A 72,089-nucleotide genomic window follows, 5' to 3' on the forward strand; every position below is an offset into this window, starting at 1 on the left:
AGTTGAAGGATGCCAACGGATATCCCCTCTGGAAATTCTAGATAGAAATACACATAGAAGCGGCAGAACTTCTGGAGGTCACTCAACAACAACCAACACCAGCACAGCGACAATTAGCGGAATGGAAGAAAAAAGATGCCAAAGCAAAGCGGATAATTGTAAGCACTTTAGACAAGCATTCATTGATACACATAGTAACATGTACGACAAGTCATGAAATGTGGCAAAAATTAAAAGATATTTATGAAAGAGATTCACAGCACCAGAAATGCGCTCTGATGCAGGAATTTTTCGAATATAAAAAAGGAAGTGATTCGGACATGGCCACGTACATAACCGAGTTGAAAAATCTAGCTTTTAAACTTAAGAGCTTAGGAGAAGAAATAAACGATACAATGATTATTTCCAAATATTAACAGCCCTGCCGGAGAATTACAGATTTTTTGTCAGCGCATGGGAGTCAACACCATCAACAGAGCGAACAATAGTGAACTTAACAGCGAGACTTTTAGCGGAAGAAGCAAGGAATCGATCGGATCAAGAGGGAGCCGTGGCATTCAAGACTGAAGAAAGAAATGTTACAAATGTAATACGAGAGGTCACTTGGCGCACGTATGTAAAAAGGTAGATGCTACTAAAAGAGGTAATGACATAAAATGTTTTAATTGTCATAAAACTGGACATGTAGCGAAAGACTGCAAAAAAGGTTTCTCAAAATCTTGTAAAATATGTAAAAAGTCAAATCACTCAGAAAAGGACTGTTTTTTTTAGAAGAAAAAAAGGTGACTCAGCAACAGAAGAAAGTAATAAAGTAGCTTTCTTGACAAGCCATGGAGAAATTGACGATTGGATTGTCGACTCAGGATCAACATCTCACATGACGAATGACCTAGCCCGACTGAAAGAAGGACGATCAACAAAAACAAAAGTTGGGGTGGCGAGCAAGGAAGGAACCATGATAGCAAAGAAAACTGGAAAGGTTGACCTTGGAAACTGTGAGTTAAACAATGTATTATACATTCCAAATTTAAGAAAAAATCTTTTGTCCGTAAATGCAATAACGCAAAAAGGAGGAAAAGTAGAATTCTATAAGGACGCAGTAATAATCAGTAAAATAAAAATACTATCTTCAAAGGAAAAAGAAATAGAGCGGGCTTATATGTTATACAGAACGATAAAAGCAAAGAAAAGGCGATGATGACTGTAAAAAACCCTCCAGTTAAAACGTGGCACGAAAGATTAGGCCATTTAGGTATTAATAATATGATTAAATTACTTAATCTGTCCGAGGGAATCGAGTTAACAAAAAGTGAGATCGAAAAACAGCTCTCAATTTGTGAGATATGCATACAAGCGAACCAAACTAGGATGCCCTTCGGAGATCAAAGGAAAAGAGCTACACGACCAATGGAGATCATTCATACGGACGTTTGTGGACCTATTACTCCAGAGACATGGGACCAGAATAGGTATTTTGTCACTTTCTTAGATGACTACACCAATTATGTAACTGTTCATTTAATGACTAAAAAAGGTGAAATATTTACAAAATTAAGAGAATTCCTGACGCAAGCTGAAGTAAAATGGAATACGAAAACTGTTGAGATCCGCTGTGATAATGGCAAGGATTATTCTAACAAAACATTGGAGATTTGGTGTAAAACTAAAGGTATATCTATAAATTTCGCCCCACCTTATACCCCTCAACTAAATGGAAAGGCTGAAAGATTAAACAGAACATTAATCGAGAAGGTTAGAGCGATGATCGCAGGGACAGAAGAAAACAAAATATTATGGGGAGAAGCAGTGAGAGTTGCCGCCTATGTACAAAATAGAAGCCCAACAAAAACAAATATAAAAACAGCATATGAGATGTGGAATGGTAAGAAGCCAAACTTGAAAAATCTAAGAATCTTTGGCTGTAAAGCTTATACGAAACAGTTAGGACAACTTAGAAAATTAGATAACAGAAGTAAAATTATGAAGTTTGTTGGCTACACGCAGACAGGATATCGACTCTGGGATCCTGTAAAAAGAAAAATAATTGCTTCGCGAGAAGTACATTTCAATGAAAATGAGAGTGATTATGTAATTAAAGAAAACAGTAAAAGAATTCTGGCGAGAGGAAACAAGGATAAAATTTGCATACAACATGAAGACAACTCAGATGAAGATGAAGAGAGTTTAAACGATGATGAACAGGATATTGAAAACATTCAGGAAAATAACGAAGAAAATTCTGAAGAAGATCAAGAAGAAGAAAATGTAACAATAATAGAGAACAATGATGTCATATTACAAGAGTCAACAGAAAATACACCAAGAAGATCTCAGAGGACTAAAAAATTCCCAGACAGATACAACGATTACGCATTTTTAACATATGAAGAAGTTATAAATAGCAAAGATAAAAAGAAATGGATTAAAGCAATACAAGAAGAAAAAAAATCGTTAAAAGAAAATGAAACCTGGGAATTAGTAAATATAGATGAAGCAAAAGGAAAGAAATGTCTAACAAGTAGATGGGTTTTTCAAATCAAAGAAGAAGGCAAATTTAAAGCAAGACTCGTTGCAAGAGGATGTGAACAAGGAAATAACATAGACTATGAAAAATTGTATAGTCCAGTGGTTAACAGTGCTGCATTAAGAATGTTGTTTGCATTGGCGGCACACTACAATTGGAACTACGTAAAATTTGACATAAAGACAGCTTTTCTCTATGGAGAACTAGAAGAGGATATATTCATGTATTTACCAGAAGGATATGAAAGAGAGAAAAATAAAATCTGCAAACTCAAAAAGGCAATATATGGTCTCAAGCAAGCATCGCACAGCTGGAACAAGAAATTTACAGAGATATTGAAAAAACATAAATTAAAACAATTACTCACTGAAAAATGCATTTTCAAGAGAGATGATAATTCTGCGCTTTTAGCAATTCATGTCGATGATGGTATATTATTTGGCAGAAACCTAAATAATCTCAGGAATCTACTGTCAAAGTTAAAAAATGTTTTTGATATAATTATTAATGAGAATCCAAGTTCTTTTTTAGGATTAGGAATTGAAAGGCAGGAAAATGGCATAAAACTTAATCAGCAGAACTACTCCGAAAAAGTCTTGGAAATATATGGAATGGACAATGCGAATCCAGTGGATACACCCATGCTGGCCAACAAAGAGATCAATGATGAAGGAAGAAGGACGAAGTCTTTCCCATTCAGAGAAGCAGTAGGAAGCCTTCTATATCTCACTGCTAAAACAAGGCCAGATCTAAGCTACGCAGTAACGTACAATCGCAGAAATACACAAAATCCTTCCGATATAGATATCACGAATGTAAAAAGAATTCTAAGATATTTACATGGAACTAAGCATTTAGGAATAGCGTACAATAATAAGAATAATGTTAAAACACTCAAAGGTTATTGCGATGCAGACTATGCAGGAGATGTAAAAAGTAGAAAAAGCACATCAGGATATGTAATAGAATTTTGCGGAGGACCTATAAGCTGGGCATCGCGTAAACAGCCCATTGTTGCATTATCGAGTACGGAAGCAGAATTTATCTCAGCTGCTGATTGTTGTAAAAAGCTGCTATATTTGAAAAGTTTGTTAGAAGAACTCATTGATAAAACTATAAATGTAGAAATGTGTATAGACAATCAAAGTGCAATTAAGCTTATTAAAACGGGCAATTTTAATCGTAGGTCAAAACACATAGATGTGCGATTTCATTTTATAAGCGAAAAGGTTAAAGAAAATAGTATTAATATTGTAAGAAATATATGCGTCCGGCGGAACTCGTCATATTGCGTACCATGCGTCTTACACAGCTGTTTATTGCGTGCGCATCCGAGCAGGCGCAACACAGGAGCGTAACAGGAGTGGGGCACTGTTCGAAGACCCTGCTCCAAAAAGACCGGCGACTAACTGTCACTCTCTTTTGAGAAGCGCTATAATACGGTTGGAAAAATTATACGTGCGGGAGTCTTTTGGTCTGTACTTGGAGAATAAATTGATTGCGAGTCTTTTCTTATACTTTAATTTCGAGTGTTCGAGTTATCTTTATTTCAAACATACCATCCTACCTGACAATTGTAAAAAGAAGAACGAGAAGAACATCTTTCACATTATCCTTTCAACTTCAGAAGTGGGATACTGCTCAGGCTTCACAGGAGAATCAGAAGCAGAGGTCATCTGGGACAAAGAAAATAATAAAAAAAAAAAAGTTGTTAAAACACAGGTAACGGCTTTTTTAAAATTTAACGGTAAAAGGTTCTACTTGCATGGTGAAAACTCGAGCTCGCGGTAAAATGGAACGAGCACAATTGGAAAATCTCTCTCACGAGGAGCTGAGATTAGAGGCAGCGAAGTATCGGTTGCCAATCTCGGGAAATCGGAACTCGCTCATCGACGTGATCATGACACATCTGGAGACTCATGGGCCGGTCGAGGAGATGATGCAGCTGGCCTCTCCGAGACCGACGACGTCGGGTGCGGTTCCGAAGATCACGAAGGCCTCGCAGCAACGGAGAGACTCCCAGGAATCGGCGGACGTCTTAAAACAGATGCTGGTGGCAATGCAGAAGCAGCACGAGCAAATGGGAGCAGCGATGCAGCTGCAACACGAAACGTTAGGGCAAATACTCCATTTGCTAACCGACCAGAGGGAGGCGAGATCAGCGCAAACACAGGTAGGCACGGCGAGGGAGGTTGAGCGAGATACTTCACCTCGGGTGTCCCCGTCGGAGGAAGCAGGACGGCGCTCGACGGAGTCGTGGTCGTCAGGATCGGCGGTGCAGGCGTTGGCCCATCAAATCCCGGAGTTCGGTGGCACGGAGGACGACAACGTCCACTCCTGGGTCCGGAGAGTGGACAAAGTTGCTCAGGTCCACGGAGCGACAGACGGAGCGACATTGCTGGCCGCATCGAGCAAGCTGACCAAGTCGGCCAGGAGATGGTTTGACGTCCAGGGGGATCTGGCCGTTGAATCCTGGGTCGGCCTGAGGTCGGAGTTGCTAAAAATATTTGATAGGAAAATTCCGTTTTATAGGGCAATGCAGAAAATTGAGGCAAGGAAGTGGACTTCCAATAAGGAATCCTTCGATGATTACGCCATCGATAAGCTGGCGCTGATGCACCAAGTCGACCTACCTGATCGGGACAGGATCCAGTTGCTGGTGAGCGGAATAATGCCGACATCACTCAGAGCGACGGCTCTGGCAGTATCCGACGACACTCTGGAAGGCTTCTTGGCGCGGATGCGGACGATTACCCAGGGCACCTCGGACTGGGAAAGGAAGCCGTCGTCCCAAGGGCAGCCGCAGAAGCCGAAGGATGGAGCCTGCCGGAACTGCGGAAAGAAAGGTCATACTTACAAAGAGTGCAGAAATGAGGTATCGTGCTTTTATTGTAAAGAGAAAGGGCATAGGCGATTTGACTGCCCGATCTTGAAAAAGAAAGAGTCCAAGACTCCCGGGCGCACACCGAATTCCTCTGGAATAGCGGCGGCGAGCGTGTCAGCGGATATACAGGCGTCCGATAGCGTCGCGGTAGTACAGGCGGAGCGTACATTGTTGTCCGTCACCGATCCGTTCGTTAAGATCAACTTCCTAGAAAACGGAGAATGTAATTTGACAGCGTTAATCGATACGGGTAGTCCGGTGTCATTTATAAAAAATAGTATTTTCGAGAAATTTATACAACCGGGAAATAAGTTGATGAAAATTAAGAGTCCGCTGAGAAACTTAACAAACGAGCCGTTAAATATATTAGGAATTTACAAAAGTCGCATAGGAATACAATGTCTAAAGAATAAAATAATTTCAGTGAATTTATATGTTCTCGATTCGAACACGTTTCAAGGAGACCTAATATTAGGGCGCGAGTTCATTATCGAAGAAAAACTCACTTTTGTATATGAGCCAGGCGCGAAGGGTGACCGAGATAAGGCGAATCTGTTTTCGTATTTACCGCTGTGTATTGATAGCGACGAAAATAATCTGGAAAACATAATTAAACAACATAATATAGACTTTGACATAGAAGCAAAAGATCGGTTAAGTAAACTTGTTTGTCGAATAAGAGACAAAAATATTATACCTGTCGAGGACGAAAACACCGTCCAAGTGCAATTGAAAGACCCGTCGATTTATGCTTTTGCGCCGAGGCGTTTTGCAAACGCGGAGCGAGCGGAACTCAGAAAGATCACCGACGATCTGCTGGAACGGGGAATAATCCAGCCCAGCGTTTCCCCGTACTGCGCTCGAGTAGTTCCTATAAGGAAAAAGAACGGGCAATTACGGTTATGCGTGGATTTGAGACCTTTAAATAGTCGCGTAATAAAACAGAAATATCCGTTCCCAATAATAGAAGATTGTCTCGCGAAACTAGGTAATAAAAAAGTATTTACTTTGTTAGATCTTAAAGACAGCTTTTACCAGATTAGAGTTCATAAGGATTCAACAAAGTACTTTTCTTTCGCCACGCCAGATGGGCAATTTGAATATACGCGTTTACCTTTCGGTTATTCGGAATCACCCGCGGAATTCCAGAAAAGGTTGATACGGATCTTTAACCCGTTGATTCGTGCAGACAAGATCCTGGTTTACATCGATGATGTTCTGATTCCTTCTGAATCTGTTGAGGAAAATCTGGAAATTTTAGAGAAAGTATTATTAATTCTGAAAAGTTACGATTTTCAACTGAATTATGCAAAATGTAAATTTTTAAGGTCAGAGATAGAATTCCTAGGATACAGAATTTCAGGGTCGGGAATTACTCTTAGCCCGCGGCACACGGAGGCTATAAAAAATTACAATCCTCCGAAGGACAGACTTCAATTACAAAGATTTTTAGGCCTTACAAATTATTTTAGAAAATTCATCAGGGATTATTCGATTAAAATTAGACCATTACAAAATTTGATGAGGAAAAACGTGCCGTATCTTTTCGATAATTCGTGCATAGAGGCGTTTAAGTTATTAAAGAATGAACTGACCTCACCTCCGGTGTTGAGTCTGTATAATCCCTCCGCAGAGACTCAGCTTCATACAGATGCGTGCAGTCTAGGGTACGGGGCGATTCTGTTGCAACGGCAGCAGGAGGGGAAATGGTCCCCAGTAGCGTACTTTAGTTCAGGCACGAATGCGGCTGAAAAAAATTACCATAGTTATGAATTAGAAATGTTAGCAATAGTGCGTGCAATAGAAAGATTCCACGTGTATTTGTACGGGATAGATTTTGCAGTCATTACAGACTGTAATGCAATCGTGTACGCTATCAATAAGGCAAATCTAAATCCTCGAATAGCCAGATGGACTTTGGCTCTGCAAAATTATACCTTTAGTATAATGCACCGCCCAGGAAGCCGCATGGCTCACGTTGATGCCCTCAGCAGATGCGTGGCCCATGTGGACGAGCTCCCGTTGGAAAGGCGCTTAGAATTTTTACAGCTGACAGACCCTAGAATATTAGAAATTAGTCAGAGCTTAGAGCTAGAGGATAGTGAAAAATTTGCCTTAAGTGACGGCTTAGTTTACAGAAAAATAGATGACAGATTAAAATTTGTGGTACCCGAGTCAATGGTGACGAACATGTTGCGAGTCCACCACGACGAATTGGCTCATTGCGGTGCTGAGAAAACGTTCCGAAGCATTAGTCAAAATTTTTGGTTTCCGACCATGAGAAAACGAATATATGAATACGTGAATAACTGTCTCACTTGCATTATGTCGAATAGCTCTCCGAATCGTTTGGAGGGGGAAACACAGCTGTACCCTTTACCCACGTTGCCACTTGATGTACTGCATGGTGACCACTTTGGTCCGCTTCAAGAAACTGCGGATAATTTCAAACACATTTTAGTTGTGATAGATGCATTTTCGCGATTTACATGGTTATTCCCTACAAAATCTACAGGGACTAAAGAAGCACTACATTGCATCGACAACATTATATCTGTGTTTGGAAATCCACTAGAAATAGTTTCGGATAGAGGCACAGCGTTTACGTCAAAAGAATTCTTAGAAGTCATGAAAGAGAAAAACATCAAGCATAGAAAGGTTGCGGTGGCGGCCCCGTGGGCAAACGGTATGGTTGAGAGGGTGAATCGTTTCATCAAATCGTCCCTCACTAAATTAATAGAGACACCGAGTGGATGGAAAGAGCGTCTAAATGATATGCAATACGTGCTCAATAATACATACCATTCCGCAATCAAGGCTACACCGGCAAAGATCATGTTTGGCTTCGATCAACGTAGCCACGGCGATAGCTCCCTAGCCAGGTTTACGCAAGCTCTTGTAGATATCGATGCGAACCTTGAAAAAGAAAGGGATATTAGCAGGGAAAATGCGTTGCGAGCGACTGAGGTAGTAAGGGATTACAATAAAATGTACCGAGACAAGCACTGTAAGAAACCAACGATATATAAAATTGGAGATCGTATTCTAATTAGGGACGACCGAAATAAAGTTGGAATTAATTCAAAGTTGAAACCTAATTACAAAGGACCTTACCAGGTTGCGAAGGTCCTCGGGAACCATAGATACGTGATCCAAGATATTCCAGGTTTTAACATTAAGCAAAAACCCTTAGATACAATACTGTCTGTCGATCGAATAAAACCGTGGATCAAGGCGCCGAAGAAACCTGAAAATTAATTCATAGTTGTAAATAGAATATTTGTATTAGATTTAAGTCGTAGTTAGAATAGTAAACGAACAAAAAAAAAAAAAAAAGGGGAAAAGAATGTATCACGATAACCTCAACGCGATATATGTATAAAGTGCTAGCGGCGGATTAGTAATGATCATAGTTATCTAACGACTTACCGATTTGTACGTAATGTAGTTAACTTCGAGACGAAGTTCAAATCAGGCTGGCCGAGTTGTAAGAAATATATGCGTCCGGCGGAACTCGTCATATTGCGTACCATGCGTCTTACACAGCTGTTTATTGCGTGCGCATCCGAGCAGGCGCAACACAGGAGCGTAACAGGAGTGGGGCACTGTTCGAAGACCCTGCTCCAAAAAGACCGGCGACTAACTGTCACTCTCTTTTGAGAAGCGCTATAATACGGTTGGAAAAATTATACGTGCGGGAGTCTTTTGGTCTGTACTTGGAGAATAAATTGATTGCGAGTCTTTTCTTATACTTTAATTTCGAGTGTTCGAGTTATCTTTATTTCAAACATACCATCCTACCTGACAATTGTAAAAAGAAGAACGAGAAGAACATCTTTCACATTATCCTTTCAATATTGTATACTGTAATACTAGCGATCAAATTGCAGACATATTTACAAAGCCGCTAAGGGCAATCAAATTTAAAAGATTCAGAGACATATTAATTCATTAGAAAGGTATTAACTAATAAGACAGCTGTATTAGCCATGAACTGAAATAATTTTTTTTTATATATATCATTTATATTATCTAATATTTTGTTTATTGAAGTAATTGAGATTAAGAGGGAATGTTAGAAAGAATAATCTCAATTCAAATTAAGCGGTATGAGATGTTAATATTTTCATGTAGAGCGCGCAGGTATAAGGTCGAACGTGTGTGTTATGATACCTTATACTATATATATATCTTTTTTGGGTTCAGAATGATTTAGCCGTTTCTCTCACTGGACCGATCGCCTTTTCGTGCGCAGCAGTCTTATAGAAAGCAGTCTTATACATATAGAAAGTATTATACATTTAATGTTTATCTTGTTAAAGCATTCACATATGTAAAACTAATTAGATGTATTATTTCTCTTCTATAACAAAATATAAGTGTGTGCTTCACATGCTCTGTCTCTCTCTCTGAGTAAAATTTCAACAATTATATTTTACTAATTGCTCTAATCTGACTATTTTAGTATTAATAGCTAAAATCGCCAGATCTGGGGTCCTCTACCTAGAAACCAAACATCTCTATCTAGTCCTAACCACGCGACTAAATCTAGTGACTTTACATGCGATCAATCAGGCACCATCTAGGGACCCCAGAGACAGCATGTAACTAGCGGAACTAACCAGATATTCCTTTACAGGAGCGCTTATCGATTGTGACGTCCCGTCTATGTTAAAATTTTTATTTTTCAATATAACTATTGCGCGCTATTCATATTCTCATAGAATAAGACTATTAACAATCATTATATCCTATTAATTGCTCTAATTTAACTATTTTTAGTATTAATAGCTAAAATCGCCAGATCTGGAGTCTTCTACCTAGAAACCAAACATCTCTATCTAGTCCTAACCACGCGACCAATCAGGCACCATCTAGGGACCCCAGAGACAGCATGTAACTAGCGAAACTAACCAAATATTTCTTTACAGAAACACTTATTGATGCATCTATTACAATAACGTTAAATAATAAATAATAGATATGATAAATATTAATATAATTAGGCACAAGAGATAAGGACTAAAAATGTTAAACCACTCCCTCCTAAAGTAAATTACAATACAACGCGATGTATTATTAATTCTTAAACAACCTATTCTTTAGTCGGATTTACAGAATCCTAATCACATCAAATTTATATGATAACTTAAAAAGAAACACTAATTCTTTCAAAATTCATACCTAAAACAAAACACGATTCTGTAAGTACGACTAAGAATTACCCGAGTACACATTTGAATATGTAAACCTTTTTTAGTTATCTCGCGCGTTACGTTTGGAAATACGATAAGAGTCGGGAATTAAATAACGTGAGAGGCATTAATTGTAATTAACTGATAATATATTCTTCGAGGAACACAGTCTTTTAAAATCGGTACATGAATATAAGATCGTTCGGATTTATAATGTGCGTCCGTACGCGGCGACTGTCAAGAACGGAATCTCTCGCATATAAAAATGATTTTCCTATCTCTTGCCTCAAAACGCCCTTCCGTAGGCTTCGAGAGGCTTCGCGAATTTTCTATATGTTTTACTTGCTTTGTTTCTGTACTACTCGTCTTTCGTTTTGTCTGTTATATTTTATTTATGTTTATTTGTGTCTTTGTCCTTTTCGTATGTGTGAGTGTCCGTATTCGTATGCGTGTTTTCCTTGTTAATTTCAGGGAAGTATGTGATGATGTAATCGCCACACTACTCTCCTGCCAGTGCTATACCGATAGCACGATATCGCCCGAATATTGCGCTGTTTCCGCGATAATTTCTTCGATGGCAGACCGAGACGAATGTTAAATTTTGCTCGTCGTTATGATGCATTCGAAGCGCAAAAACAAGAATAAATATGACGCAACAATAATACAATAATAATAAATAACAATGATATAATAATAAAATGCTATCCTAACGCACGTCGCTCTCGGTCTGAGACTCGTCAATTTAATTTTGCAAAAATAAAACGCGGAATAGATATACAAGGTTTCTGCTGTGTGTCGAATTCGTTTTTTTCGTTGCGTTCCGCGGCTTGTGTCGATCATGCTAAAAAATTTTTCAACGAGAACAAAAATCAAAGAAAATTGAAATTGCGAGAAATATGTCTTATTTTTTTAAATTTTTATTTTTTGCGGCGATTTCTCACGGCTTCGCATACTGCGCATCCTGGTTCCTCGGCGTCACAGGCCCGCCTGGAATCGACTCGGGAATCGGACCCTTCTCCCCGCTCGCGTCGTTCTCTTGCTCTCTCGGGGCAGCGGCCTCGCGTCCTCTCGTGCGCCTCGCCGCTCGACCTCGGTGTCCTGGTCTCGCGCCGTCCGTCCGTCGACCGCACCCTCTCGGCTCCGTGTCGCCGACTCTGCCGAGCTGCTATCTTCTGTTTCGGACTGTAAAATATAAGCGGGTTTTAGCCTGTCTATTGAGACAGTTTTCTCCTTGCCGTGCATACGCACGACAAAGACTTTGTCGCCTCGGCTGACCACTGCGTACGGCCCCTCGTACGGCGCCTGCAGCATCTTTTTGGGCCCCTCGCGTCGCACGAACACCTGTTCGGCCGTCGCCAGGTCCTTTTAGATAAATGGCCGTCGCTCCCCGTGTCGGGTACCGTCCACCGGTCGCAGCTTCTCAAATTGCTCACGCAGCGTCCTTGCAAAGTCGGCAGCGTCGTCCTCGTTGTCCGTAGGCTGTCGGCCCAGAAATTGCCCCGGGATCCTCAGCGTCTGGCCGTACACCAGCTCCGCTGCGGTCGCCTGCAGGTCGTCTCTCCACGCTGCTCGGATCCCGAGCAGCACCGTTGGCAGTACCTCTGTCCAGCGATCTTTCTGCTGACATTTGATGGCCGCTTTGAGCTGGCGATGGAACCGCTCGACCATTCCGTTTGCCTGCGGGTGGTACGCCGACGTCCTCAGCTGCTGCACTCCTGTCAGCTCGCTCAGCCGCCGAAAAAGATGGGACTCGAACTGGCGCCCCTGGTCCGTTGTTATCCGCACGGGCGCCCCGAATCGGCAGATCCATCCTTCGTAGAATGCCCTTGCGACCGTCTCCGCCTCCTGATCTCGAAGTGCGAACGCCTCCGGCCACCGTGTGAAGCGGTCCACGCACGTGAGGCAATATCGCATGCCCTCCGAGACCGGCATCACAATTATGTCCAGGTGGACGTGCTCAACCTGCTGGATGGAACAGCAAATTTTCCCAAGGACGCCGAGACGTGCCGAGAGATCTTCGATCGTTGACAGGGCACGCATGCACGTGCCCAGCTGCGGCAGTCAACGTTCATCGACGGCCAGACGTAGCGCTGCGCCACGAGTCTGCCCGTCGCTTTGATTCCTGGGTGTGCCAGGTTGTGCACCAGGTTAAATGCGGCCCGCCGAAAGGGTCTTGTCAAGAACGACCGCGGTATCGGTGTCGTCGTGTCACAGTATACTTTGATTCCCGTTCCGGGAATCTGCACCTTCTCGAGCCTCAATTCGGTCTCTCGCCTGGTGTAGTCGTCCAGCTCCTTGTCTGTTCTCTGCGACTCCGCCAGTGCAGCGTAGTCCGAGGGAGAATTCAGCTCCTCGACTCAAGACAATGCATCCGCCACGATGTTCTCCTCGTCTGTCACGTGCCGAATGTCGGTGGAAAACTGTCCGATAAAGTCCAAGTGGCGGAACTGGCGCGGCGTGCTCTTCTCCGGTCTTTGTCGAAAGGCGTAGATCAGTGGTTTGTGATCCGTGTAAATCACAAACGCGCGCGCCTCCAGCATGTATCTGAAGTGCTTGACCGCCAGGTAGATAGCCAGCAGTTCTCTGTCGAACGCGCTGTACTTCTCTTCGGCTGGGCTTAGCTTCTTCGAGAAGAAGGCTAACGGCTCCCATCCGTCGCTGCCTCGCTATTGCAAAGTCGCGCCGATGCTCTGCTCCGACGCGTCAGTGAAACAGGGCGAGCTCTACGTCTAACCTGGGGTGTCGCAAGAGCGCGACCTGTGCCAAGCTCTCCTTCGATTCCTCAAATGCTTTCTGCGCTCGCGGCGTCCACGATATTGCCGCTCTTCCCTTGACGTTGCCGTGGAGGAGGTCGTTCAGCGGCGCCAACATCTCGGCGGCTCTCGGTAGAAATCTTCTGTAAAAGTTGAGCATGCCTAGATATCTTCGCAGCTCCTTCGCCGTTCCTGGCTCTCGACACGCGAGGATCGCCTCCACACGTGTCGGCAGTAATCGCGTTCCCCCGTCGGAAACTTCGTATCCGAGGAACTCCACTTTCCGCTGCCCGAACACGCACTTTGCAGGGTTGATCGTCACCCCGTATTCTCGCAGACGCTCAAACACTGCTCTCAGATGGTATCGATGCTCCTTCTCCGATGTCGACGCGACCAGGATGTCATCGACGTACGCGTAGCAGAATTCCAAGCCGCGTAAAACTTCGTCGATAAAACGTTGGAACGTCTGCGCCGCGTTTCTCAGTCCAAATGACATGTACGGAAATTCGTACATGCCAAACGGTGTGGTGATCGCCGTCTTCGGGATGTGCTCCTCCGCCACTGGAATCTGGTGGTACGCCCGCACCAGATCTATTGTCGTAAATAGTTCCTTTCCTCCGAGGGCCTGCGCAAAGTCCTGAATATGACGTACAGGATATCGGTCCGGGATTGTCCTCGCGTTCAGCGCTCTATAGTCGCCGCAAGGTCGCCACTCTTCAGCCCTTTTTCGGCACCATGTATAAGGGCGCCGACCAACTACTCTTGGAAGCTCGCGCGATTCCGGCTTCCACCATTCGACGGAACTCCTTCTTTGCGGCTGCAAGTCGATCCAGAGCGAGTCTCCGTGGTCTGCACGCAACAGGCAGTCCCGGCGTCGTCTCAATAACGTGTCGCGTGGCGTGAATTGTTTCTCTCATTTGTCCGCTCGGCCTTGTGATGTCCGCGTATTCTATCAACAACCGGTGGTATGGTGTCTCCCCCGTGATTGTTTTAATCTGTGGTACGTCGCAATGAACACAACGCCCACGTGCGGTCAAAGTCGTCAGCTGGTCGACGAGGCGAGCATTGCGCAAATCCACAAGAAGGCCATAATGCGCAAGAAAATCGGCGCCTATTATCGGCCTTGATACATCCGCGATCACGAATCTCCACGCGAATGCCCGACGCAATCTAAAATTTAATGTCATGTTCTCTGTTCCGTATATAAAAATTGGTGTGCCGTTGGCGGCCGATAACTCATAGGTCAATCTCTGTCGTGGACTTCGAACCATCTTTCGAGAAAACACGCAGAGATCCGCGCCCGTGTCAATTAAAAATTTTGTCTTGGTATTCGCGTCAGTTACAAACAAGCGGCGCGCACTGTGTCCCGGATCGCTCGCTGCCTCTAACGACCTGCTCCTGTGTTTCTCTGCATTTGCATCGAGCAGGGTGGTCTGCACTGTCGTGCTTCCGCTCCAAACTGCCAATGGTACCAGCATACGCCTCTGGCCGGCGGACCACGGCTGCCGGATCGCGCTCGCGGGCGCGAATGCGAACGCGAACGAGGTCGCGAACGACGTCAATCATCCTCTTTGTAACGATTATCTCCGATCGCTTCAATAGACTTACGTATGGCCGTCAATTGTTCCACCATCTCTTGTTGCATGGCCAGCCGCATTTGTGCCAGTCGCACCTCCAATCTGGCATCCAAGGCCCCGGGATCGTTTGCGCCTTGCGTCTGCGATGGCACGAATTTCGTCGCCTCGGCCACTTGAAATGACGGTGTTCGGGTCGCCTCGACAATCGCATCCGCGATATCTGCTAGTTGTTCGAGCGTATCAGCCGTGCGCGTTACCAGGTGCGGCTGAATGTAAGTTGGCAATCGGCTCAGCCAGATCGTCCGCAAGACGGGGTCGCCAACCACGTTTCCGGCGAGGCCGCGGAGGTGTCTCAAAAATTGCGATGGCTTGCGATCTCCAATTTCTTCATATTCCAGGAGCCTCCGGGTCTTATTCTCCTGTGACAGACTTAGACGCTTGACCAATTCTGTCTTCAGCGTTTCGTACGTGTGCTCCGCAGGCGGGTTCATGATGATGTCACGCACCTCGGCAGTGTAATTCGGTCCGATGGATGTTAGTGCGTATCCGAATTTCGTAGCGTCGACCGTGATTCCGGCAGCTTGAAAACTCCGGTCGACGATGTTAAACCAAAGCTCCGGATCCGACGGCGTAAACTCTGGCATTTGCATGCCAACACGGTTTATCTCGGGGGCGGTTAAAAAAAATCCCGGCGGCTGCTCCAACCTGGCCGCCTGCATCGCAATCGGAGCCGCCTGCATCGCGATCGGGGCTGCCTGCTGCATTTGCACTCGCGGCTGCTCGAATGCCCGCGCCTCTGTCTCCACGCGCGAACCGGCCATTTGTCGTCTCGCGTCACAAGCATGTCGAGTCGTTTTTTTTTTTTACACACTGCTGGTCACTCTCACTCTCGTGTACAATCCGACGTCTCACTCGTCAAAATGTAAAACAAAAATGCACTGCTCTCTCACGCAAACACAAAAAAACCGCGAATTCCCGCTCGTTCGCGATCACGTCGGGACGTCACCACTTTAGTTATCTCGCGCGTTACGTTTGGAAATACGATAAGAGTCGGGAATTAAATAACGTGAGAGGCATTAATTGTAATTAACTGATAATATATTCTTCGAGGAACACAGTCTTTTAAAATCGGTACATTAATATAAGATCGTTCGGATTTATAATGTGCGTCCGTACGCGGCGACTGTCAAGAACGGAATCTCTCGCATATAAAAATGATTTTCCTATCTCTTGCCTCAAAACGCCCTTCTATAGGCTTCAAAAGGCTTCGCGAATTTTCTATATGTTTTACTTGCTTTGCTTTTGTACTACTCGTCTTTCGTCTCGTCTGTTATATTTTATTTATGTTTATTTGTGTCTTTGTTCTTTTTGTATGTGTGAGTGTCCGTATTCGTATGCGTGTTTTCCTTGTTAATTTCAGGGAAGTATGTGACAATGTAATCGCCACACTTTCAATATTGTATTAATGATTTATGGATCCATAAATAATTATAGACCTTTTTATTAACTATAAATATCATACATTATAAATGAAGTATGCCATAATTAACTATAAACATCATATATTATAAATGAAGGATGCCATAATTGATTGATCAATATGCGTAAAAAGGCCAAACAAAGAGCGATAAATGTACTACTAGACATCAGTATTCGTAGAGATCGACTTGGCGACACGATAGCTTGTAATTTGACCCTGTATGACCCCCCTGCCGCATTCCTGAACTTTAGGAAAGAAGCCAATGCCCTACGCCGAACTAAAGATTTAGAAAGCAAAATATTACCCTTATCATTATAAGCTACAACTCAAACTATCAAAAGCTAGCCCTTGAATCCTTTACAGAATAACGTTGCACGTTCTTTTTCAACAATAAAACCTCTCAATTATTATCATAATGAGTACTTAAGAAATTACAATCTTTACATTTCGTAATGGCTTCTAGGGCACGCAATTTAACCCTTTAGTACAAATTATAATGATAAATATTAACGTTTTATAAATAAGCAATTTGGAAACTATTGTAAAAATTCCCATTCGTCTATTAAGAATCATAATTATACTGCGCCAACGAACCATCTTAGCTGATGGACCACCCTTCGCCCCTACTTCGATGACGCAAACCGAATTCCTACGGAGCCATAAACCTGTCAAAATCTAAGCACGCCTGGTCCTCCAAAGGGTATATAAACCGCGGATTTTGCGTCCTGTGGGCACTTCGTGTCAACTTCTAGAATAGAGCATTTCGTATTACTATTTTCCAAATTTTACACTTAGCCGATTACGGTTAATCTAGTTTTCGTGTCAATTAGTACTTAGATTTTTCTGCAATTCTTATGTTAGTTATCATTCTAGTTAATTCATCTGATAGTTTAAATTCTCAAACTCTAAATTGTACAATTATAAGTTACAGACTTAGAAATTGTTCATAAATAAAGGAATAAAGAACTAAAATTAATATAAAAACAGTGCACGTCTGTTCTTTCAACTCCATCCTGAGACCGAGGTACCCAGGAGGACGACAGCGCAGGCATAGTCACCAGGAACAACAGAGCAGATTTACATCTCCGTGCGGAATCAAGTGAGAACTAATCTTTTTAACCCTCGATTCAATTTTATAATTTCCTAACAACTAATTAATTAATATTATAAGGATGAACATACCCTTGTAAATGGACAACCGGAAACGCAACCTTGTATGTAAGAAGAAGCGTACACGCCCTTCAATAATTAAGAGATATAGATTAATCGCGACTACTTTATCAAATTCTCAAGAGAGATTATCCAGAGATAAACAATTACCTGAGTCTCAAAAGGTAATCTCTCCTGACCTACCTCAAAGTTCCGGATCAATTGACAATTTTCAACATAAAATAGAACCTTTATCAGCAATCCCCCTTGAGAAGATTGATAATATAATCAACAAATTAATAGAATCGTCTAAGGATTTCTATCAAGATCCACCTTTCGAGGAATATAATTTTCCTGCAGTCTCCTTACCAGAATTAGTAAGCTCAGGACCGCTAGAATCTCCTTCTGAAATCGACGACTATCCGACGTATCTAAATCTTTAGTAATCTCAACTCGCGATTATTTACCGATTATTCTAAATGTTCAAATTCTTGATAATAGACTATTACTTTATTTTATTAATAATATATTTTAATTTCATATCTTATAGCCTAAATAGAAAATATTACGATTTTGAATTAATATTAATTTTCCTAGACGATATTATACGTTCCTATAAAACATTCCTTATTCCTAAAATTCCCCAGATCCGAAAAGTCAGTTCCAGCTCTCGGCGCACCCAGGATATAGTCGGTGCATGCAGATTGCCCTAAATAAATAGAGAGCTAACCCTTTCTTCCTAGACCTAGAGTAATAGAGGAGGAAAGAAGGTCACTCGGACGTGACATTTCAAAATTTTGGTGGCAGCGGTGGGATTTGCCAAAGATCTGCTTAAAGATCTTTCGAAAAAGGAATAGATTTTATTACTATCAATCCTAACGTTCGGATAATTGAATGTGACTTGAAGTTTGACCAGATTGTCGCTAACGAAAAGAGTAGCAACAGTCTATTACGATTGAACTTTATGGTTACTCATTTTTCCGATCGAATATATGTAATTTGAGCTTAATCAGATTGTCGTTGACGATGAGTGTAACAACGGCTGATTATGATCAAATTTTATAATTATATTAGTTTTTTAAATTCAATTCGCATTTTGATCATTGCTACTGCTGAAAAGTGTAGCAACAATTATCACTGTCGCTAACGAATATGCGTGGCGATGGTTGATTAAGATCAAATATTTATTACATAACCTTTTTCGATATTAGTAATATTAATTATTATCAATCTGAGATTTTGTTCCGCGGTCATTATCAAAAGATACGTGATAGCGGTTACCGTCGCTGACAAATATGTGTAGCAATGGTACCTAAGAAATAAAATCTCATATTGTACGAATTATAAATGCCTAAATGAGACGGACGCCGAGTCCAATTAACAAAAATCAAATTTATTATCAAACAAACCCTCTCTTCTTCTCAAGATCTTCTTCCCTGTTTGCCGAATTAAACAAATTCGAAAATCCTAAACCCCAATCCAACGAGATCCAGAGTCCTTATAATCCAAATATCGACTTAACTAAATCCGATTCTAAACTTGACATAAACCTAAACATTGACTATAAGCCGATTTCCATTGAATTTAAAAATAAATACCTAGATTATAGAATCATTCCGAAAAACGATCCTTGCCGAAAGACTTATAAAATTTTCGAGCTATTTGGTCCCGAGTAACAATAAGATAGCAATAATATGTTAATTTTAAGTTGACTCAATAACTTTTGCATGTATTATATAATATCTGCGTACTAGTCGATTTTTGTTTGTTCCCGAAATAAGTATAGTAAGTAATTAACCATGCCTATGACACGATCACAAGCTTCTAACGCCCCGTCGGAAGCCGGCGACCGCTTGTCGCAAGCGGAAATCGATATCATGAGCCGAATGGCTAATGATAGAGAGAAGAAAGAGAATAAAAATTCCGAAGAGCACGACTCTGTATTAAACCTTATACTCGAACAACTCGCTCGATTAAACGCCTTGCCTAAACAAATAGATATTTTAAATCGACGTATTGACAATATTCAAGTCCTTGATTTAACTCCTAATCAGCGAGAAAATCCCCCCTCTGATTATCAGCCTGCTGAAAACCCTCGCGGGCCCAGCCCATCCCATACTACTTCCCCTATTCGCCTTAAGGATGTAATCGATTCAATTCCTAAGTACGATGGTCATAAAATGTCTGTTTTCCATTTTAGTAAAATTTGCGAGCGAGCCCTTGACTTAATACCTCGTCACCAAGAACGATATTTAGTACAATTTATTATTAACAAATTACAAGGACATGCTTATACAGCCATAGAAGGTTCTGAATACGAGACTGTTTTTGCATTAACAAAAAGGTTAAAAGGAGTTTTTGGCCCCAATAAATCCGTAGATCAATATCGCGGAGAACTCGCGAACATTTTCATGAAGCCGAATGAAAACATTCTTGACTATATCGAAAGAATGAAAGAATTGCGCGCCGCAATAATAGACGGAGAGACTAATTATAATGGTTATATTGACGAAGTTACAAAAGGTAATATCGATTACGCTGTCAATACAAGTTTCGTTAACGGTCTCCCTTCCGACCTATTAATCAGAGTTAAATTAGAAAGACCATACGCGGTAGATGATGCCTTTATAACCGCTATACAACTTTCTAAAACTTTAGAAGCCGAAAATACGCGCAAACGCGGTAACATTATTATCTTATAAAACTCATAACCTCCTCGCGCCGATTTTTCAACTAAACCTAACGCTCCATCGCCAAACATTAATTTTAAAACGCAACAAATCTCTTCTCCTCAAACCCCGCAAAATAATGTAACTCCTTTCATAAAACCATTAATCCCTGGACAACCGGGACCTAACTACCCTGCCGAAAAGATTTGCCGATATTGTAAAAACCCCGGACATTTCATGGACGAGTGTCGTAAATTAGCATACAGACGCTCTCTTGAAAGTCGGCCTACTAATCAGGGAAACGCTCAAGACGTTCCGGCAACCAGCAATGCCCGCCGGAACGACATTACACAGGGGCGCCCTGCTTTTCCACTCCGAACCCCAGTCTCTGTAGTCCTGTCTCCGGACCAGATCCCTTTTTTACCACCCGTGTCGGAAGAATAAACGAAGTACCTAATGGTAGCATTGTACCCTCTATAACCCTATCATTCCCGGACCTTCAGAGAGAATGTATCTTTATGATCGACTCCGGCTCAGGTGTCAATCTTATAAAACGACATCTTATCAATCCGGAAATTATCATTAATAATGAGATTTTTACTCTTCAAGGAATATCTTCCGAACCTATCTCTACACTAGGCTCCGTTGTTATACGCTTTCTCGACTCGCCTACATGTAATTCCTGAGACCGTCTGTTTTCCTCAAGATGGAATAATAGGGAATACATTCCTTAAAACGCGCAAAGCCAGTATAGATTATAAAAATAAATGTTTATTCTACGATGACTTTAGCCTCTCCTTTTTCGAAATTTCTTATATTAATATCAAACCGCGATCTATATCCCCATTTTATGTTCATATTATAAATTCAAAAAACAAAGACGGATACATCTCTCTTATTACTATTGCCGAAAACGTTTATTTTGGAGAAGCTATAGTCTCAAATATTAATAGTAAGGTTTACTTACCTATCGTTAACACCACCGAACGCGAATACTATATTAAGGTCCCCTCCATCGAATTGCAAGAATTCGATCTCGCGGATACGTCCACGATCCCAGACGGTGTCGTTAAATCCCTAGGGCATGAAACGACCGATGATCCTCATTTCAAGAACGAAAAATTTGAATTCAAAAATATTACTGTAACCCGAGGGCATCCAGTAATTAATAGTGATAAAAATAATCTCAGAAACGATTCAGATCAGATTGCTGCAACCCGAGGGACTGTAGCAATTCCTAATTTTCATATCAATGATGCTCTTTATTCTGAAGAAATAAAAAACAACCGCATAGCAAACACTATGCAATTATTACAGTTAGATCATTTAAATTCCGAGAAATTAGAAAATGTCAAATCTTTAATCTCTAATAATTCTGATAGATTTCATCTCCTTGGCGAAAATCTCGGAGCTACTAATGCTACTCAACATTTTATACCCACTATCAATGAAATCCCCATTCATACTAAACAATACTGATTCCTCCCTATTCATAAGGACGAGATTAACAAACAAGTCAATGAATTATTATCCAATGATATCATTGAATATTCATCTTCTCCTTACAACTCTCCCGTATGGATAGTACCTAAGAAATCTGATTCGCAAGGTAATAAAAGGTGGCGAATGGTCATCGATTACCGCAGCCTCAATGAAAAAACGATAGGAGACGCCTATCCTCTTCTTAATACTCGTATAACTGATATTTTAGATCAGTTAGGATCTGCAAAATATTTTTCCGTCCTCGACTTAGCATCGGGATTCCATCAAATTCCTATGACGTCTAAAGACGCACCAAAAACCACATTTTCCGTCCCTTACGGCCATTATCAATTCAAAAGAATGCCTTTTGGTTTGAAAAACGCAACTTTTCAAAGATTAATGGATAACGTACTTTCCGGGCTGCAAGGCAACGAATTATTTGTTTATATAGACGATATAGTCATTTATGCGAGATCTCTGAAGGAACACGAAATTAAATTCAATAAATTAATGCAAAGACTAAGAAATGCAAATCTAAAATTACAACCCGACAAATGCGAATTCTTACGACGCGAAGTAGCATATCTCGGTCACATAATTGGAGATAACGGAGTACAACCCGATCCGAGGAAAATAGAGTCGATAGCGATTTTTGGGTTTAGCAGGATATTATAGGCCTTCCTTTTTTAAAATTACATAATAATATGACATTATTGTCACAATCTCTCAATTCGAATTTTACGTGAATGCTGCTACCACATCGACAATATCCTAATTTATAAACAAATAATAATATAACATTATCAATTGAAATATGTACTGTAGAAACAATTGTAAAAATGATCAAAAAGAAAAGTTTAAATAAATTTAAAAAATAAAAAGAAGCAAAAAGCTTAGGATATTTAGAGTAAAAATAATAACTATAATTAAGATTTATAATATTAAAAAGACGTAAATTAAAAGTATTTCCAAATATAGTTTAGCCAAATATTATAGTATAGTTTACCTTTAAGATATCCTCCGTTTATGTTTTGCAGTATATAATGGTTGATATAATTTATTGCACAGGATTGCAATCGTCTTGTTTTCCAGAATAACTTTGCAAAAAATTCTTGATAAAGACCGGATCTAAATCTTAAATTTTTTCTGTAACTTGCTTTTTTATTTAGATTACGTCCGGTTCTTTTGTGCAAACGTTCTTCGATTATCGAATCAAATTCTTGTTTAGAAACAGAAATTTTAAACGTATCAGTTTCGTCATCTGTTATGAAACTTTCTGATCGAGATGACTCTAAACTCTTGTTAACTGATGATTCTGAGCTGTTATTAGCTAAGGAGTCTGAACTCTTGTTAATTGATGTCAAGTTTATTTCATTGTTTAGTAAAATATCCTTAATTTTATAAATATTGTTGCAGGCATATGTGTACAAAGAAAATGAACTTATTGTCTCGTTCATTTCTTTACAAATTGAAAGCCAAATCATACTATCTTTTGGACATATTTGATTATTAACGACAATATCATTTATATATTTATCGAAACACTTTTTTAATAGTTTCACATTAACTTTAGGCGGTCTTCCTCTTTTTCTGATCATTTTAACTTGTTTAGCACTGGATTAATACGTGATTGATATAAGTTCACTTTATATTTTTGCTTAAACACTCAATCGAATTTCGGAGCTTTCTTCGGACTGCACCGCAGCTAAACTTGGTCCCGACTGAAAAATACTGTGCCACTCGCTAAAAACAATCGAATACCGCGAAAAAAAGACTGTCGCTCTTCTTTCGAAAAAGAAAAAAATTCGTCGAATAACAGAAGAACTAACACCAGCAATACTATTTTATAAATTATAGTTTATATATCACACACACAGACACAGACACACGCATTATTTTAGAGATTAATATTACATTTATCTATATTATGTACACAACACACACATACACACAAAATTATAGAAATATAAAAAATAAAAAAGTTATATTATTCACAAATAGACTTATATAATAAATAAAATATATACATTTTTATACTTATTTCGCGAGCAAAAAATCGAAACCCGGATATCTCGAAAGCAAATAATTCGGGAAACATTCTGACGCCATTATTATGCGAGCAACTAATTACTTTGAGGCACTTTACTCTTGTAACTTAGACCGCGCGGGTCGTTTTAGCCGGTTTTCTACACTTATTTCGCGAGCAAAAAATTCGAAACCCTAATATCTTGAGAGCAAATAATTCGAGAAACATTTTTATGTCATAATTATGCGAGCAATTAATTACTTTAAGGCACTTTATTCTTGAACGTCCTATTTTATTCTTGATTATTTTTAAAAGTTGGAGCAAAAAAATTATTTTCTAAAGTAAAAAATAGCAAAAAAATAGCAAAAAATTTTAGTATTATTAATCTTTTGCTTTTATTTATATAAATGCTATTTTTTACAATGGCTAAAATAGCTTAATCTTAAGCTATCTAGCCGTCTGTAATTTTTAAAAAATTGGAGCAAAAAAATTATTTCCTGAAGCAAAAAATATCAAAAAAATAGCAAAAAATTTTAGTATTATTAATCTTTTATTTTTATTTATATAAATGCTATTTTTTACAATGGCTTAGATAGTTTAATCTTAAGCTATCTAGCCCTTTGTAATTTTAAAAAAATTGGAGCAAAAAAATTATTTCTTGAAGCAAAAAATAGCAAATAATTAGCAAATAATTTTCATATAAGATTCATTTTGTTCTGATAATTTGGCTCAGACAGTTTAATATACCTCAATGCAGACGCTTTATCCAGAAATCCTCCCATCTGCCTCGCTGTCTCTATCTTTACTAATAACGATACCCTTCCCGAACCCGCACCTGGTTATTCTCGCGAAATTCCGCGTCATAATTTACAAACTACCGAAAATGACCCATTAATAAAAGACGAATATTCTAGCGGTGAAGACGAGGTCGATAACAATCAGGAAATTATAAATCAGAATGAAGGCGACTTTTTATTCGAGGAAATACTTTAACTCGAGGAGCCCCGGGAGACAGATTTAATTATCGTCACCGAAAATAGCGACAGCTTGTTAAAACAAAATGATACCCACGTAATTTTTATTCGACAAGACGGAACTCCCTACGATAACAGTTCCAAAGAGTACCGAGACGCCAATTTATTGCCGGCATACGAAAATCTCGAACTTGAAAGAGTCAATATTCAAACGGTTAAAAACAAAACTTTGATATCAATCTCTATTAAATTAGACGATCGCTTCCGCTTAGAAACGGTAACTTTAAAGAATTGCATACGCTCTCTTTTAGACGCCGCCACGGAATTGCAATTAAATTCTTTCAGTATTAGCAAAACCGAACGTTTTGACGATATACCTTGGCGTTATATAATTGATCAAATTCAAAAATTTTTAAGAGAATTACTGATTCATATTACAGTATGCGAAAATTTAATCCGAACACCCTCCATTGAGGAACGCGAAGCATTAATTATTGAAAATCATTCCTCTGCTCACGGCGGTCACAAGGGAGTTACTAAAACTTATAATCGCATAAGACCGCATTATTATTGGAATACCAGGAAAAGGGACATACAGCGTTTTATTCAAAAATGTCATCAATGCCAATTAAAAAAGCTGACAAGAATAAAAACTAAACAACCCATGATTATCACGGATACTCCCGAAGCCGCTTTCGACAAAGTCGCTCTCGACATCGTAGGTCCTCTTCCTATCACGTCTTCCGGAAATCAATTTATATTAACCATGCAGGATCTGCTGATTAAATACTTAGTAGCTGCTCCACTAAGAGAGGCAACCTCTCTATCCATTGCGGATGCTCTCACGAAGAATTTTATATGCGTGTAACATTTTAAAACTACCGCGTATCGCCCGCAATCTAACGGGTTACTCGAGAGATCGCATCACGTACTAATCGAATACCTCAAAACGCAGGTACAAAAAGAAAGAGAATGGGACAATCATATTAATATGTCTATGTTCTCGTATAATACCAGTGTCCACGAAGGTACAAATTATTCACCTTTCCAATTGATATTCGGTCGAATAGCCCGATTACCCTCCGCTCATCCCCCCTTAGAAGGAGGCTTGGAAATCACTTATCAAGATTATTTAACTGACCTGTTTAATAGAATTCGCGATACTCAAGAAGACGCGCGACAAAACCTTGTAATTTCAAAGGAACGAAGTAAACGATATTACGATCGAAGAATTAATGAACGAGAATTTCAAGTAGGATCCCAAGTATTTTTATTGAAGGAATCGGCGAAAGGAAAATTCGAAGATCAATACACGTCCTCACGAAGTCTTGGAAATTTTACCACAAAATAATGTTAAAATTTTTGTAAAAAATAAACCCAGAATCGTGCATGTAAACAAATTGAAAATCGCCTACGTTGAGCCAGGATGATATTAATATTTACTATCTTTGGTTACAGATGTGTTGGCATCGCCAACGTATTATTATTCCAGAACAAAGAGCATGGCTACCTTCCTTAACATCTTATTACCACCTGCGGTTTGCCTATTGCTGTAAGGTTCTGGGATATCGCAAGATTGCTGAAGACGATCCTATCGTTTGCCGGGAATGTTACAATAAACTTCCCGACAACTGTTATAAAAAACGTTTTAATCCTATCCGGTTTCATTTCATTTCCGACGGAACAATTCGACCAACCATTTCGTGCACAATCTGTTTCGAATCTATGTTAACATTTAGAACATTATACGAATGTAATATTTGCGAACACACTTACATTTCCTGAGCACTATGGAAAAAATCGAACGAAACCTCGAAAATCTTGGGAACCCAATAATTTTATACATTGACGGAGATGCTTTAATCTGACAAATTCACACACACACACACACACACACACACACACACACACACACACACATATATATATATATATATATATATATGTGTGTACATTAAAATGTGCATCTCGACGAATTTCGTATACAAGCCCCATTCTCTATTAGTTACCTTCCCAAATATATATAGCGTTAAATGCGTAATAATTATCAGCTTTATGTCCGAAATAACGATAACTGATAAAATTTGCATTAATTGTTTCGAACGTGATAAGCCGCCTAATTTTAGACTATTAATAGGCCACGGACTTATATACGAGGCCGCACTCCACACGGCCATCTAGGTGCTTAATATACAGAACTCCAGTGACTACATTAATCAGTTCAATTTTGAATTGCGACGCCTGTTTCTGCGCCTATGTTCAATTTATGAGGATTTTTAGGGAGCACTGTACCAATAAAATCGCCCATTGAATATTAGATGTCGATGTTCCGGCCATAGTATTACTTTCAATATACGACCCTACGACCGGAGCGGAAATTAGGGTCAATCCTTCCTTTGTTAGGCAAGTATAAATTTCATTAATCCCTCATTGTACTCATCCTAATTATTAATACTTTATTTAATCGTTTTATTCTCCACACTATGTATAACATTAATTATAAGAGCGTCAGTCCGTTCCGACGGCAAATAATCTACGAGTTGACCAGTCATCTAAATCTTTTCTACCTAAGACCAAAGGGCGATCAAAGACTATTTTATAAATCTAGTAATAAGGAATAAAAATTAACAAAAAAAAAATTACATATATATATATATATATTTTTATAAAAATATATATACGCAAGTATACCTTTCCTCTCATAATTGTAATACGCACACGATCATATCTTATCATCTAACCGTAATTCTTAAGCAAAATGTCACAAACTAATCGTAACATCTCTACATACATGTAAAAACAAAATAATAACCATTATGAAAACCTGAAAATGCATGAATTAACTCTTTTGTTTCATTATTTGAATATACATCTCCAAAACCCCACTCGTTACTCGCTCATTTTCTCCCTCTCCGCGTAAGCACGCCTTACCACGCTTCTAACCCTCACATCCGCCATCTTTTCGACTCCTCAGCGTGACACTTACGCCTTCGTTATGCATCGCCATCTTTCCTCCCTCTTCCCTTTTCCTTCCCTTCTCCCTCTCTCTCTCTCTCTTTCCCCCCACAAACCAATATCTGTACCCCAGCATATACCTCTGCTAACGCACGATTCTCATTAATTTTTGTTAAAATTGATCTAACTACTCTATAAAATACTCAGTATTTTACGTGTAAATTCATTTTTGAATTTGGATAATCAAGTTATGTGAGGCATACACTCTGATTTAGAAATTTAACATTTATGCAACGCTTATGTTATAAATCCTGATGAATTTCTTATATACATTTTATATAGTTACTTAAGATAAACAAATCATTTTGTAACTAAGGGTATTTTTACTATTGATGTATTTTTATTATTATTATTAGTCAGGGCACATATCTTGCTTCGCTAGCTAAATTAACAATAGCCATAAAATATAAGTATAATCTTTCTCTTAACATTATTCCTTATAACAATTCTCTTGTAATCAATAACTATTAACGATTAACATAACTAATTTTTAATATACTAATAAACAAATCAAACTTGACAACCTAGATCGTAGAATACATATTTATAGATATAACCAACAGTGGATTCCCATGCACGTGTCTATACATACATATGTTTTAGAAATTTATGAGGGAAGAGAAAGAGTCAAGTGACATCGGAATTCCAACGTAAAACTCTTCATAGGCTCAGACAATAGCTCGAGTCACATATGCACAAAATCCCCTTTTGTGTATAAAAAAAACCACCTCATTGCCTAAACCTTTTACCTCCTTTCGACTGCGACCTACCTCTTCTTTAGTCCTCATCTCTTTACGATACTAATTACAAATAACCCTAGGTTGTCAGAGCCTTCTTTAGCGTTTAAAGTATTATTAACCATATAGACATATAGATAAAACATTTCCCCTCGTACGTGTATAAATTATCAGATGACTTAGCTTACTCTATGTTTAGTTAAGGTGTGAAAAATAAGGTTATATTATTAGAATATAAATATATTTAAGAAATAACAAAAGAGAAAATAGGAACGATATATTTTAATTCGATTTAAACCAGCCAAGAAAATTTTCATCTTATTTCCACAACGTTTTGACCATCTGTTTTGGCCCTTTTTAAGTGAAAAACTAGAATAGTACAATTAATTAAAATTAATAAACATTTTGACGTTAAACGCAAGAATTAAAATTTTTTTATACATGCTTTCTTGATAAAAACACAGTTAGTTGACACTGTTGTCAGGATTATTAAGCAAAAATAGTTATCGGACCTTTTTTTATATACATATATAAGAAAAAACACTTGAAATAACTTTTGAAAGAAAGTAACCGCATCTTATCGTTATGATGGACCGTTAAAAAACTGAATATATAAAATTTTATACAACCTTTACAATTTCGTCATTGTGGCGATTACATCGTCACATACTTCCCTGAGATTAATAAGGAAAACACGCATACGAATACGAACACTGACATATACGAAAAGGACAAAGGCACAAGTAAATATAAATAAAATATTACAGACGAGACGAAAGACGAGTAGGACAGAAACGAAGAAATAAAAATAGATGGAAAATTCGCGAAGCCTCTCGAAGCCTAGCGAAGGGCGTTTTAGGAGGCAAGGTATAAATAGGAGATTTTTAGACAACGAGATATACCGTCTTCGATAGTCGCCGCGCACGGACGCATTACTTATTTAATCCGAGCGAATCAAGTTTATGTATTCACGCCTACCACTTGTCTTGACGAATATATTCAATTAAGTACAATCATTGCATACCCTTAATTAATTCCCGCATCGTTCCTCCTAAGCACTCGCGACGCGCGTATACAACCAAAGTGGTGACCCCGACGTGATCGCGAACGAGCGGGAATTCGCGATTTTTTATATTTTTCTGACCACACGAAGTACTGAGTGCGGTGCGTGTGCAATGGTGGTGACACGGGACGAGGAAACGAGCGTCCCGCTGACGGAGCCGGAGGCACGAGTGCTGGAGCAGCCGCGACTCCACGGGATGCCGATAAGTCTGCCCGGGATGCAACCGGCGAGATTTGAGCAGCCGCCAGGGTATTTTTTACCCGCCCCTGAGGTGAGCCGCGTGGGCATGCGAATGCCAGAGTTCACGCCGTCGGACCCTGAGCTCTGGTTCAGTATCGTCGACCGGAGTTTCCAAGCCGCCGGAATTACGGTCGACGCAACGAAATTTGGGTACGCGCTGACGGCCATCGGACCGCGCTATACGGTCGAGGTGCGCGACGTCATCATGAATCCGCCCGCGGAACGCGCGTATGAGACATTGAAATCGGAGCTGATCAAACGGCTCAGCTTGTCGCAGGAGCACAAAACCCGAAGACTCCTGGAGCACGAAGAGATCGGGGATCGCAAGCCGTCGCAGTTCTTGCGGCACCTGCGCGGCCTCGCCGGAAGTGTCGTGGGCGACCAGGTCCTGCGAACGATCTGGCTAAGTCGGCTGCCGGCGTATATTCAGCCGCATTTAGTGACGCGAACGGGAGACACGCCAGAACAATTGGCGGACATCGCGGACGCGATAATCGAGGCGACCCGGGCGCCGATATTCCAAGTGGCGGAAGCGACGAGAGCCGTGGCGCCTCAGGGGCGGAACGCAAGTGATCCCGCGTCTCTGGAGGCGAGATTCGAGGTGCGGCTGGCGCAGATGCGGCTGACGATGCAGCAGGAGATCGCGGAGCAGATGGCGGCGATTCGGCACTCAATTGAGGCGATCGGCAGTGCGCGCTACCGAGGAAGTCGCGATGACGACCGACGTCGTCCGCGTTCGCGTTCGCGTTCGCGCCCACGCGCGCGATCGGGAGGTCGCGATCCGCCGGCCAGTGGAATGTGCTGGTATCACTGGCAATTCGGGGCGGACGCCAGACAGTGCAGGGCACCCTGCTCGATGCAGCAGGGAAACGCAGGGGCCGGTCGCTAGTGGCGGCGAGCGACTCAGGCCACGGTACGCGACGCCTATTTGTGACCGACGCGACTTCAAAAGTGACGTTTTAAATTGACACGGGTGCGGATCTCTGCGTGTACCCTCGGAAGATGGTTCGAGGACCACGACAGAGATCCACCTACGAACTTTCGGCCGCCAACGGCACACCGATTTTTACATACGGAACAGAGACATTGCAATTGAATTTCGGATTGCGACGGGCTTTTGCGTGGCGTTTCGTGATCGCGGACGTGTCGAAACCAATAATCGGTGCCGATTTCCTCGCGCATTATGGCCTCCTCGTAGATCTGCGCAATTCTCGCCTCGTCGATCAGCTGACGAGCTTGACCGCACGCGGGCGTTGTATCCATTGCAACGTACCGCATATCAAAACGATCACAGGGGAGACGCCGTACCACCGGTTGTTGGTGGAATACGCGGACATTACGAGGCCGAGCGGACAAATTCAAGAAACGATCCACGCCACGCGACATTTTATTGAAACGACGCCGGGACCGCCGGTCGCGTGCCGACCACGAAGACTCGCTCCGGATCGACTCGCGGCCGCGAAAAAGGAGTTCCGACGGATGGTTGAGGCCGGAGTCGCGCGACCTTCGAAGAGCAGCTGGTCGGCTCCCCTGCACATGGTGCCAAAGAAAGGCGAAGAATGGCGGCCCTGCGGAGATTACAGGGCGTTAAACGCGCGAACGATTCCTGATCGCTACCCGGTGCGACATATTCAAGATTTCGCGCAGGCTCTCGCCGGAAAGACAGTGTTTACGACGTTGGACTTGGTGCGCGCGTATCATCAGATTCCGGTCGCGGAAAAAGACGTGCCGAAAACGGCGATCACCACGCCGTTCGGCATGTACGAATTTCCGTACATGTCGTTCGGATTACGCAACGCGGCGCAGACATTCCAGCGCTTCATAGACGAAGTTCTGCGCGATTTCGATTTTTGTTACGCGTACATCGATGATATCCTCGTCGCGTCATCATCGGAGGAAGAACATCGCGAACACCTGCGGATGTTGTTCGAGCGCCTTCGAGAATACGGGGTCGTCATCAACCCCGCGAAGTGCAGGTTCGGCCAGAGTAGCGTGGAATTCCTCGGATACGAGGTTTCCGAGGGAGGAACTCGCCCACTGCCGGCGCGGGTGGAGGCGATACTGACGATGCAGTCGCCGAGGACGGCGAAGGAACTTCGGAGATATTTGGGCATGGTGAACTTCTATAGGAGGTTCATGCCCGGGGCCGCCGAAGTATTGACGCCCCTGAACGATCTGCTACAGGGGAATATCAAAGGAAAGGCGACGATATCGTGGACGGCGCGGGCACAACAGGCATTCGAGGCATCGAAAACAAACCTAGCCCAAGCTGCACTGTTGAGACATCCCAGGGTGAACGCGGAGCTCGCTTTGTTTACCGACGCGTCCGAACAAAGCATCGGCGCGTCGTTACAACAACGAGGCAAGGACGGCTGGGAACCCTTGGCGTTTTTCTCGAAAAGGCTAAGCCCAGCCGAAACGAAGTACAGTGCGTTCGACCGAGAGCTTTTGGCAGTTTATCTGGCGGTGAAGAACTTTCGGCACATGGTGGAAGCCCGCACGTTCGCGATATATACGGATCACAAGCCAATCATATACGCATTCCGCCAGAAGCCCGAGAAGAGCACGCCGCGACAGTTCCGCTACCTGGACTTCATCGGGCAGTTCACCACCGACATTCGACACGTAGCGGGCGTGGAAAACGTCGTGGCCGACGCGTTGTCGAGGATCGAGGAGCTCAATTCTCCCCTGGATTACGCCGCGTTGGCGGAATCGCAGGAGAAGGACGAGGAGATCGGAGAGTACCTGCGGCGAGAGTCCGGGCTGAAGCTCGAGAAAGTAGAGATTCCCGGAATCGGGAGAGCAATTTACTGCGACACGGCAACAACAACACCACGACCATTCTTGACAAGGCCTTTTCGCCGGGCCGCATTTGACCTGATTCACAATTTGGCGCATCCAGGAATAAAGGCGACGGGCAAGCTCGTGGCGCAGCGCTTCGTTTGGCCGTCGATGGGCGCCGACTGCCGAGTCTGGGCTCGAGCATGTGTGCCTTGCCAGCAATCAAAGATATCACGACACGTGTCGGCACCGCTCGGAACAATTGCTGCGCCGTCCAGCAGGTTCGAGCATGTCCACCTGGATATCATCCTGATGCCGGTCTCGGAGGGCAAACGATATTGCCTGACGTGCGTAGACCGTTTCACACGATGGCCTGAGGCGTTCCCGTTGCGAGATCAGGAGGCGGAGACGGTCGCGAGGGCCTTCTACGGAGGGTGGATCTGCCGATTCGGGGCGCCCGTGCGGATAACCACGGACCAGGGGCGCCAGTTCGAGTCCCATCTCTTTCGACGGCTGAGCGAGATGACAGGAGTACAGCACCTGAGGACGACGGCGTACCACCCGCAGGCCAATGGCATGGTCGAGAGGTTGCATCGCCAGCTCAAGGCGGCAATCAAATGCCGGCAGAATGATCGCTGGACGGAGGCGCTGCCGACGGTGCTGCTCGGGATCCGAGCAGCGTGGAGAGACGACCTGCAGGCGACCGCAGCGGAGCTGGTGTACGGCCAGACGCTGAGGATCCCGGGGCAATTCCTGAGTCGACGACCTGTGGACAGCGAGGACGACGCGGCCGACTTCGCAAGGACGCTGAGGGAGCAGTTCGAGGAGCTGCGACCGGTGGACGGCACCCGACACGGAGAGCGACGGCCGTTCCTTTACAAGGACCTAGCGACGGCCGAACAGGTGTTCGTGCGACACGAGGGACCGAAAAAGATGTTGCAGGCGCCGTACGAGGGACCGTACGCAGTCATCAGCCGAGGCGACAAAGTCTTTGTCGTGCGTATGCACGGCAAAGAGAAAACGGTCTCAATAGACCGTCTTAAACCGGCTTATATTTTACAGAGCGAGCCAGAAAACAACAGCCCGGCAGAGTCGACGGCACGAGACCGGGACACCGAGGTCGAGCAGCGAAACGCGCGAGAGGACGCGAGGCCGCTGCCCCGAGAGAGCCAGAGAACAACGAGAGCGGGAAGAATGGTCCGATTCCCGAGTCGTTTCCAGGCGGGCCTGTAGCACCAGGGAGCCAGGATGTGCAGCAAACCCGTGAGAAATCACCGCGGAACGGAAATATTAAAAAAAAAAAAAAATTTTAAGTATACGGTTCGCGACTCTTCAATTTTTTTGACTAGTATTCGCGATTTCAAATTTCTTTGATTTGTGTTATCGGCGAAAATTTATGTATACACGGCAACAGCGACTTAAGCCGCGAAAAGCGAAAAGGAAAATTTGACGCGTATCGAGAGCTTGTATATTCTGCATTTTATATTTATTCTTGTAATTTAAATGGACGAGTCTCAGACCGAGAGCGACGGGCGACGGAATAACGTTAAGCACAGCGAAAATTCTTCACGTATAGGTTGTCGGTATTCATTAGCATTTATTTATTACATCATTGTTATTTATTATTATTTATTTATTATTTATTTTTTTTTGTCACGTCATATTTATTCTCGACTTGGCGCTCGAATTTATAACGGCGAGCAAATGGTAACATTCGTCTCGGTCTGCCATCGGAAAGAAAAACTTTTGCGAAACAGTGCATCACGCAAACGTATCGTGCTATCGGTATAGCACTGGCGGGGGAGTACTGTGGCGATTACATCGTCACATACTTCCCTGAGATTAATAAGGAAAACACGCATACGAATACGAACACTGACATATACGAAAAGGACAAAGGCACAAGTAAATATAAATAAAATATTACAGACGAGACGAAAGACGAGTAGGACAGAAACGAAGAAATAAAAATAGATGGAAAATTCGCGAAGCCTCTCGAAGCCTAGCGAAGGGCGTTTTAGGAGGCAAGGTATAAATAGGAGATTTTTAGACAACGAGATATACCGTCTTCGATAGTCGCCGCGCACGGACGCATTACTTATTTAATCCGAGCGAATCAAGTTTATGTATTCACGCGTACCACTTGTCTTGAAGAATATATTCAATTAAGTACAATCATTGCATAACCTTAATTAATTCCCGCATCGTTCCTCCTAAGCACTCACGACGCGCGTATATAACTAAAGTCATAAATGTTGTTTAAATCTTCTGCATCTTCTTATATTGTTGGTCTCGCCTTGTTTCATCTTCAATAGCTTTTTCAAAAAATGTGGTTAAAATTGTCAGGAAGGACGATGTCAAGTAAGCTAATTGTTGGATAAATATATATATATATATTTTAATTTTGACATACATTAATCATTGAATTTTTTTATATTTTACGAACCGTTACGTTTTGGCTAACATTTCTGTTGTATAATAATTTCATAATATGGACTTCATTAAAATATTCTAAAATCATCGACATTTCTAATCCGCTCAATTATTTTCAAATTGCAATTTTATTTTCAATTTACAATATCGTTCTCTTTTCGATTTTTCATTAATCGCAGCGCCCACGGAACTCTTTAATTTCTCGCATAAAACTAAGTCAAGATATTATTTTTATAAAAACGAAATCAACGCATTTTTGCATAAACATTTTTATATATTTTATTCCTTGGATCATCATTTAAAGTAGTTCTATCGTTTTTCACAATTCTTACGAATTTTTAGAAATTTTAATATGTTATAAACGGAATTAATATCTATCGATTACGAAATTTTGAAGTCGATTTACCGTTTAGTTTAACAGTTGTTTACAGTTAAAAATAGCATTTTTTTCTATACACCACGTGAAAGGATGGCATTTTCATCACATTTTAATATATAACAATAGAACGGATCTTACGATTTTAATAAAAAACCCAGTGGGGTATACAATATGAGTGTGGGATTATAAAAAAAATATAATAAATTTTTTTTTTCTCACCGTTTAGTTTCAAAGATATTACTTTTTAAAGAAATGTAATTACAATAATGAAAAAGAGAAAACTCTAATTGATCAAATAATATAAAGAAAAGGATTTAGGATGAAAGTGTACTTATTAAAGATAGACTATATAATATTACTTTGTTTATTCAAACAAGCTACAAACTTTTAATCTCTCTCTTTCTCTTTCTTTTTTCTTTTCTTTCCTTTTTTTTCTCTCTTTCCTCTCTTCTTTTCCCATCTTTTAAGGAGGGCTTCCTTCGGGGACGGTTTCACTGTGTTGGCCTCAAATCCCGCCACCCCATGTGGGACGCGCGTTGCCGCCTCCTGAAGCCGATGTCTCTCCTAACCCCGATTTCCGTCATTTCTGAAATAACACAAATATACCCAAGTTAAAATTACTGTAATAACGAATGCACAATACATATGAACAAGAAAACTTACCTCATATCCTCACAATTCGCCTTCCAACAATGTCGACACAGCGATAAAACGACGGCGGTCATCGGATAGCCCGCCGGCCGATGGGGCGGAGGATTACCAGCCTTACGCTCGAGCAAGCGAAGATTCCGACGATGGGCCGGACTATCTATCAAGCGACGGGCCTTCTCGGTCTGATCTTGGACAGATGAATAGAACAATTATTAACAGGATAGAACAGATATATATATATATATATATATATTGAAAAAAAAAACCTCTTTCTCACCTGACGATATTTATCGGCCAGCGCAACCCAAAGAGCCTGGTGCCTCTTTATCCAGGAGTTCTATTCAAACAGCCATCCCAGACTGAAGATGTCCTCGTCCCCTTCCTCCCATAAGGCCTCCAGCTCCCTCCTCGTCGAAGTCTTAACCTGACGGACCTCGCGTTTTCTTTTCATGTTGACGAACCCCGTGATGTCTACGTCCGAGATTGCCCTCGCCTGGAATAAACAAAATTTATAATTTATACATATATATATATATATATATATATATATATATTCAATCCTCTGTTACAGAATATTATTACTTACATCAATCGACATCTGCATCTCGAGAGTGGTTTTTGAAAAGATGAGACCCAACTTCCACGAGGTCTCTCCGGTACTCGTTACAAAACTCCAGGGCTCTTCCACCTCCTGAACAGTATTCTGGAGCTCGGGCTCGAAGAACTCCATAAGGTGGAAAAAGCCCTCCTCCCAGGCCTCCCACCTTTTCGTGCTCTCTTCCCTCTGTCTTTTGCGCTCCTCCATCGTCCTCAACTTGTACGGAAGACTCATAAAGCTATCCACTCGTGTCACTGAGCCTTCCTATAAACACCAAGTGATCGATTATAAAAAATAGTAATATAAAAAAAATATAATAATAATAATAAAAAATGTATTTCTCGCTCTTACCTTGTACGGTAGATGGACCTTCACCGTTACCCTTTTTGTCTTCTCACTATCCTCAACTGGCGGATAGTAAAATATCTTCAACATCTTAGCTTCTCTCTTGTAACTCCACATGTTAACCTGACGGATCTCGCGACTCAAAGCACTACACTAGTTCAAACTATAATGACTACGACTGCATCATGCGATGTGCAGTAGGACGGGCTTTACCCCACTCCCACACTGGTGACCCTATCACCGAAAACGACGACCATGAGAATTCCTTCTACGTACCCCACCCTTACACTAGTGACCCTACCACCGAAAACGACGACCATGAGAATTCCCTCGATTTCACTCCACATTAATGAAAATTATTAATTACAGGAAAATCTAATCTATTAAATTATTATTATTTTCAGCTGCGGATCGTATATATATGCGTATGTATATACGTATGTGTATGCATGTGTGTGTGTATGCGCGCTTATGTATATGTATACGTTTGTATGAATGCATGTGTATGTGTATGTATATGCGCATATCTCTCTGTATGTCAATGACTCCGACAATTAATAATACATATATATATATATATATATATATATATGTATTATTAATTATCGGAGTCATTGACATACAGAGAGATATGCGCATATACATACACGTACACATGCATTCATACAAACGTATACATATACATAAGCGCGCATACACACACACATGCATACACATACGTATATACATACGCATATATATACGATCCGCAGCTGAAAATAATAATAATTTGATATATATATATATATATATATATATATATATATTGTGACCGTTATTTATTTTGATAATGTCGGATAGATAATGATCCGAGAAATAGGGCCGATGTGAGTGGCCGACGGCACACCTTCGGCGCGGATAGCAGGAAATTTGTAAAGACACCAAATAATGTATTTGCTTGGGCGCTAGGCGCGAGATTCGCACCACTCTAAAAATTCACAAGTCGGCAGAGAACCTTTATAAACCGTAAATCATCCCACAAATTTCCGCGACGACGATAATCGATTTGCTCAGGTCGTCAGGGGGTAGAGGGGGGAGTTCGGACGGGAGAAAGAACGGAGTTCGAGAATGGCTATTTAAAATCGCTCAAATGTAACAATCATCAAATATATTTGAACAATGGTGCACGGAGAACAGACAAAAAAAATAATTGTATAAAAGTTTGAGTAAGATGTTGTACCAAGAAGAAAAATTAATATTCTTTCGATAAATTACGGATGGAAATCCGCTCACTGGTCGTTCGTGGCGGACAGAGAGTTTTAAGTGACGCCAAAAAACAAAGAAAGCGAAGCCGTAATTTTTATTCGGGCGATACAGTACGGCTTATTTACGGCCGAGACCCGACGCGGTGATATCGGGTGACACGCGAAACCCGGAAGTGAACTCGCACGCCTACGTGTCGAATAATTATTAACGCACGAGACTTAATAAGGTCTGTGCGACGTAATTGATTCTAATGATTTTAGGCAATGCAAAATCTCCCGTAAACTCTAGTAGGTCCCGCGCGGGTTCCCCTGAGATCGATCGCGTTGGCCGTCCTCCGCACAAGGTCACAAAGATCGAAAAGTTACTCGAATAATCGGATGCGCGCGAAAGAATACGCTATATCTCCGACGTGACGATAGACAAGATCATATTCTCAAAGTTATAAATCCTAGCAGACGAGAGACGACACAGTAACTACGAGACGAGACTTTAATTCTTACATCAGTATAAAGAAATCGCGGCGACTGTCGGCGTATCCGCGGGAGAGAGAGCCTCTCTTAATATGCGCGCGGGAGAGAACACGCGGTCGGTCGGGCGCCGGGATAAACTCCACGCGGAATAAATCTCTCAATTAATTCTCTCGTAATATCGCAAAATGACACCGGGGAATATCTGATACCCGGCCGCGGCCGTGACACGCGTCTCTCCCGAACAATCAACTCAACAAAATTAGCGGCTTTACAAAGATAGGGCCGTTCGTCTCACCGGTATCTGCGAGTTCTTCGATGCTTCGGCATCCGTAATCTGGAACCTTTGCCTTTGCTCTCGGTCACGCTCCGCCAGACAGTGACGAGCAAGAGGCCTGCCGGGATCACGCCGATAATAAATTAAGCATTTTCCACCCGTGGCGCTTCTTATCCTGGCAGAGCCGACGGGTGCCCTGCGGGGCCCTGCGAATTTGCTTGATGAAAATTCCTCTCGCCGTTCCTCTGTGCTTCCGCCTCGAGTTCCGCTGTTCCTCTTTATTTTTCGTCGGGAAGAATCCTACGAGCGCGCCCCTTTGCTGTTTCTCCAAAAATCCGCCAGATCGATTGATTGATCGATTGCGAAATTTTGTATATCTGGGTAGGCTGAGGCTCGAGGCAGTGTATCTCCCGCGTCTTTTGTTTCCGGGGCTCTCTCGCCTCTCGCGAGAGAGTGGCCATCCCCGTCTCTTGCCGGAATCTCTGCGAAAGAAGGAACACTTTATGGCGGTATCCAGGTTCTTAACGGGAAGAGCAATCCAGAAAAGCTGTGTGTGAACAATATTTACCGGGCGTGATCCGGACGTGGTGGCCTCTGCTCGGTCCGTAATCGTCCTCTTCGTCTTCTCCGTTCTCTCACTCTCTCTCTCTCTCTTTCGGCTTCTCCGGTTGAGACACGTACCCTATGCAAAATCGCTCGCCAAAAACGCAAAAATCGCATAAACAAAAATTATAAATAAAAATAATTCGCGGGACGAAAGCGCGGGACAGAACAAAATTACAGACGACGCTATAAACCACCCGTCTCCAACCGTCTACAGCCTAACAACTCAGGAAATCACCTTTGTCCTGACCAAGACAAAGGAACCTCTCTGCGGATACACCTTACTGCAAACAGAACATCCCAAACTCTTTATTCTCGAGACCAGAAAGGGAGATACCTTTGCTGTAAGAGGAATTATTTCTGTAGATAACTTTTTTTTTTTTTTTTGGTGACGCTGGGGAAACCTCATAGTACCACACACCTCCGGGTAGAGGTGAGGGTTATGTGGGACTCCTTGTTCCCTTCGGCCAGGGGGCCCAAGACCTACCGCACTAAAAGCGGGTGTCCTTCCCGGGCGTTGGGTAAGGGACGGCGAGGATGCTGGTTTCCCATGCCGTCTCGCCGCCCCCCCCCCCCGACCTTGCGGCCGAGACCCTTCCCCGACCGCACAGTCAATGACTGTGCGGTTCCGTCGCGGTTGCGGCGCAGGGCGACACCGGCCCCACGCCGCGCCCTCCCAAAGAGTTTGAGGGGCGGGGTCGCGGCTCGAGTATTCCGCTCGAGCCGCCCCCCCCCCCGCCTCCAGAGTGGTGCTCTCTCCCCCTCCCAAAGGAAATAGGGATTCGGCAGTCACCCTGGAGGCCCTCACCAGGGATACCCTTCCCTGAAGGGGAAGGGGACCCTCTACAGGCGTTGATGCCCCCCCCCTTACGGTTCCCGGTGGGAGGGCCTTCCCGCCGCATCTACGTCCGTGAGGAGAGAGGTCGCACCCCACAAAGCCGGGCAAAGCGCGACCCCGCAGGTGAGCGACCTCTCCCCTCGGTCCCCCCGGCTGCGGCTCCCTCCGCTCCCTTGGGAGTTAGGATTCGGCCGCAACCGAGGATTCCTGTAGATAACCTAGATATTTTTGCATATATGAACTCTAAATTCATATACGTAGAAAAACACATCTGACAACAAATGACGTCATTATACCACAACGTAATACAACAAAAATTCGAATGAGAAAGACAAGTTATAACTAACGCCTTGTCTTTCGCAACCCTGCAGTCTGACGAATTCGCATACCGCCTGATGAAAGGACCAGAGTACATGGCAGTCACCACCGGAGAAGTAATCAAATGTATACCCGTAGACGTCACGGTAAGAAAAACAACGGAATTACCTATTACTGTACGCAACTCCTCCTTGTTCCTCACTCCCAAATCGCGAATAGTTATCAAGTTCGGCAATCAACGGGAGTGCAGCTATGAATTACCAACCATGTACCGTATCGAAGACACCTGGGTTCAATTTGCACCCGAACCGCAAGTAAGGCAAACTCTTCCGCAACAACTCAAGCCTATGACAGTACTCTCTTGGGACTACCTGACACCTGGACTTCTTGCTATCAGCGGAATATATTCCCAAAAAGATATAGAGAAATTAAGAGACCATATTATGTTTCCCGCAGAAAGGCCGGCTCTTCTTAATACAGTAGCCAGAGAAATTTCAGGCCATCCTATTGACAGCGACGTAGTCTCTATGTATAATTTATTGGACAAAGCCTCCCTCAACAAAATAGCAGAAAGCGCAGCTTTCCGAGTATGGAAAGGATTTATCTCTTTCGAATCCGCTACTGCCGGAATATTTGGCATACTAGTAGTCATTCGAGTCGTAAAAATCTTCATTGACACTGCTATCCACGGATACGCTCTTCACTCCGCTTATGGATGGAGCATGCATTTGCTCGGAGCTATGTGGAGCTCCCTCACCAACCTACTGCTCCACCTTGCACGAGGACCTGTTTATAAGAATGACAAGACTAACAGAACAGAAGATAATGCATCGTCAGCATCCGCTGCTGCAGATTCTTCAGCCTCGCCAGAAAAAACAGCAAGCAACGGGTTTTCAAATGCCTCATCCAATATCGAAGCAGAAACGCTGAGAGATACCCCAAATTATTATCAACGTATAAGAGATCGTTTTAACGATCTAGAACAAATTACTACGAAAACATCGTAATTTGTTCTCAAATAAGGGGGAAGGTGTGACGTCCCGTCTATTTTAAAATTTTTATTTTTCAATATAACTATTGCGCGCTATTCATATTCTCATAGAACAAGACTATTAACAATCATTATATCCTATTAATTACTCTAATTTAACTATTTTTAGTATTAATAGCTAAAATCGCATATTCTCATAGAACAAGACTATTAACAATTATTATATCCTATTAATTACTCTAATTTAACTATTTTTAGTATTAATAGCTAAAATCGCCAGATCTGGGGTCCTCTACCTAGGAACCAAACATCTCTATCTAGTCCTAACCACGCGACCAATCAGGCACCATCTAGAGACCTCAGAGACGGCATGTAACTAGCGGAACTAACTAGATATTCCTTTACAGGAGCACTTATCGATACACCTATTACAATAACGCCAAACTATAAATAATAAGTACGATAAATATTAATATAATCAAGCACAAGAGATAAGGACTAAAAATGTTAACCCACTCTCTCCTAAAGTAAATTACAATACAACGCGATGTATTATTAATTCCGAAACAACCTTTTTTAGTCAGATTTACAGAATCCTAATTACATCAAATTTATATGATAACTAAAAGAGAAACACTAATTCTTTCAGAATTCATATCTGAAACGAAACACGATTCTGTAAGTGCGACTAAGAATTACCCGAGTACACATTTGAATATGTAAACCTTTTAATATTGCATTAATGAATTATGGATCCACAAATAATTATAGACCTTTTTATTAACTATAAATACCAACTATAAATACCTTTATACACGCTGGCTGAAAAAGCGTTTGTTTATCAACATTATTCCCAGTAAACATCGAAATCTAAAAGATATCTCATTAAAGAAATCTTCAAGATATTTCTAAAAGATATCCAGGAGATATCTAAAAGATGTCTAAAAATACTTTATTCAAGATTTCTTTGTAGAATTTCTAAAAGATACCTTTAAATATCTGAAAAGACATTTTAAATGATATCTTTAACATATTATAAATGGTAGTAATTTAATCAACCAACTCTGGCTATTTAAAATATCTTTATTTAATATTCACGACGTTTCGGCCATGGGTTTTGGCCCTTATCAAGTGCTTAAACACAACTTTCTATATATAAACTTAATTTCTGATCTTAAAATGTGACATGATATATGTAATGTGAAACAATTAACTATGCATACATAGTTAATTGTTTCACATTACATATATCATGTCACATTTTAAGATCAGAAATTAAGTTTATATATAGAAAGTTGTGTTTAAGCACTTGATAAGGGCCAAAACCCATGGCCGAAACGTCGTGAATATTAAATAAAGATATTTTAAATAGCCAGAGTTGGTTGATTAAATTACTACCATTTTTAATTATTATCTGGTGACTTCAGAGATTTTTACATCTTTTAACATATTATGTAATATACATATTAAAGATATCTAAATAATTTCTTTTAAAAGATGTCTTTAATGTATTTTTAAAAGATATCTATTATACATCACATGTTAAAGACATCTTAAAACAAATTTTTAAAAGATTTTTAATAGACATATATTAAATTAAATTATATAAATAATAATACTGTATATATTATTTTATTATAATTAAAGAACTAGTGTTATATAATTTGAGTTACGCGGGATTACGCTTTTTAAATGTATTTATGCAACGGGTGCGCGGAAAGTCGCCCTTTCCGCACATGATGGGATTTTAGAAAGGGCTCCCTTTCCACGCACCGGTCGCATAAAATATTGTGACCAACATGTGCGGGTCGCAAATCGGCCAAGAGTGCGGATTGTCGCACTCGGCTTCGCCTCGTGCGCCAAACTTCCGCATTCTCGTCCGATTTCCGATTTCCCGCACTTGTTAGCCAATATACTATTATAACATTTTATTATATAATAATATAATATGTGTGACACAAAATATTTTGCAAGTTTGAGGTTAATTGTAAGAACATGGCAAATTAAGAATTTATTTAGGCATTTTATACAAAAAAGATGTAATGATATATAATGACAAAATTAATTTAATGTGTATCTGTATATCGTCGTTGCATCTTAATGTAGATTACTGTAGACAGATCAAAAATTTGATATGCAATGGCCCAACAAACACAGTATATAAATGTTATATACTTAAGCATGTTACATGTAACGTATATGTTAGTTGTAATTTCCCACTCATAGATGTAACATTTTTAATATTACATTGTAGTTATATTGTCATTATATCCCAAGATAGCACTGACTTATCAATATATCAATGTGCTATTTGGTATATAATTACAATATAACTACAATGTAATATATGTTATATTAAAATGTTACATCTATGAGTGGGAAATTACAACTAACATGGATGTTACATGTAACGTACACGTTATATTACCTGTTATATTCCGTTTTATTATAGCAATGTAACAATTATATATCGGTGTTTGTTGGGGGTGTATGTTTTCTGTCTACATTAATATACAACAATGATATGCGAATACACATTAAGTTTAATCGGCTATTATATCATTACATTTTTTTGCATTAAATGCCTAAATGAATTATTATTTTGCCATCTGCTTACAAGTAACCTCGAATTTGTAGCAGAATACATTACTCCGTTACATTATTGAGTAATGTTATCAGTAATGCTATATAATTTAATCTTTGTATCTTTTCAGGAAGCAAAGTTTAAATATGAAGAACAAACAAGTTGCTGTACATATTGAGAATGTCATGCAAAGTCCTTGTGGTCCAGTCTTAGCGATTTTATTCAAGTTTTTCTTCATATCGAATAATTGAGTTCAGACAGTAAAGAGTTCAGGTATACAATTTCTTCTTATTATCATTGTGTTTCCAAGCAAACTTAATAATTAAAATATTTAAGATTTTATTCCAAATGTAATTCATTTAAGTACAAATTAATATTTAATTTTTTGCATAAAATTTTAATTACTGTAATTAAATTTTAAAGCAAAAATAAGATATTTTAAAGTACTATCTGTTACTTGATAACGATGATTATCACGAATCGTGATAAAAAGAAATTTAAGAAAATATGAAACAAAATTATTAAAATTAATTTTATTAAAATATTGTTATTGAATTTAAAAAATATTGATTTGAATATTTTTTAGTTCAACACTAATTGTAAGTAGCATTGATCTCGAATTGTAGATTGTGTAAAGTAGGCTTAATATTCAGTATTGATTATATTGAATTTTAAAAAGATGTAACGCGGTTATTAATTGAATATTGTACGTATTGTATTTAATATACAGAGTTAGCACACACACACACACACACACACACACGCACGCACGCACGCACGCGTGCTGTTGGAGTTACCTTAAAAGATAAATCCGTGCTGGAAAATGAATAAAATAATGTAGCATACTACTAATGTTGATAATGTTAAATGTTTAACATACTACTAATTTAAATAATGTTAAATGTTATAATTAATATTTTTTAAATAAATTTAACATTAATTGCTACATTATTTTTTATTTGTCTAGTATAGATTTATTTTCTAAGATATTTTTAATTGCAACTTACGCAAGCAGTACCTTTTAATTCCTAAACGTTTTAAAGAGATTTAGGAGATATTTTTAAGATATCTAAAAGATATATTTAAGACATCTCAATCATAACGTGAAAATGTCTTAAACGGTATCTGCATAATATCTTTAAAATATCTTGAAGATGTCTTAATATATACTTTCCGAATATCTTAAAGAAGTCTTGTGGACATCTTAAAATGACATATAATGTCTTTTAGATTTCTACTAGATATCTTCAAGACATCTTTAGATATCTGCAAGATATCTCAAAATTAGATGGGATATCCATTTACATTAGCATTAGTTTTATCACTAAATTCTTTTGGAAATCCTTTTGAACATTTTCCATCGTCCCCAGTGCAAGGATATCTCCTCGAGGGATCTCCACATGGACCGTGAATCATGTGTTTCAAAACTTTTTCATTAAGTTCTGAATATTTTTCTTCATTAGGAATTTCAGCCCATACCATCATATCAATGACTTCTTGAAGTCGGGGCTTATCTTCATCGCTCAACATTGCAAGTAAATGCAAATGTGGGAGTCCTCTTTTTTGAAATTCAATTACACCTGCATAAGCTATAATATTTCCAAAAATTTTATTTTGAATTAAATCCTTTAAAATCTCTTTGACATCCAAATTAAATGTTTTAGCGACTAAATCAGGTCGAAACTCTATTTGACATCCATCAAGATTATCCTTAATTTCAGGACATTGAGGATTGCAAGTCATGGTTAGAAAAATGTCTGGTTTACCATACTTTCTTACCAAAGACATGGCATCTTGGTATCTTTCTTGCAAGTTCCTTGGACTGCCCATAAATGAAGATGGTAATATTACAGGTACACCAACTGTAATTCCCTCATTTTGTGCTCGATTATCAAGGTGATCCATTAATCCTGAATAAAGTTCTGCTCTTAATTGAGGTTGATTTAATTTAATATAATTAAGTCTATATAAAAAAAACTGTTAATCTCGGCTCGAATTATTGTGTTACAATAAAAATAAAATCTCGACGGCAATCGAAGCCTATGCGGATGACATGCACAAAATTAATAAATTAAAATGAGATCTCAAATCAAACTCATTTATTAAATTCTAAACGTTTCGACTCACTTCGGGTCTTCTTCAGTAGCTGCAAAATACAAAGAAACAAAAATAAAAGATAATCGGTACAATCAAAAAATTATAAAACTCGTATACATACAATCCGCAAATAAATTAAATATCATTCTCCTCCCTATTCAAACCGTCCGGCCGTCGGAGTGTCTCCCTAACGGTGACCATCGTCAGGAAGGAAGCAGAGCAGTGACTCCCTTACCAACACTAATCAACATAGTATAAAATAAAACGTAGAAAAATCCACAAGAATTAAAAATTAAAAACCGGGAAGAACACTCACCCCGACAGCAAAAACAGAGAGAAGACGATGCTACACGTGACACATCACTCTAACGACTGTGCGGTATTCTACCTCGACACAGTCGATACATATATACGCAAAAAACAAATATAAAAATAAAATATGAAAATAAAAATAAAAACAACTAAAACTTATCGGCACTCATGTCAAAGGTCTAACAAAAAAAAAACCCAGCTATGTATAATCCCAAAGCTAAATTTTGGTAAATTTTTCTATTAACAGTTCAAAATTCTCGTTTAATTTATCAGTGTCGCTATGTAAATTTAAACTATTCCTCTGACGTTTTATGTGGATCATTTCGGATATCAAACGTTTACCTAAAAAAGGCTCCTTGTCTAAGACTTTTACATCCTCCCAATTAAATTCATGGTTCAATAATCTATGTTCCGATATGACTGATAATTGTGACGCATTTCTTTTTATGTTGTTGCGATGTTCTTTCATCCTAGTTTTCAACAATCTACCCGTCTGCCCTACGTACGACGCATCACAATCCATACAATCAATTTTATAAACTACATTGTTATGGAGTTCCCTTGGTAAATTATCCTTATGTACTTTGATGAATTTACGGAGACTGTTAATTGCTGTATAGGATGGAATGACATCCAAGTCACGTGTAATGTCCTCGATTCTCTTCGATACATTATTAATATACGGAATATTAAAGTACGAAACTTTTTTCTGCGTTAGGATCTTGTCATTGCATATATTTGCTCTATTGTTATGCAACTTATTATTGTAGCGGAAGAACAACTTTTTTAACCGCGCTTGTAATGTTTGAAATATCAAATTGAGAGGATAATTATTAGACAAAAGAACTCCAATCATAGACTCAAAGTTAACTTTATGGAATTTCGGATGAGATAGCCAAAAAACTCTATCTATGAGGCTGATAATGGTGCCTTTTTTATGACAGAGAGGATGCTGCGATTCAAAATTTAAATATCTACCTGAATACGTCGGCTTATGAAACAAATCAAACTCAATGCTCCCATTATTTATAATAATGGTGACGTCTAAAAAATTCAATCGGTTGTCAACCCCCTCCTCCATGGTGAACTGCAATCTAAAATGGAAAGAATTAAAAGTGTTTAAAACAATTTTAAGCATAGAGGGTGGGGCCGCCAACGCGATATCGTCAACATATCTAAAATAAAATGGAAATGACAATGGAATCGCAGCAATCGCTCTACTCTCCAAATCTTGCAACGTGATATCCGCAATGATCGGTGAGAGGGGGGAACCCATAGGCGTGCCAAAAGTCTGTTGATAACATACATTATTAAACATTGTTTAATAAAAATTTTAAAATAGACGGGACGTCACACCTTCCCCCTTATTTGAGAACATTGTTTAATAATGTTTAATAAAAGTTTCGTACTTTAATATTCCGTATATTACTAATGTATCAAAGAGAATCGAGGACATTACACGTGATTTGGATGTCATTCCATCCTATACAGCAATTAACAGTCTCCGTAAATTCATCAAAGTACACAAGGATAAGTTACCAAGGGAACTCCATAACAATGTAGTTTATAAAATTGATTGTATGGATTGTGATGCGTCGTATGTAGGGCAGACGGGTAGATTGTTGAAAACTAGGATGAAAGAACATCGCAGCAACATAAAAAGAAACGCGTCACAATTATCAGTCATATCGGAACATAGATTATTGAACCATGAATTTAATTGGGAGGATGTAAAGTCTTGGACGAGGAGCCTTTTTTAGGTAAACGTTTGATATCCGAAATGATCCACATAAAGCGTCAGAAGAATAGTTTAAATTTACATAGCGACACCGACAAATTAAACGAGAATTTTGATCTGTTAATTGAAAAATTTACCAAAATCTAGCTTTGTGATTATACATAACCGGATTTTTTCGTTAGACCTTTGACATGAGTGCCGATAAGTATTAGTTGTTTTTATTTTTATTTTCATATTTTATTTTTATATTTGTTGTTTTTTTTTTTTTTTTGCGTATATATTTATCGACTGTGTCGAGGTAGAATACCGCACAGTCGTTAGAGTGATGTGTCACGTGTAGCATCGTCTTCTCTCTGTTTTTGCTGTCGGGGTGAGTGTTCTTCCCGGTTTTTAATTTATAATTCTTGGGGATCTTACACGTTTAATTTATACTATGTTGATTAGTGTTGGTAAGGGAGTCACTGCTCTGCTTCCTTCCTGACGATGGTCACCGTTAGGGAGACACTCCGACGGCCGGACGGTTCGAATAGGGAGGAGAATGATATTTAATTTATTTGCGGATTGTATGTATACGAGTTTTATAATTTTCTGATTGTACCGATTATCTTTTATTTTTTTTTGTTTCTTTGTATTTTGCAGCTACTGAAGAAGACCCGAAGTGGGTCGAAACGTTTAGAATTTAATAAATGAGTTTGACTTGAGATCTCATTTTAATTTATTAATTTTGTGCATGTCATCCGCACAGGCTCCGATTGCCGTCGAGATTTTATTTTTATTGTAACACAATAATTTGAGCCGAGATTAACAGTTTTTTTTTTTATATTAATAATGTATGTTATCAACAGACTTTTGGCACGCCTATGGGTTCCCCCCTCTCACCGATCATTGCGGATATCACGTTGCAAGATTTGGAGAGTAGAGCGATTGCTGCGATTCCATTGTCATTTCCATTTTATTTTAGATATGTTGACGATATCGCGTTGGCGGCCCCACCCTCTATGCTTAAAATTGTTTTAAACACTTTTAATTCTTTCCATCTTAGATTGCAGTTCACCATGGAGGAGGGGGTTGACAACCGATTGAATTTTTTAGACGTCACCATTATTATAAATAATGGGAGCATTGAGTTTGATTTGTTTCATAAGCCGACGTATTCAGGTAGATATTTAAATTTTGAATCGCAGCATCCTCTCTGTCATAAAAAAGGCACCATTATCAGCCTCATAGATAGAGTTTTTTGGCTATCTCATCCGAAATTCCATAAAGTTAACTTTGAGTCTATGATTGGAGTTCTTTTGTCTAATAATTATCCTCTCAATTTGATATTTCAAACATTACAAGCGCGGTTAAAAAAGTTGTTCTTCCGCTACAATAATAAGTTGCATAACAATAGAGCAAATATATGCAATGACAAGATCCTAACGCAGAAAAAAGTTTCGTACTTTAATATTCCGTATATTAATAATGTATCGAAGAGAATCGAGGACATTACACGTGACTTGGATGTCATTCCATCCTATACAGCAATTAACAGTCTCCGTAAATTCATCAAAGTACATAAGGATAATTTACCAAGGGAACTCCATAACAATGTAGTTTATAAAATTGATTGTATGGATTGTGATGCGTCGTACGTAGGGCAGACGGGTAGATTGTTGAAAACTAGGATGAAAGAACATCGCAACAACATAAAAAGAAATGCGTCACAATTATCAGTCATATCGGAACATAGATTATTGAACCATGAATTTAATTGGGAGGATGTAAAAGTCTTAGACAAGGAGCCTTTTTTAGGTAAACGTTTGATATCCGAAATGATCCACATAAAACGTCAGAGGAATAGTTTAAATTTACATAGCGACACTGATAAATTAAACGAGAATTTTGAACTGTTAATAGAAAAATTTACCAAAATTTAGCTTTGGGATTATACATAGCTGGGTTTTTTTTTTTGTTAGACCTTTGACATGAGTGCCGATAAGTTTTAGTTGTTTTTATTTTTATTTTCATATTTTATTTTTATATTTGTTTTTTGCGTATATATGTATCGACTGTGTCGAGGTAGAATACCGCACAGTCGTTAGAGTGATGTGTCACGTGTAGCATCGTCTTCTCTCTGTTTTTGCTGTCGGGGTGAGTGTTCTTCCCGGTTTTTAATTTTTAATTCTTGTGGATTTTTCTACGTTTTATTTTATACTATGTTGATTAGTGTTGGTAAGGGAGTCACTGCTCTGCTTCCTTCCTGACGATGGTCACCGTTAGGGAGACACTCCGACGGCCGGACGGTTTGAATAGGGAGGAGAATGATATTTAATTTATTTGCGGATTGTATGTATACGAGTTTTATAATTTTTTGATTGTACCGATTATCTTTTATTTTTGTTTCTTTGTATTTTGCAGCTACTGAAGAAGACCCGAAGTGGGTCGAAACGTTTAGAATTTAATAAATGAGTTTGATTTGAGATCTCATTTTAATTTATTAATTTTGTGCATGTCATCCGCATAGGCTCCGATTGCCGTCGAGATTTTATTTTTATAATTAAGTCTATTGGCTTCAGTTTTCATATAGGCATCAAGTATAAATTGACATCTCAATTTGCCTGCTCTTTTAAATTGGCTAAATTCGGCTCTTGGTGCCAGCAGATGAGCATAATAATCCATTTGAGTTACTTTAAATCCTGAATATTTAGAATTATAAGATTTCATTTCTGAATGCCATCCATCGTTACCATATGGATATAACAAAGGATAACACATTGGGTCACACCTTTTGTCCAGAATTGATATTTGTTGAACATCGTTTGAATTGGTCAAGGCATACAAATTAAAGGTCTATTTATACGAATTGCACACATAATCACAAACACGTACACAAATTTTTTAAAAATTACTTCTTGGTGTGACCAAGTCAATAAATGCGTATGCACATGGGTGCGTGGATACGTGGGTGGGTGCGTGGATGAATAAATAAAGTGATAAAAATTTGTTAAAATCATATAGTAGCCATCCCGGACAAAATTTGAGTACAAATTTCGAAAAAGTCTGTGAATAAATGTTTGAATGCGTGGGTGGATGCATGGGTGGGATAAAACTTAAAAGAACCACACAGCAGCTTTCTCAGAAAAATTTGCAACATTTTTGTACCAGTTTCGTGAAAATTGGTCCATAAATGCGCATGCGTGTGGGTGAATGCGTGGTTGGAGGTGTACCACTTGAAAAAACCACATCGTCGCCATCTCCAAAAAATTTGCAACATTTTGGTACCAATTTTTACAAAAATCCGTTCATAAATATGCGATTGCGTGGGTGGATGCGTGGGTGGGGGCGTAAACTTAAAAAACCCACACAGCAGCTTTCTCAGAAAAATTTGCAACATTTTTGTACCAATTTCGTGAAAATTGGTCCATAAATGCGCATGCGCGTGGGTGGGTGCGTGGGTGGAGGTGTAACACTTGAAAAAACCGCATCGTCTCCATCTCCAAAAAATTTGCAACAATTTGGTACCGATTTAAAAAAAATCGGTTCATAAGTATGCGATTGCGCAGGTGGGTGCGTGGGTGGAGGCGTAAACTTAAAAAACCCACAGAGCAGTTTCCTCAGAAAAATTTACAACATTTTGGTACTAATTTCGTGAAAATTGGTCCATAAATGCGCATGCATGTGGGTAAATGCGTGGGTGGGTGAGTGGGTGGAAGTGTAACACTTAAAAAAACCGCATCGTCGCTATCTCCAAAAATTTTGCAACATTTTGATACCATGTGTTCAGAAATATTGCAAAAAAAAATTTTTTTGCAAAAACATACCCTCCTCTTAGGAAAAAAAATAAAAATAAAAAAATTAAAAAAAAAACCCACAGCAGCCACCCCCGAAAAATTTGCAACATTTTGGTACCAATTTCGAGACAATCGGTCCACAAATGCGAAAGTAGTTCGGGTACAGACAGACAGACAGACAGACAGACAGACGGACGGTGCTTATATATATAGATATATATAAATATATTTGTGTGTGTGTGTCTGTCGATAATTTTATGTACTAATTTTATCTTAATAATATTTTTAATTTAATAATTTTAGTAATTATTTCAATAATTCTTAATAATTTTATTTATCTTATTCATATTAATTATTTTTAATGAAAATTAATATTCGCGATACCTTCTTTTGTTCAGCATTTTATTTAGTGTCAGAATTACTCAATTAAAATCAGTCACGGATTCCTTTCTAATAAAAGCTCAACTTTTGTTTTTAGATCTTTCGAAGAACAAATTGAGTTTTCTATCGAAAAGATGGAGCGAGTTTTTGATGTCTTTATAATATTTGAATTTAAACGATAATCAATTTACTATTAGAGCCTTTATCTCTGGCAAGTGTGTCTTTGTTATCTCTGGTTATTGCCAATTGATTGAGGTAAACCTGGCGATAAATCCTCTAGAATATTTAAATGTTAGCTATTTCAAGAACTTGTCGCAGAATCTTCCTATGAATTTAGTGCAGGGATCAAGTTTGCATACTCGAGTTTCAATAAATGCAAAACGAATTAACAATATTAAAAATACTGTTAGATCACATAAAATTATGCTGTAGATGTTTTCTTATAAAGTCAATGTTTAATTTTAAAAGTTCTAGATTTTTTATATTATTTATTTCAGTATAACGAATTACTATTTTTATTCGAATTTTTTGGTCATGTTGTAACACTGTTGTAGAAATTGTATTTTGCTAAAATAGATTAGACATTTTTTATTAAAAAATAGTAAGAAACGATAAATAATAGGGAGACAAATAAAATAATAAGATAATGTTTTAATATTAAAATTTATCGCGTTGATTGGAAGAAGCACATGTTAGACGCGAACTTATTGAAAACATCAATTTGATAATAAAAGTTTTTTATACTTTTTATCTTCTATCTATGCTTACATCTCTTTTAAATGTAAGTGTTGAAATTAATGAAATATAATTAAGTTAAAATTCCGATTAACACATTTTGCAGTATATCTTTGTCTATTAAAAATATTAGTAATAAGCGGCGAATTATGTTGCACAATTTGAAAGTTATGTAATATAATTTAATAAATATTAATATTAAAACTAATATTTTATTTAAATAATTTTACTGAAATTAAAGAATTTTTAAAAAGTGCGAGGGAAACCTCAGCGACTCACAATTTGGGTTCAGACAGGGGTTAGGCACGAGGGAATCAATAGTAGCAACACACGCCCTGGTGCAAAATTGTTATGACCAGAGGAAGGATGTATGCCTGTGCTTTATAGATTATGAGAAAGCGTTCGACAGAGTTCAACATCATAGGCTTATGGAGGTTCTCAGAAAAACAGATATAGATACAAAGGACATTCAATGTATTGAAAGCTTATATTGGAATCAAAAGGCACGAATCAGGATTGACGGGGAAGAAACCAACGCGGTTGAAATCTGCAGAGAGGTCCGACAAGGATGTGTTCTCTCACCCCTTCTGTTTAACCTATACTCTGAGGTTATTTTCCGAGAGGCACTCGAGGATATTGAGAAGGGCATAAAAGTGAATGGAGAATGGCTAAACAATATTCGATACGCAGACGACACAATGGTAATTATAGACAACATGGACGATCTAGAACAACTTCTTGACATAGTAGGACAGCACAGTAAAGACATGGGATTGAACATCAACATTAAGAAAACAAAATTCATGGTTATCACCAGAGAACCGGACAAGTTCAGAAACGCTAGTTTAAAACTAGAAGGCAGACCGATAGAACGAGTAAATAGATTTAAGTACCTGGGAACGTGGATGTGCGAGGATTGGACGTCGGAGATGGAAGTAAAATGCCGAATAGAAATGGCTCGCAAGGCATTCATGAAATTTAAAAAAGTCCTCACCAATACGGACTTCGATCAAAATCTGAGAATGAGATTCATTAGGTGCTACATATAGTCGGTGCTTCTATATGGAATGGAGGGATGGACACTGAAAGTTTCTGAAATGAATAGACTAGAGGCATTCGAAATGTGGGTCTACCGCAGAGTCCTAAAGATACCGTGGACGGCGAGAACCACCAATGGAGATGTCTTGAAACGATTGGGCAAGGATCGGGAAATATTGACTACAATAAAAAGGAGGAAAACGGCATACTTGGGCCACATCATGCGTAATACAAAGTATGAGCTGCTACAAAGAATTATACAGGGAAAGATCGAAGGGAAAAGAGGATTAGGACGCAAAAAACTGTCTTGGCTTCGAAATATTAGACAGGACTGCGCACGGTGGAGGAGTTGATCCATGTGGCGAGAGACGAAGAGAGGATGCAGGAAGTGATCGCAAACATCCATTAGTGGACAGGCATACGAAGAAGAAGAAGATTGAAATTAAAATGTTGATTTACACAAGAGAGGAAGAGCGAGAGAGAGAGAGAAGAGAGAGAGAGAGAGAGAGAGAGAGAGAGAAATTGTGTTGTGATTTAATGTGAACTAAAAAATATTAATCAATCACAAATTTTATATAATAACATATTTAATGTAAAAGATATTTAAATATTGAACATATAAGCACATAATTATAATTAGTTGATATATAACTTTAACATATTACTAATTCTTATAGTTATACAAACATGTTTTATATATACATGTATTCATTTATTAATATATTATATTGTAGTGTAATTATTAGTATGTGTAATTATATAATTAATATATAATATGATCTATATAATATATACATAATATATAATATATAATATTATTATTTTATATGTGCCAACACACACACACACATACAACCATATATATATAATGTAGATAATAACGATTTTAATAACACGTATATATATATAAATATGTTGATTGTAAATTTTTATAATATTTAATACATGTGTATGTGTGTGTGCGTATATAAACATATATTTTTATTAATTCACCTAAAAATTAAAAACAAGTCAATTTGTAATTCAAAATTAATAGATAGTGCATTTAACAATTAAATTTATATGTATATATATTTACACATTTTTATTTTTATTTGATATTTAACAATAAAATTTATAGTAATATTATACTTTCTTGTGAACACAGGCAATAATATATAGTTCAATTACATTAAGCAAATTCGCAAAAAAATGAAAAGCTTGATGCATGTAGTCATAAAGATTTGTAAATACAGAGGCATCGAATAGTAATACATCTAAATAAATAATAATTTACGCAATAAAATTAATAATACATACAATATATAAAAATGGTTAATATGAAGTATATCCACGCGCACAATGCAAAGCTACAATTTTTTTTACTTTCATCAATAAAACATCCTATCAAAATACTTATTCATTTGTCTTTCGAGTTGATTTTTGCGAATTGACATTTTGCTTCCAATTTTATCAGAATTCTCCATTATGAAAGCCTAATATATATAAACAAAGATTTGCACAATGAAATTAATATATACTTTTTATATAATAAACAAAACTAATATAAAATTAATATTCAGTAATTAATAAGATAATTAAAGCAATAAAATAAATAATACATATAATATATAAAAATTATTAATATGAAGTATATCTACACCCACAATGCAAAGCTGCAATTTTTTTACATCCACCAATAGAAAATACTATACAAATACTGTCTTTGTTTTTCGAGTTGATTCTTGCGTAATGATATTTTGCTTCCAATTTTATCAGAATTCTGCATTATAAACACCTAATATATATAAACAAATATATAAACAAATATAAATATTTAGAAATTAATAAGACAAAACAAGCTTTTTGCTTTTTTTCCCTTTCTATAATAATATTTATTAAATTTACCTTTTCTTTTATTTCAGTAATTACGTGTACATTATCCTTCAACCATTCAACGTAATTGTTTATTTTCTAAAATGTATTATTTTTTAACTATATTATTTTTTTATTAATAAACAACGTTATTATGTAACATTATCAAAATTATTTAATATTAAATAATAATTTTTAATGTCGCATTATTCTCACGATTTGTACACATACATATATAAACATGTAAAATTTTTACTTGAAATAGATTTACGGCATATATGTTATTAATAATAACAGTAAATGCTACAGTTATATCGACATATCTAAAAACGAAAAAACAAATATATATTATAAAGCACAATACATTTTTGTACCAAATATTTATAAAAATATGTCACATTACTTTGGTTTTATGTCCAAAAAAATATCTAATATGTACGGCAGAATAGTTGGATTCGTTGCATGCTTCGTAATAATGGGTAAGAAACTGTTAAGATGATAATAATATTTTCGATGTGTAATATTTTTATATGTTAAATAGTTCCTAATCATAACAGTATCTTCAGTGCAAGCCAAGTATTCTAAAAATTTAGTGTCAAATTTGTTCAATCCTATATTGTACACAAATTGCCAAGTCTCGTTCGTGGCTATCATCAAACCTTTATATGTCCATTCCTTCCACCATGGCAAAAGTCTAAAACATAGTAAAAAATTACATTTTTTAATTGAAGATTAGCATACGGATCTTTTGATCAAATCATTTGAACATTATAGGCGATACAAGAGAATTTGATTAAGAAAGGCTAAAAAAATATATACATATCGAAATATTTACTTGTGTTTTGTAGGATCTAGGAGATGATGTTCTAATTTCCTGTTGGCTACTTCCTTACAATTGAGGTCATCGAGAAAACATGCCCATCTTGCAGCTTCTTGTCGTAAACATATTGTAAGTTGGTCTGTATCATCAATTTCTTCATATTTGATTCTTTCAAGTAGCGCGCGTAAAATGTATCTTACTCTCGTCTAAAAATGGTTAAATATACATTTATTTGTTCATATTATAAATGTATTTACAAATTATTATATTTTTTTAATTATTTTCTAATAGATTCTTAAAATTTTCTCTTTCTAGGAAACAAACATACATACAAATTCACTTAAGCCAAAGACGCTAACGTTTATCTATTCACGTACATATACATATACGTGCAATTATATATATGTATTATACATGTACGCAAAAATATGGTTTAATTTGTGCGAAATATTTATAATATTTAATAGATAATAAAGTTTCATAAAACTATTTATCAATCATATTTTATTTTTAAATAAGATATAAAATTAATATATCGTTTTAAAATATATATAATTAAATTTTTCCAACTCAATATATATGTTTAATTTTTTTTTAATTACTAACATGTAAAATTGATGTAAAGCCAATATAATTGCATTCATTGACAAAGATTAAGCACCTTACTACATATCGATAACACTGTTATATATAATAATATGTAGAGTAGTGAAAATCATAGACTTTTTGGACAGTTCTTCGAGTGATTATTCAAGTCATTCTTCAAACTAAATTTGTTTGCACATTTGTTTGCGACGTAATAGTATGTAAAATCTTATCGTTGTTGGAAATATGTTTCTAAGTATTTAAATTATTTGTGATCAATGAGTGTATATATGCAAATATTTAAAATGTAATCATTTGAGATCTGAGAGTTGTGACGGTTAAACGTTCTGTTTTGTCTTCAGTAAAAAACTTTGTTAAAAAGACGTCGGATCTGATACTTAAAACTGTTGTAAAATTATCACCAATTTGTTTGAATCTCAATTTAATGTTTAACAACATTTTATCATGAGGATTCAATCAAGATATCTTTCTTGACCAGTAAATCAAAAAGTCTATACTCATAAGTGATTGCATGGTACGGTCGCTCGAACTCAGTATGTATCAGTAATGGTGGTTGTCATACACGATGACTTGTTTAGCAACATATGTAACGAGACAAAAAACTGACTTTTTATATATTTATTATCTTGACATTGTTAATTACCGTCTATAATGTTTTAATATTACAATTCAATTTATATTAAAATATTTGTATTGCGCTGAAGAAGGCTTGAAATGTCAGCCGAAACGTTCGCATAAATGTTTATTTCTTATGTATTTATTATTTTGTTTAAATAAATTTTATTGATATCATCTGACAACTGTATTATGTTTAATAGCTCTTATAGCCCTTCTTTGTTTACAATTATTAAGTTTAACAAAGCTAATTACTATTTTCATTTAAAATGTAATATTTTCATTAAAATTTATTAATATTTACCGTAATATATCCCTCCATGTTTTCCCATACACGATGAGTACCATATACGTATTCCATAGCTTTAAACATAGGATACCATGCCACATAATCTTCTTCTCGTTTCAGATACAATATGATATCCCAGAATATAGATGAATTGAGTTGACCTGTTATCATTAAATGAAATGCATCATCGATAATTTGGGCACGATTAAGAACATGAATTTTCGTGTAATTATCTAATTTTAAATAACATGAAATTCTTCGCCAATTCTCATCATCATAGTTAACGCGATAATATTCTGTCGAATAGTAAATAAATTTTATCAATTTTTATTGTTTTAAATAATTTTATCAGAATACATTTTCAAATATTTTTGTTTTATAATTTTGTTTATATAAATTATAAATGAAAAACGTACCAAAAATTGAATATAAATAAAATGATAATATATATAGAAAATTAATTATAAAAATGTCATTTTAATACTTGAAATAGTAAAAAAATGAAACTGTGCAAGATATTGTTATATATCATAATATAAAATAAATTTTATAAATATAATTATCCTTTTAATAATTTTTGCTATTATTAGAATAAAATATATTTGTAAAAATATAACATTAATATTGAATGATAATATTTATAGAAAACATCTACGTACATTTTAAATATAATATTATGGACATAATAATGCAGAATATGACAAAAAGCATTTTAAAACTATTATAGTTATTTAATGAATATTTCAGATTTTTATAGGACAATGAATAAAATAGATAGAAATATAAAACAATATCAATTATGTGTGTGTGAAATAAAGACGAGAAAAAATTTATAATAAGTCCATTGATCGATATTTACCAATTTGTTGTATATTAAATATTATCCAACCATATTCTTTAAATGGTAATGATAATTTTAGATTTCTTGACACGCATACCATATGATGAGTAAAATTGTTAAAATCGGGAGACTTTTGTGTAGTAAAAGTTACAGGAAGGCAGTCAATGTTTAATTTGATATTTTGTATCGACACATTTATTACGCTCATAGAATCACTATTATTTTGTGTTATTTTTATGAGAGGACAATGCTCTACCTCGGCCCAATAATTCACTGTTTGTAGAGTAATAACTGGTTTTTCTGCCGCGGCAACAATTACTTCCCCAAATCTCAAAATACTTTGATTATTTAATTGACTAAAATCAAACAGTAAATAAAATATATGAAAAAACGTTACTAATATGTTAAAACTATCTGTATAATATTATACAAAATCTTAATAAATACTAAGAAGCAAAATATAAAATTGTACCCTATTTATACATTTATATATTTTATATCAGGAGACGCGGTAGCGTCTCGCTAAGTTATATCTTTCATTCGTCAAATTAAAATACAATCTACAAAAAAACAAAAAAAATATCGAAAGATATCGAAAAGATAGCGAAAATATCGAAACAATAGCGAAAATTATCCGTAGGACGCTACTGTGTATCCTTTACCGGACGTAACACGATTTTCGTAACCTTGAAAACAAAAATTTGAAATATTTCATGAACGGAAACATATTTTTCAAAAGATGACCATATCAATCGAAAGCGCGATTTTTTCCGAGTAAAATGAGACCTTAACGAACTTGATAGCTCTATTGGTTGCGGAGATATGAATTTTTCAAGTTATTTTTTTGGTCGAAAAGGTGTCACTTTTTTTTAAGACTACGGCGTCGTACTTGTCCGCGGTCACCCATCCCGACAAAGTGATTCTGTCCGAAGCTGCTTTACCTTATCCGCGGTCACCCATCCTAGTATAGTGACATTTTCCTCAGCTGCTTAACCTTTTAAGCAACCAAACGAAAAATAAATTCTCGCTCTCTCTCACTCTCTCTCTCTCTCCCCCCTCTCTCTCCCCTCTCTCTCCCCCCTTTTTCTCCCTTTCTCTCTTGCTTTCCCACGTCTTTTTTCGCTCTCTCTCGCCCTCTCTCGCTTTCTCTCGCTGTCTCTCGCTCTCTCTTGCTCTCTACCGCTCTCTCGCGTTCTCTCGCTCTCTGCCGCTCTCTCTCGCGTTCTCTCGCTCTCTCCCACTCTCTCTCGCGTTCTCTCGCTCTCTCTCGTCTCTCGCTCTCTCTCGGTTTTTTTCGCTCTTTCTCGCTTTCTCTCGCTGTTTCTCGCCTTCTCTCGTTCTCTCTCGCTCTCTCTCTTTCTTCCGGTCTCTCTCGCTCTCCTCCCGCTCTCTCTCTCGCGCTCTCTCGGCCTCTCTCGCTCTCTCTCGCTCCCTCTCGTCTTCTCTCACTCTCTCTCGGTTTTTTTCGCCTCTCTCTCGCTTCTCACGCTGTTTCTCGTCTCGCTCGTTCTCTCTCCGTTCTCTCCCGCTCTCTCTCGCTTTCTTTCGCTCTCTCTCGCTCTCTCCCGCTCTCCTCTCGCTCTCTCCCGCTCTCTATCGCTCTCTCTCGCGCTCTCTCGGCCTCTCTCGCTCCCTCTCGTCTTCTCTCACCTCTCTCTCGGTTTTTTTCGCTTTCTCTCGCTGTTTCTCGCTCCTCCTCTCGTTCTCTCCCGCTCTCTCTCGCTTTCTTTCGCTCTCTCTCGCTCTCTCCCGCTTTGTATCGCTCTCTCTCGCTCTCTCTCTTGCCCTCTCTCGCTGTCTCTCGCTCCCTCTTGCTCTCTGCCGCTCTCTCTCGCGTTCTCTCGCTCTCTCTCGTCTTCTCTCGCTCTCTCTCGGTTTTTTTCGCTCTCTCTCGCTTTCTCACGCTGTTTCTCGTCTTCTCTCGTTCTCTCCCGCTCTCTCTCGCTTTCTTTCGCTCTCTCTCGCTCTCTCTCGCGCTCTCTCGGCCTCTCTCGCTCCCTCTCGTCTTCTCTCACTCTCTCTCGGTTTTTTTTCGCTTTCTTTCGCTGTTTCTCGCCTTCTCTCGTTCTCTCCCGCTCTCTCTCGCTTTCTTTCGCTCTCTCTCGCTCTCTCCCGCTTTGTATCGCTCTCTCTTGCTCTCTCTCGCCCTCTTTCGCTGTCTCTCGCTCCCTCTTGCTCTCTGCCGCTCTCTCTCGCGTTCTCTCGCTCTCTCTCGTCTTCTCTCGCTCTCTCTCGGTTTTTTTTGCTCTCTCTCGCTTTCTCACGCTGTTTCTCGCTTTCTTTCGCTCTCTCTCGCTCTCTCCCGCTTTGTATCGCTCTCTCTCGCTCTCTCTCGCCCTCTCTCGCTGTCTCTCGCTCCCTCTTGCTCTCTGCCGCTCTCTCTCGCGTTCTCTCGCTCTCTCTCGTCTTCTCTCGCTCTCTCTCGGTTTTTTTCGCTCTCTCTCGCTTTCTCACGCTGTTTCTCGCCTTCTCTCGTTCTCTCCCGTTCTCTCGCTCTCTCTCGCCCTCTCTCGCCCTCTCTCGCTCTCTCTCGCTCTCTCTTGCTCTTTCCCGCTCTCTCCCGCACTCTCTCGCGTTCTCCCGCTCTCTCTCGCTTTCTCTCGCTGTTTCTCGCCTTCTCTCGTCCTCTCCCGCTCTCTCTCGCTCTCTCTCGTCTTCTCTCGCTCTTTCTCGGTTTTTTTCGCTTACTCTCGCTCTCTCTCGCTTTCTTTCGCTCTCTCTCGCGTTCTTTCGCTCTCTCCCGCTTTCGCTCGCGTTCTCTCGCTTCCTCCCGCTCTCTCTCGCGTTCTCTCGTTCTCTCCCGCTCTCTCTCGCGTTCTCTCGCTCTCTCCCGCTCTTTCTCGCGTTTTCTCGCTCTCTCCCGCTCTCTCTCGCGTTCTCTTGCTCTCTCTTGTCTTCTCTCGCCTCTTTCTCGGTTTTTTTTTGCTCTCTCTCGCTTTCTCACGCTGTTTCTCGCTTTCTTTCGCTCTCTCTCGCTCTCTCTCGCTCTCTTTCGCTCTCTCTCGCTTTCTCCCGCTCTCTATCGCTTTTTCTCGCTCTCTATCGCCTTCTCTCGCTTTCTCTCGCTCTCTCTCGCTCTCTCTCGTCTTCTCTCGCTCTTTCTCGGTTTTTTTCGCTTACTCTCGCTCTCTCTCGCTTTCTTTCGCTCTCTCTCGCGTTCTTTCGCTCTCTCCCGCTTTCGCTCGCGTTCTCTCGCTTTCTCCCGCTCTCTCTCGCGTTCTCTCGCTCTCTCCCGCTCTCTCTCGCGTTCTCTCGCTCTCTCCCGCTCTCTCTCGCGTTTTCTCGCTCTCTCCCGCTCTCTCTCGCGTTCTCTTGCTCTCTCTCGTCTTCTCTCGCTCTTTCTCGGTTTTTCTCGCTCTTTCTCGCTTTCTCTCGCTGTTTCTCGCCTTCTTTTGTTCTCTCCCGCTCTTTCTCGTTCTCTTTCGTTCTCTCTCGTTTTTTTCCGCTCTCTCTCGCTCTCTCCCGCTTTCTATCGCTCTCTATCGCTCTCTCTCTCGCTCTCTCCCGCTTTGTATCGCTCTCTATCGCTCTCTCTCGCTCTCTCTCGCTCTCTCTTGCTCTCTCCCGCTTTCTCTCGCTCTCTCTTGCTCCCTCTTGCTCCCTCTTGCTCTCTCCCGCTCTCTCTCTTGGGTCCTCTTGCTCTCTCTCGTCTTCTCTCATTATAAATATAAAAAAATATACATTTATTTAATGCATTTTGTTTAATGATCTTTGCAAAAATATGTGAAATCCCACAAAAAAAGACATCACAGATGTAAAAAAAAGCGCTAAGTTATATCTTTCGTCAGCAAAAATAGTTCTTTATAATAATAAAAAATATAATCTTCTCAAAAATTATGTTTATAGCCAAAATAATTCTTTGCAAAAATTAATCATTATCAAAAATATTTTCTCAAAAATTATATTTATAAATTATATTTTATTTTTGTTAATAATACTAGAAAAAAATTAAAATATTAGCATCAAAAAGTAGTGAAATCAAAAAATTGCGCTAAATAATTATATTGATAATACGAGAAAAAAGGTTAAAATATTAGCATCAAAAAGTAGTCAAATCAAAAAGTTGCACTAAGTAAGTGACAACATAATATATAATATTTAGATAAATTTCTTATAATGATACAAATGTATAATTATTGCTTTATTTTAAAACGTTTATAATATATACAATAACAAAATAAATTCAGTAAAATATATATATATATATATTTATTCATCTTTATATTTAAATAACATGAATAATTATGTAATTAATTTAAACTGGAATGTATATACATTGTAAAGTTATTATATATTTTTATAAAATATTTAGATAAATAGATATATATAAAAAATAAATTATTTATCTCTAAATAATTATTTAATTCAAATATATTTAAACGTATATTCAAAAAAGGTAATATAAGGCACAAAGAATTAAATTTAGGAAATTAAAAAAATTTAAAGTTAAATAAAAATTTTTAATTTAAATTAAAAAATAAAAGTAAAAATAAAAGTAAAAAAAATGTAATGTACAAAAAATACTTAGCGCTGTTTTTGTATTATAGCCCTTTGACTACGAAACGTCCTTAAAAATGATGATTAGTAACGAAATGTGTATATACAGAATATATCACACACAGAAGTCGCATCCTATCTTTGGAGAGTGAAATGATGAAGTCAAAATAAGTCGAAATTAAAGAATCATGAAATTATATTTGAATCTTTTTTATAAAAAAATTCATAATGAAAATAATGCGCTTTAAACATCTATCTCGAAACTTTGATTGCGATCAGGAAAACATTGCAAATGCTTTAAAACATGTATCAGAATAAAGAAATTTTTATTCATTTATATTTTGATTGATCAATTAAACACTTTGAAATGCTCCATATACATTAATTAATATATGTATACATCAGGGTTGGGAAAGTTACTTTGTAAAAGTAACTAGTTACAGTTACAGTTATTTCATTGAAAAAATAACTAGTTACAGTTACAAGTTACCGATTTTAAAAAATAACTCGTTACAGTTACAGTTACTCTAAAAGTAACGAGTCGTTACTTTTCAGTTACTTTTTAAAAATAATTATACATTGTTTTAAATATAAGGAGCTTACATTTTATGCACAATTACAGTCAAGTATTTAAAAAAATTCTTGAATGTAATATTGATCGATTTGCTTGCGACTTTGCAATTAACATCAATGTATGAATGATCTTTATATACAACAGTAAAAATAGTTATAGTAAGTTACTAAATGGTAATCGCAAAGTCGCAAGCAAATCGATCAATTATTACCTTTAAGAATTTTTTTAAATATTTGACTGTGATTGGTCGATCTTAATTATGTGTTATATTATTTTATGTACACAAAATGAAAATTTTAGGTAAAAGATTAAATCATATGAAGATCCATATGCTACTGTTATCAAAATTTAATTTAATAATATAACGGCTACCATACTTAAACAATACTTTTAGCGCATGTTTCCAAAAAAAGTAACTAATAAAGTAACTATTAAAATAGTTACTAGTTACTAAAAAAATGTAACTAAGTTACAGTTACAGTTACAGATGGAAAAAAGTAACGAAGTTAAGTTATAGTTACCGAAAAAAAGTAACTGTAACTGTAACTTCGTTACAAGTAACTCGTTACTTCCCAACCCTGGTATACATATATTAATAACATATATATGTATATGTATACGTCTTTAGCATATATTAATGTATAGTAAATTCATTTTTATAATTTTCACTTAGCCCATTCACATTGCCCAATCGTTGAATCTGTTTAATATGACAATTATTGCATGTTACATTATATACATATATTTCATACATGTATATCGATATGTTCAGCTAGCCACATGTCATTCGAATATCGAGCCACGTAATATGTTTATAGATTTCTATTGAAGCGTATTGCAGTAAAAAAATTAGTCTATACTTTGATTTATATTTTATTTTATTTACTAATGTGTTAAAATAACAATACAAAAACAGCGCTAAGTATTTTTTGTACATTACATTTTTTTTACTTTTATTTTTACTTTTATTTTTTAATTTAAATTAAAAATTTTTATTTAACTTTAAATTTTTTTAATTTCCTAAATTTAATTCTTTGTGCCTTATATTACCTTTTTTGAATATACGTTTAAATATATTTGAATTAAATAATTATTTAGAGATAAATAATTTATTTTTTATATATATCTATTTATCTAAATATTTTATAAAAATATATAATAACTTTACAATGTATATACATTCCAGTTTAAATTAATTACATAATTATTCATGTTATTTAAATATAAAGATGAATAAATATATATATATATATATTTTACTGAATTTATTTTGTTATTGTATATATTATAAACGTTTTAAAATAAAGCAATAATTATACATTTGTATCATTATAAGAAATTTATCTAAATATTATATATTATGTTGTCACTTACTTAGTGCAACTTTTTGATTTGACTACTTTTTGATGCTAATATTTTAACCTTTTTTCTCGTATTATCAATATAATTATTTAGCGCAATTTTTTGATTTCACTACTTTTTGATGCTAATATTTTAATTTTTTTCTAGTATTATTAACAAAAATAAAATATAATTTATAAATATAATTTTTGAGAAAATATTTTTGATAATGATTAATTTTTGCAAAGAATTATTTTGGCTATAAACATAATTTTTGAGAAGATTATATTTTTTATTATTATAAAGAACTATTTTTGCTGACGAAAGATATAACTTAGCGCTTTTTTTTTACATCTGTGATGTCTTTTTTTGTGGTGTGTTTTTACAGGTCTTCGCCGCTGTGAAAATTTTGGAGACGACGTCGGCCCTGCGGTTGCGATCCCACCGCTGCCACCAAATTGTTGTGCCTCCGGGAAGGCACGGAAAATTTTGGGGTCTCAGTCGACTGAAGGATGAGGATCCTAGGATCGGCGGGCGTCTCCACTTTGATTAACTTCGCTTGTGTATTTGAATAAATCTTTTATTTCGCTTATTTCTTGAGTTGGATTAATTATGTATAATCCCACCTGGGTGATTAGTTAGGTGTGCTCGCTCTCGATAATCAGATTACAGGCGATAGTTATATTCTGCGGCTTGTCTTCGACTCCTAGTTAGGTTTTAATTAGCGACTTGACTTTTTGGATTTTCGTTAGCGACTGACTTCGTCGCCTCGCTTTCCGTTCGCGGTGGTCTCCTGCTTTTTTCTACATCTTTCAGGGGAAGATGTAGAGAAGCTCTTTCATTGGCTAATTTTTATTCACACGCTTTTATCTAGGTGCAAGCGAAGCAGGTTGATTCTTCGCTTGCGATCCGCGGGTTTCGGCGTAACGCTTATATTTCATCGCGTTTGCGTCTTTTCGCGATAAGCGCTTCGCGGGAGCGTGAGAACGTTTCTCAAATGATTATATAATAGCTGACTTACTAATTTATTATTAAAACTATGTTAATATAATATAATATAATATAGTTATAGTCATTCGGACTATAACACTTCGTTATAACTAACTCGTTACTTCCCAACCCTGGTATACATATATTAATAACATATATATGTATATGTATACGTCTTTAGCATATATTAATGTATAGTAAATTCATTTTTATAATTTTCACTTAGCCCATTCACATTGCCCAATCGTTGAATCTGTTTAATATGACAATTATTGCATGTTACATTATATACATATATTTCATACATGTATATCGATATGTTCAGCTAGCCACATGTCATTCGAATATCGAGCCACGTAATATGTTTATAGATTTCTATTGAAGCGTATTGCAGTAAAAAAATTAGTCTATACTTTGATTTATATTTTATTTTATTTACTAATGTGTTAAAATAACAATACAAAAACAGCGCTAAGTATTTTTTGTACATTACATTTTTTTTACTTTTATTTTTACTTTTATTTTTTAATTTAAATTAAAAATTTTTATTTAACTTTAAATTTTTTTAATTTCCTAAATTTAATTCTTTGTGCCTTATATTACCTTTTTTGAATATACGTTTAAATATATTTGAATTAAATAATTATTTAGAGATAAATAATTTATTTTTTATATATATCTATTTATCTAAATATTTTATAAAAATATATAATAACTTTACAATGTATATACATTCCAGTTTAAATTAATTACATAATTATTCATGTTATTTAAATATAAAGATGAATAAATATATATATATATATATATATTTTACTGAATTTATTTTGTTATTGTATATATTATAAACGTTTTAAAATAAAGCAATAATTATACATTTGTATCATTATAAGAAATTTATCTAAATATTATATATTATGTTGTCACTTACTTAGTGCAACTTTTTGATTTGACTACATTTTGATGCTAATATTTTAACCTTTTTTCTCGTATTATCAATATAATTATTTAGCGCAATTTTTTGATTTCACTACTTTTTGATGCTAATATTTTAATTTTTTTCTAGTATTATTAACAAAAATAAAATATAATTTATAAATATAATTTTTGAGAAAATATTTTTGATAATGATTAATTTTTGCAAAGAATTATTTTGGCTATAAACATAATTTTTGAGAAGATTATATTTTTTATTATTATAAAGAACTATTTTTGCTGACGAAAGATATAACTTAGCGCTTTTTTTTTACATCTGTGATGTCTTTTTTGTGGGATCATATTATAACATTATAATAATGTTTATTAATTGAAAATTAAATGGTTTATATGCTTTGCAGACTTGGTCAGTGATTGAATTTATCAATATAGAAGGCCAATCAAACGCTGTAGAAGTTGTACCAACCTCATGGATGACATTTACAAATGATCAAATAATGTGTAAATGGCCGGAAAAAAATGTTAGGAAATATATATTACGGAAAGAACCCCCAAAAGACAATTGGCAAAAATACATAGTGCAACTAATATTTCAAAGTAGTAAGTATTGTCATAAAAATATTGATAGTATATAATAAGATAATATCTTAATTAAACATGTTTTATATTAAAAAAATGACTTTTTTGTATTTAATATATCAAATCATAACTTCCCAATATTTATGAATACGGTTATGGAAAAGACTTATATAAATCATGTAATACAAATGTATGTATATATAGACAATTAATAAAATAATTTGTAATTACAGATTCATATAAGGAAGCTATAGATGTTGTACATAAAAAAATTCGAACCGATACATCAGATACATCATGTTCGCAATTAGGCCGAGGGAAAAGAAAAAAGAAAACATTCCAACCAGTTACAGCAAACAACTTAAATGATGACGATTCAAATCCGCGAATGACACCATCTCCGTTAATGACTGTCATGGATTTGCATTTAGAAAATGAACAGTTGACAAATGGTATAACAATAAATAAATATATATATTATTTTTATAAATCTTTAACATTATTTTTTTAACTTGCAAATAAAGTAATGCTTAATAGTGTAATTTTTTATACATTTAGATTTGATTAATGATGATAACCAAAACTTGGACAAGGATATCGAAAATATGGATGAAACAGCAATAAACGTGAGTCAAAATAAAAAGAATAATATTGCCTCTGAAGACCATGTAACTTCTGATGAAGGTATAAACAAATAATTTTTGGTACAATAAGGTATTAAACAATACAAGTCGATTTTAAGTAATCCCGCTTAATATATATATAGTGTCTATTAATTTATTAATTTAATATTAAATAAATACAATAATGATACTAAAAATTTCCATTATTTAGATCCTAAAGATGCTGTTAATCCAGTAAATAATATGATACCAACCGATATCATTTTTGAAAATTTTCCAGCAGGTAATCATTCATATTTATTGTTCTTTTGTTTATAGTAATATAATTTGTAAATTTATATTTCAGATAGTCAGAATATTGTTTCAATCCTGCAAAACACGATTGCGATTAAAAAATTATTGGAACAACAAAATGCATTTTTAAAGCAATTAGAGCGTACAAATAATTCGCTTCCACTGCTCTCAGCATCTGGTTCAAGCTGTAGTAGTACTTTTTCTCTTATTCCGAACAAACCTTTCAAGAAATTTACAAAATTACTTGATTTCGACATCGCATTAAAAACTAATGAGGAAGGACAAAAACAAATGGTAAAAATAGTCTACATTTCTTATTTCTTGTTTTTTGAATATTTGAGACAAAATTCAAGGTTCGAGCTGGTAAAATAATGTAAATGGTTAGAAAGAAATTGCTTTCAAAAGCAATTTTGATTGTTCAAGCTTGATTAAACTAGGATTATTTTATAACATTCATTATAATTTCATTGTACCATTGTTGAATATGCCAAAACTACTGATATCTATTTTTAAAAAATATATATTTAACCCTTTTTCCTTCTGACTAACTGACTTTAATTGAAATTAAAATAGACAAAAAGGATGCTCAATATTTACCAGAAAAGGCTCGAACAATTGTATATATATATATATGTATTTACATTTTTTTCGTAGGAAACATTTGTCTATTTATTAGGAGGCACTTCTCCCCACGATCAAATAAAAGCTGGACTAGAAAAAATATTTACTAATAAATTGGGTACAAAATGTTCTTGGATGGGTCGCAAAGGCAACTTCGAAGTGAACACACTAATAATTATGGACATTTTAAAACGTATATAGAAATGTAAAAATATATAATTATAAAAAATTAATGCTTTTAATAGCATAATAATTGTACCGGTACTATATTAACTTTTTTTTTGTTACATTTGTAGGATCGACTAGAAAACACTTTCCATTTTTGACAGATAAACAATTTCAGAACTATGTGTCAGCTTGGTTAAGGCACTCAAAAACGCGCTACGACAGAGAACTAGTATGTTTTACGTTTTACTTGTATATTTTAGTTTTCGATATAACAACATATTTATTATTACTTTTATTTTTTACAGGCAAAGCAACAACGTCAATAAGTTTTATCATTTTTTAAGTATCACAATAATAGTTACTTGTGTATTTAGTGTATTCATGAATTTTTTATTTTTACGTTAAAATCAAAGAGAAATTAATATTTTTATATTAAAATGTTGGCTTGTATTAAAATTATTTAGCGATAAATGAATGCAATTAGATGATAACTTATATATATTACTAAAACTTCTTATTGCCCACATTAACAGCACTGACCATATTAGTTGTGTTAGCGATTTGTGTTATTATGTATCTTATAAGTTAATTATATCCCCCATAGCAAAAAATGTCACAGTGACATCACAATAAGCTCACAATAGAGTCACAAGGTGACAAAAAAATGTAATGTCACTGTGATGTCATTGTGAGATTATTGGAAGGTAACAGTGATATCATTAATCACAATTGAAGTGATATCATTGTAAAATGTCACATTGATATAACTAGTATATCACGAAATGTAACAATAAGGATAAAAAAATCTGTCATAGCAAGAAAATGTCACAGTGACATCATAAAGATGTTCTGCTGTGACGATAAAATATATATTTAATCGTCACAGCACAACATCTTTATGATGTTACAGTGATATCATCAAAAATGTCACATTGATATAACTAGTATATCACGAAATGTAACAATAATGATAAAAAATCTGTCATAGCAAGAAAATGTCACAGTGACATCATAAAGATGTTGTGCTGTGACGATCAACAATTAAAATTAGAAAAATAAAGTTTAATTTATGATATATTTAATAAATAATTTATATTTATTTATTTATATTTATTACTGCTATAACTAAATATATATTAGGGTGTCCAATTTAAAATAACACGTACACCACTTCAAATATCTCTTAAAATATTCATCAAATAAAGGGCATCATCTACTTTATGACCTCCTTTGAATCAAACAACTTTTATTTGAAATATTTTTCTTTAAAATAGTCGCGTTCAGCAGAATGACTGCTAAGTTGTCATCTTGTCAAGACTTGACGTTGATTTGTTCTAAAAGTAAAAGAATCAACACGTCACCGTTAATGGACGCTACTTAATGTAACCTAATCTTACCTAATCCTAATGCAAGCGTGACCGTGTAGGCGCGTACACGTTGCCCAAAACGCTCTGCAGCGTATACGCAGTCTGTTGGTGTACCAGCACGTGTTTTTTATTTGCATAAGAGGACATTTTGACTCAAAATAAGTGATCTCAGAAGATCACTTAGCAATAAGAAGTGATTTAACAAAGTGAAAAACATCAACATAAAAATTAAGGTTAGTATATACAATATTTTTTATCTTATGTTTGTCTTATATTTTTTTCATATTTATTGTAACAAGATATCTTTTTTTCATTGTATATGTATATTTAGGAAAAAAAATATATTTTGTGAAAAATATGGGTCGCAAACGAAAACACTCAATATTTTATAGTGCAAGACATAAACGAAGATTAGTTGCAAGAAACACAGTAACAGATATGAATATGATAACTCATCAGACTGATTCTGCGGATTCTATGGCAATAATTAATAATAATAATGATCAACTAATTGTTGTTGATGAGAATGCTTCGTCTTTATGTGATTCTGATAAAGTATACTCAGATAGAAATCTAAATCAATATTATGATGAAAATAATATTAACTTTCTGAATGAAAATAATGCCTGTATGATACAAAATTACACGGATGCAAATAAGCTGCAAGCTATAGTCGATAACAATTATGAAAATCTGTGTTTAAATGATAACGAAACTTTTAT

The 72,089-nt window shown here is 37.4% G+C and overlaps 4 protein-coding genes across 6 annotated transcripts; 2 read left to right on the forward strand and 2 right to left on the reverse strand.

The window, feature by feature from the left end:
• The first annotated feature begins 29,626 nt into the window (after window positions 1-29,626).
• On the forward strand, window positions 29,627-30,716 carry LOC114946369 (uncharacterized). Its single transcript, XM_029322819.2, has one exon. The coding sequence runs from the start codon at window positions 29,641-29,643 to the stop codon at window positions 30,655-30,657; it is 1,017 nt and encodes a 338-aa protein (XP_029178652.1). The 5' UTR covers window positions 29,627-29,640; the 3' UTR covers window positions 30,658-30,716.
• Window positions 30,717-35,844: 5,128 nt separating this feature from the next.
• On the reverse strand, window positions 35,845-37,230 carry LOC114946371 (uncharacterized). Its single transcript, XM_029322822.2, has 5 exons — window positions 36,962-37,230; window positions 36,599-36,874; window positions 36,290-36,505; window positions 36,025-36,194; window positions 35,845-35,947 (listed from the first exon to the last, which is right to left on the reverse strand). Exons 1-3 carry the CDS (start codon window positions 37,070-37,072, stop codon window positions 36,350-36,352), a joined length of 543 nt encoding a protein of 180 aa, XP_029178655.1. The 5' UTR covers window positions 37,073-37,230; the 3' UTR covers window positions 35,845-35,947; window positions 36,025-36,194; window positions 36,290-36,349.
• A 3,550-nt stretch (window positions 37,231-40,780) lies between these two features.
• LOC146722830 (uncharacterized) lies at window positions 40,781-41,710 on the forward strand. The gene has a single exon (XM_085483749.1). The coding sequence runs from the start codon at window positions 40,781-40,783 to the stop codon at window positions 41,708-41,710; it is 930 nt and encodes a 309-aa protein (XP_085339875.1).
• Window positions 41,711-55,421: 13,711 nt separating this feature from the next.
• On the reverse strand, window positions 55,422-60,705 carry LOC114942270 (uncharacterized). Of its 3 annotated transcripts, none has more exons than XM_085483751.1 (6): window positions 60,319-60,705; window positions 58,552-58,697; window positions 57,042-57,232; window positions 56,610-56,900; window positions 56,240-56,529; window positions 55,422-56,129 (listed from the first exon to the last, which is right to left on the reverse strand). In XM_085483751.1, exons 2-5 carry the CDS (start codon window positions 58,618-58,620, stop codon window positions 56,388-56,390), a joined length of 693 nt encoding a protein of 230 aa, XP_085339877.1. In that variant the 5' UTR covers window positions 58,621-58,697; window positions 60,319-60,705; the 3' UTR covers window positions 55,422-56,129; window positions 56,240-56,387. The 3 variants fall into 3 exon arrangements, with proteins under 3 accessions (XP_085339877.1, XP_085339876.1, XP_085339878.1); XM_085483750.1 differs by lacking the exon at window positions 60,319-60,705 and having other exon boundaries at window positions 55,422-55,827; window positions 55,999-56,129; window positions 58,552-58,764; XM_085483752.1 differs by lacking the exon at window positions 60,319-60,705 and having other exon boundaries at window positions 58,552-58,781.
• Window positions 60,706-72,089: the final 11,384 nt, after the last annotated feature.

This window comes from Nylanderia fulva, unplaced genomic scaffold (genome assembly GCF_048542155.1).
Source record: "Nylanderia fulva isolate GAGA-0341 unplaced genomic scaffold, ASM4854215v1 Scaffold267, whole genome shotgun sequence".
NCBI classification, from domain to species: domain Eukaryota; kingdom Metazoa; phylum Arthropoda; class Insecta; order Hymenoptera; family Formicidae; genus Nylanderia; species Nylanderia fulva.

Excerpts from the sequence above, each read along its gene's own strand:
- LOC146722830 (XM_085483749.1), top strand. The coding sequence starts at position 40,781 with ATGAAAGGACCAGAGTACATGGCAGTCACCACCGGAGAAGTAATCAAA.
- LOC114942270 (XM_085483752.1), bottom strand. The coding sequence starts at position 58,707 with ATGATAACAGGTCAACTCAATTCATCTATATTCTGGGATATCATATTG. Across the intron at positions 56,901-57,041 it reads CTAGATCCTACAAAACACAA|ACTTTTGCCATGGTGGAAGG; the intron begins GTAAATATTTCG and ends ACTATGTTTTAG. Across the intron at positions 56,530-56,609 it reads TTTTTGGACATAAAACCAAA|ATATGTCGATATAACTGTAG; the intron begins GTAATGTGACAT and ends TTTCGTTTTTAG.
- LOC114946371 (XM_029322822.2), bottom strand. The coding sequence starts at position 37,072 with ATGTGGAGTTACAAGAGAGAAGCTAAGATGTTGAAGATATTTTACTAT. Across the intron at positions 36,875-36,961 it reads AGGTCCATCTACCGTACAAG|GAAGGCTCAGTGACACGAGT; the intron begins GTAAGAGCGAGA and ends TGGTGTTTATAG. Across the intron at positions 36,506-36,598 it reads AGATGCAGATGTCGATTGAT|GCGAGGGCAATCTCGGACGT; the intron begins GTAAGTAATAAT and ends TGTTTATTCCAG.
- LOC114946369 (XM_029322819.2), top strand. The coding sequence starts at position 29,641 with ATGGTGGTGACACGGGACGAGGAAACGAGCGTCCCGCTGACGGAGCCG.